Consider the following 69,750-nt stretch of genomic DNA (forward strand, 5'->3'; position numbering starts at 1 on the left):
GAAGGATAACCGCCCGACGTCAGTCTGAGCTCTCCTTTATGAGGTAACTCTTTGGATATACAGGGGTCAGGGAGCTGCTTGAGGAGACAGTCTGTCCTTTATAGGAGCTCAACTGCTGAGCTGTGAGCTCCGTTGTTCATTCAGAGCTGCCAGGCAGATATGTTTAAGTCTGCTGTGGCAGAACTCATAACCCCCCCTTTTATTTTTCCCAGGTGCTCTGTCCTGGGGAGTTAGGGCTTTATTTATAAGTTTCTATCATGCTGCTACCTTTTTTCAGGGCTGCCCTGCCCAGCGAGGAGGCAGCCTAGTCACTGTCTGCCTGCAGAGGCTTTGCTGAGCTGCTGCGGCTCCTCCCAGCTGCTGTGTGAACTTCCTTGCAGTCCTGTTTCTACGGGTAGTTAGAACTGCCTTGGTAATGGCTGCCCACCTCTGTAATGGCTGACTCTCTCTGTAGCGGCGGGCTGCCTCAGCAATGGCAGACTACCTCTGTAGTGGTGGAGTGCCTTGGTAATGGTGGACGCCCCTTCCCCACAGAGCTGGACTGTCCCGGGTTCAGCTGTGCTTGCTGTGAAATTCTCAATCCAGAGTGTTTCAGATTGCTGGTTTTTTGTGGGGGTGGGATCAGCCAAGCCTGATCACCTGCCTCCCTGCCCCAGACCACCTTTTTTTTTTTCAGTTGAATGGGCAACTCTGTCTCCCAGGTGTTCTAGTCGTCTGTTGGAAAGGTGCCGGGATCTGTGTGATTTCTTGTGCGGTGACCCACTGTGCTGGCTGAAACCGCCATGCTGAGATTCGTGGCGCTTTTTTGCCCGTGAATCTCCTGGCCTGGCTCCCTGCTTCAGTCCCCTTTTTTATCAGTTGAATGGGTGACTCTGTATCCCAGGAGCTCCAATCACCGGCTAAAATGGCGCCCGGACTCGTGTATTTTGTGCAGAGACCTGCTGCGCCGGGGTGCCGGCCAAAACAGCCATGCTGGCGATCTGTAGGGCTCCTCTCCCTGGGAATTTCCTGGTCTGTGGGCAATAAAAATCCGTTTGTAAATGCGGTGTCCATTCACCCTCCGCGCTTTCGCTGGGAGCTGCAATCCTGAGCTGCTCATCAGCCATCTTGGATCCGTCCGTCAGAAAGCATGTTAATATGCTTTTGTGCCATTAAGGGCTCACCAAGGTAACAGGTACAGAAAGGCAGAAAAAGAAACCTATCAGGGTAATAATTAAGACTTTTTTGAGACAGGGTCTTGCTCTGTAACCCAGGCTGGAGTGCAGTGGTGCAATCACAGCTCACTGCAGCCTCAACCTCCTGGGCTCAAGTGATTCTTCCACCTCAGCCTCCTGAGTAGCTGGGACTACACAGGCATGTGCCACCATGCCTGGCTCATTTTTAAATTGTTTGTAGAGATGGGGTTTTCCATGTTGCACAGCCTGGTCTCAAATTCCTGGGCTGTTGTGATCTGTCCACCTTGGCCTCCCAAAGTATTAGGACTACAGGCATAAGCCACCATACTTGGCTGAGACATTTTGGTAAGAAATACTATTTTCCTACTAAATTGTCTATATTCCTCTTGGGTAGGCTTGCAAAGTCACTGTGATTAGAACAGGAACTATAGCTGCATGGGAAATATGGAGGCACAAGAGTGGTACCTGGTAATCAGAGGCTCAGCTTGTTTCCAGCCTCCCAAGTCAGCACAGCACCACTGAGCAGACTGCTGGCAAGTATTTATGCCATCTGTCAGATAATTAAGACAAATCCAAACATCTACATGCATTCAGTGTGTATAAATGGAGTCATGGCTAACCTCTCCAAAAAGAAAGCAGTTTTCCATCAATCATTTGTAATAACAACAGATACTTTCAATCCCCTTGCAGGCAGGAATGAAGAAAAAGTCTCTACATAGCAGCAGCTTCTCACTGGAATCTTAAAGGCTAACTCTAAGAAAGAATTCTACTTCTAATCTTTATCAAAGGCTGCCTTTTCACACAAGGAATGTGCCTGAATGATCTACAAAAGCTACCCAAATAATTAGAAGCCAAATCAATATGCCAAGCATATTTGGGAGTTCGTGGCACTGACTCCAAATCAGAGGCCATGCTAAAATGTTAGCTGAAGGTTGTAAAAAAACATTATGAAACACTAATTACATGCCATCAATCATTACTCAATTTGTAGAACTTCCCTATAAACCTTGGGAGGTGAGAACTTTATAGAAAATCCTACACACAACTTCAAGTAATATAGAAAATTCCAAAATGGGAAATCCTTTAGAAAAAGAATATACCTAGTATATACAAAGATGAAAAAATGTAGATTGCAAATCAGATAGTCTAGTTTTTACTTGGGACATTGAGATAATTTTAGGTGTCAACTGACTGGATTAAGGGATATCAAGACAGCGGGTAAAGCGTTACTTCTCGGTTTGTCTGTGAGGGTGTTTCCAGAGGAGACTGGCCTAGGAGTTCGTGGACCGAGGGCAGATTGGCCTGTGTGAGCTGGCACCATCCAACTGAATGGAGCCCAGACAGAATCAAAAGCCAAAGGCAAATAATTCACTGTCTCTCTCTCTCCTCAAGCCAGGATTCCTTCTCCTGCCCTTGGGCAACACAACTCCAGGTTCTCCAGCTTTTGGATTCTGGGACTTGATCAGTAACACCTCACACCCAACTCATTTTCAGGACTTTGAGAGTTGTACTACTAGCTTCCCTGGTTGTGAGGCCTTCAGACTTGAACTGAGCCATGCTGCCAGTTTCTCTGGTTCTCTAGCTTGCAGACAGCAGGGCATGGGACTTCTCAGTCTCAATAATCGAGTGAGCCAATTTCTTTAATAAACCCTTTCTCATCTCTCTCTACACCCATATCCTATTGGTTCTGAGTCTTTGGAGAACCCTAATACAGACACTGTAAGAGAAATATGAACCAGGTTTTACCACTGTGTCCCCAGTGCATGTGATAGCAAGTGACAGTACTGATGTTTGTGCAATAAACGTTTACAATGTGCACCTACTAGCTTTTGATAATTTGAATTATTCATAAAAGGGAAAATAAACAAAAGTGGTATTTAAGAGTAACCGCCAACTTAGTAAAATTCCATTTATAACACAGGTTGTTCTGGTACAAAGCAAACAATAACTCCGATGTTATGTGTAATTTGACTTGTTCAATAAGAAGAAAGTTTCTCAAATATTATAATGGAGTTAAAATATATTTAATAGATCTAAAACAAAAATTTTGGCTCTATCAAAACTTAGGTCTCAATTATAACATTACTAAAGTACTTGTGAAAATTATCCCAGATTTCTGGTTAAAGCTTGTGTAAAGGGTTGTTTTTATAATTTTATTGTGGTTGAAGATTTTCTCCAAAACAGCTATTCCAGACTGCTTAACAGTCCCAGAAGTGCAAAATCTTAAGATATTTCATTTATATCCATTAGAATCTTAATAAAACCCTAGTCCCTTTAGGCGAGCTGGTGGAATAAATATCAGAGCCCTCTTCATAAGTTTGCCCAAAAGGTCAACTTTTACAGATAAATTCCTAGCTCATTAGTCTAAGGAAAAACTACTATGATCTGTTTTTCATACTTAAAATACAAAACAACAACAACAACAACAAAAAAAAACCTCTGAAAAATAGTAAAGGGTGGCAAAAATGAAAATGAAAAGAAATTCTACTTCCTATATCTGTCTTGCTTAGAGAAAACAGGCTATAGCAAAATAAATACTACAGGTTTCTCTTTTAATAAACAAAACCATCCAAAGTACAGTTCCAAAGTACAAAATCAACCAGTTCTGGACTAATTAGTGATTAACAGGACACAGATCAGTCCTTCCTTAAGGGAACAGTCTCCTCCCTGATGCCCTCTTTGGTCACTATGCAGATCCGGAGTGCATCCCCAGTGTACACGTCTCTCTCAGCCGCAGAAATGAAAACATCTTTCACCAGCCGCATGGCTCTGTCCAAGGACAGTGGGACATGCTCCACATTCTGCATGTTCTTAAAACCAACCTGGCGGGACAGGAAACTTTGGTGAGATGTCATGTGACAATAACAAGTTTCCTCCAATACCCTCATGTGTATCAGGATTTGTGATGAAAACACTACACAAAATTAAAATGTCCCTCAGACTGAATATAAACCCTTCCAGACCTGGATGAACTACACACATCAGAAATCTGGCAAATATTCACTGGGAAAGCTCCCACTCTTGAGAAGCACATGACCTAGAGAGGTAGATGTATGTAGGCAAGTGTTGAGGGAATTGTTATAACTAAGAAGAAAATAAGGGCCAGAAGAGCCCCAATAGCTGTCCATTAAGTCTCCTAGAAGAAAGGCTTCAACCTCAGCAGACAGGACTTTTGAATAGGTGAGTGCTGAAGGCTACGCTGAAGAGCATAGAACATTCAGACTGAAGATGTGGGATGGAGTCAGGAAGAACACATCTTTTCTGAGAAAAGCAGAGTTAGGGTCTGGGTAGAGCGTGGGTGACAGGTCAATAAGCAATAAGCAGAGGAGTAGCTATATATAACGTACACTGAGCAGGATGAATTAGGGAAGTAAGCTTGTAGGCAGAAAGGACGTTAGGAAATAAATTCAATAATCTGATAACGCAGATCTGAATTTGGCTAGCAGTAAACAAAAAGAGGGACAAATTAGAAATACAGGTGACCAGCTGGGCGTAGTGGCTCATGTCTGTAATCCTAGCACTTTGGAAGGCTGAGGTGGATGGATCACAAGGTCAGTAGTTCGAGACCAGCCTGGCCAATATGGTGAAACCCCATCTCTACTAGAAATACAAAATTAGCTGGGCATGGTGGCTGGCACCTGTAATCCCAGCTACTCGGGAGGCCGAGGCAGGAGAATTGCTTCAATCTGGGAGGCAGAGGTTGCAGTGAGCTGAGATTGCACCACTGCACTCCAGCATGGGTGACAGGTCGAGACTCTGACTCAAAAAAAAAAAGAAAGAAAGAAAACTGTTATTGACCTTTGAACAACAGTTTTCAACTGCTCAGGTCCATTTATACATAAATTTTTTCAATAAACATACTAGAAATTTTTTGGAGACTTGCCAACAATTGAAAAAAAAAAAACAGATGAGCCACATAGCCTAAAAATATTTTTTAAAATTAAGAAAATGGTATGTCACAACTGTATGTAGATACTATTTTATCATTTACTACCACAAAATACACATAAATTGATTATAACAAGTTAAAGTGATATCTCAAGGTTCTCTTTTGTTTTTCACTGTGTTTAGTGCAGTATTATGAACCTTAAATTACAAGTGACCCAAACAAAGCACTATTAGTGATGTTGGAATTGCTCCCCGAGAAGCAGAGAAAGTCATGACATTACAACAAAAAGCTGAATTGCTTGAATGTACTGTAGATTGAGGTCTGCAGCCGTGGTTGCCCACCACTCCAGACAGATCATTCTCCTTGTAAACAGATGATGTAACTTGCAGTATTAATACAGTATAGTACTGTACATGTATTTTCTCTTCCTATGATTTTCTGCAGTTTATCATAAGAATATAGCACATAATACATATACAAAATAGGTGACAAGTGACAGTTTACATTATTGGCAAGGCTTCTGGTCAACAGTAGGCTTGTTAGTAAAGTTTTCCAGGAGTCGAAAATTGTACGTGGATTTTCCAATGCTCAGGAAATTGTGCCCAACTCCTGTGTTGTTCAAGAGTCAACTATATGCTTGGGTGCTAAAATACAGTGTTAGGTAACACAAAAAGGGTGAGTAACAGGGAGAAAGGCATTTTTATGATCTTCACGTGAAGGTGGCAAGAGAATTAAAAACAGGGGTGGAACCACTGCAGACATAAAGGAGTTGGAAGGCATGAGAATACAGGAAAACAAAGCCGTGAGAGTAGGTTAGGATCCACGAGAGAGTAGGGAGAACAGAGAGAGAGATGGTAAGGTTTTTGTAGGGCACATTAGCCAAACTCAAACAGTAATTTATCAGAAAGTCTTTGTATCTCCACTCTCCTAAACTAACGAAGAGGAGAACTTGGAGAAAAGCACTTCGGCTGAACACCGTAACAACTTGGACAGTATCGTTACCTGGACATAGTATTACCTGGTTGTCAAGCAGGGGCTGTAGCATGGCACTTGCTGAGCCTCCAGCCTTGAAGGAGTCTCTCTGGTAAGACCCTACTGGGTCAAAGCTGTATACAGCCCCCTTTCCTTAAAGAAGAAAACAGTATCCATAAGGATGGCATCCAATCACAATCCCAAATCACTGCAAAAGTAAATCAGGTCAAAACGTGACAAAAAATGGACTATCACCTTGGCTAAAACTTCAGGGAAGTTGGAACACAGTCACTTTTGCACTGGTGACCGCTGCACCACACACTGTTGCATGGTGAAAGCCGGAACAGTCACCGTTGCACAGGTGCCACCCAGCAGACAGCCCCAATCCCTGTGTGGGTGTGCTGTTCAAGGCTCAACTGTGTGCTTGGGAGTTAAAATATAATACTGGGTAACAGAAGAAGGGTGAGTATGAGGGAGAGAGGCATTTTTATGATCTCTGGAAACATGGACTGGAACCACTGCAGACATAAAAGAGTGGGAAGTCATAAGAATATAGAAAACAATCAAAGTAGGTAAGGACCCACAAGACAGCAGGGAGAAGAGAGAGAGAGAAGGTTAAGGTTTGTGCAGGGCACATCAGCAAACTCAAACAGTAGTTTATAAGAAAGTATTGGGCCGGGCGCGGTGGCTCACACCTATAATCCCAGCACTTTGGGAGGCCGAGGCGGGTGGATCACGAGGTCAAGAGATCGAGACCATCCCGGTCAACATGGTGAAACCCCGTCTCTACTAAAAATACAAAAAATTAGCTGGGCATGGTGGTGCGTGCCTGTAATCCCAGCTACTCAGAAGGCTGAGGCAGGAGAATTGCCTGAACCCAGGAGGCGGAGATTGCGGTGAGCCGAGATCTCGCCATTGCACTCCAGCCTGGGTAACAAGAGCGAAACTCCGTCTCAAAAAAAAAAAAAAAAAAACTATTTATATCTCAGCTCTTCTAAGCTAACAAAGAGAACTTGAAGGAAAGCACAACTTATGTATACGTCCACAAGACAAAGCAAAAAGAGAATGCTGTAACATGTATAATACAATACTATTTTTGTTTAAAAGAATAAGAAAACCATTTATTTGTACAAGCACAAAGTATGGAAAGATAAATAACAAACTGTGGATGGTTATCTTTGAGCACTGAATTAGAGGCAACAAAAGAAAGGAATGACTTCATATGCTTCTGTATTATTTGAATTTATTACAAAGAACACAGGTAATTCTGTGATTTTTAAAAAAGGCCTGTCAAAAACAACTGTGACCTGTGCATGACAAATCACAAATAATTTACAAAATAATGATTTTTTAAAAATATAGCTGATTTGGAAAACACATCATATACCAGAACTTAGTTACCCAGGGAGATGTGATATGGGGACAATCTTCTTACTAACCATGTACAACCACCATTAGTGTTGTATGTTTTCTACTATAGAACTGCATAAACTGAATTCTCTGGTGAAGGAGGCACCATCTGAGGTCACCTAAGAAACTGTGGTTAGTGTTTTTGCTGGAAGGGAGCTTGGGAGAAGACATGAGATCACAGCAGATAACCCACTAATCTCAATATACAAAAAAAGAAAGAGATGTAACGTGTACAGGCAAAAAAAAAAAAAAAAGGTTTTATCTCTCATGAGGCTGACAGGCCACAAGTAAACAACTGAGGCCCAAAAGCTTTACTCAAGGATGGAACCAATCTCAGAAAACCACATATAACAAATTTAAAAAAAACAAACAAAAGAAAGGGTGGGATATATCCAAGAACATAGCTTTAAAGACCCTCTAGAAAAAAGCAAAAGAGACACTGGTAAAATCAATGTAAAATACACACACACACACACACACACACAAAATAAAAAAATAAAAATAAATCAATGTAGAACGGCATCAATCTTGATTAAAAGTGCTTTTCCTCGTCAAAGTAAAATCCAAAAAGCACAGTAATTTCAATGTAAAAAATAAAATCAGACAAATTTTAAAAGAAATACAGGTAAGCTTTGGATGGGAGAGGTTTTTCTAACAAGGCAGGAAACTGAATGTCGTAAAGATTAATCGACAGATGAGACTGTATGAAACACAGAAATTTCTGTGTAGTGAAAGAGATGACACAAAAGAGAAAAATAACACTCTTGGGGGTATCTATCATATTACAGAGGGTTGACACAGTTGAACGCAGTTCTTGAAAATCAGTAAGAAAACTAACTTGCAAATAAAGAAATGGCCAAAAGTTAATATATGAATCAGTCTCCAAAGAGGAAATTTAAAAAGTCAATATATGTATGAAAACATGCCCCAAAATAATATAAATTAAAATAATAGATTGTTTAATGGGCAAAGATATGTTTCAAAATGTGTTAATTCTAATACTGGGAAGGTTACATAAAACTGGGTGCTCAGGGTACTGGTGTGTCTGTTAGAAACGGCGTAGTCAACAAAATACAAAAAAAAAAATATCTGGCCCAATACTTCTACTACTAGAAGTTTATTCCAACAAGCCAAGCATAATCGGAGAAGTACACAAAAATGTATTTACAAAGATGTTCGTCATATTGTTCATATTAAGAAAACAGGAAACCAAATGCCCTTTAGAGGACTGATTAGGTAAATGACGGTACAGCCATACTGTGTAAGTCAGCAATTAAAAATCATTGTGTTATAGCAGCAAAAACAGAAGAAAAAACAACAAAAAAAAATACAAAATCATTATGCATATAGCTTAGCTGAGATCTCGATAATACATAATGTATAGTCACAGAAAAACCGATATCAAGGTCCTACTTACATAAAACTGCATGTGTGTAATGTATAAACATGTACTGATTATTTTCATTACAGAAAAACTAAAGCCACTTTTAATTTGGGAAAATTTTTTTTAAAAGGCATGACAGCAATTAAGAGATTAAAGACAGAGAGGTTAGTGTGGACAGTGGCTTACATCAAACCAAAGAGCTGTGGACCTTGCTGTCCTGAAAGTGTCCATATGGAGCACGGCGCCCCAGGTCCCCACGTCCACCAACACTGAAGACGGGAAATGAAGTCTCCCGAGACATGAGCAGACGCTCTGGACTCAGGGGACCGAGCTCAAGAGTAGCAAAGGGTAGGAGCAAAACACATGAAATGGAAAGCTGATGTAGACAAAACACAGACCTTCAGTCCCCTTCTTCCTCCAAGGCCTAAAGCTGCCAACCAGGCTTTTCTTCCTATAGTCCTACCTCATTCCAGGAAAAAAGATTAAATAAATTCTTGGCCAGCACGGTGGCTCACGCCTATAATTCCAGCACTTGGGAGGCCCAGGCGGGCAAATCATGAGGTCAGGAGATGGAGACCATCCTGGCTAATATGATGAAACCCCGTCTCGACTAAAAAAAAAAAAAAAAAAAAAAATTCAAAAAATTAGCTGTGCGTTTTGGCAAATTCCTATAAACCCAGCTACTCAAGAGGCTGAGGCAGGAGAATTGCTAGAATCCAGGAGGTGGAGGTTGCACTGAGCCGAGATCACGCCACTGCATTCCAGCCTGGGCAACAGAATGAGACTATGTCTCAAAAAAAAAAAAAGAGATTAAAGAAATTCTTCATCTGAAGAAAATGCTACTTAAACAGCCAGTTAATGGCTGTCAGTTGACAAGCCATGTCAACAAGGACTTTTATAATCAGATTTTGGTATAACACTTTTCAATGTGAATGGACAGCAAAAAAAAAAAAAAAATGAGAAATTTGAAGGAAGCCTGTAACATAGAAGACAGAGGCTAAAAATGAACACACAACATGGAAAAAAAACACTCTAATGAAATATAGAAAACTGCAAAGAGAGTACACAACATCTAACAAAAACAGGATTTTTTTAAAAAAAGCCAGAAAATAAGAAAAAGCTCTTAGAAATTAATGACACCAGAAAAAAAAGCAATCGGTAAAGAATGAAAAGCTAAAATTAAGGAAATCTTCATACGGTAGAGCAAAAAAGACAAAGAGATGGAGAACATACGGAGCAAAAAATAAAGCCCCAGGTCATAATCTAGGTGGTTGTGGAGAAGGTGGGGAGGGGTTGGGAAGGAAGAGAGGAAAAGAAGGTGGAGAAAGGACAAAATAAATAAGAAACTCTAGGCAAGGAACATCACTATACAATTTCAGAACACCAGGGTAAAGAAAAGATCCTAAAAGCAAAGTCTCAAAAAGTCCCGTTTTCAATTTTCAGAAATCTCTTCTAAAATAAGGAACTAAATCAAGAAAGAAGAGAGCACAGGACGTGGTGAAATCTTAGGACGGCAGTGTGCGTCTGTCTTAGCGCAGCTAGTCCATCCGAAGCAAAGGGAAAAGGGATCCACCTATCATGTGAGGTCTGACCATCAGACGAAGTGTATTCAGAGTGTACAAAGAACTGACAAAAAGTTTAAAGAAATCTGAGCCAATTAAAGAGACGTTAACTTGAGAAAAAAATAAAAACGAGTTATACAAGAAAGAAAACATCAACGCATAGTACCTGGCGCAACAAAGATGATTCTCTATCTGGGCACAATATAAACACGAAAGGTCTGTGTTATCCAAAGTTTGATGTGTTGTTATGGGAGGATGCTAATGAGGAAGAGGACACAAAAGAGCGAAGAACCGTCATCTACCAGAACAAAACACCGAAAGATATCTCAAAAGAGTGCAGTAGAGTTTTGGAAAATGGAGGTAAGTGCCAGAAAATACAGGTAAAAGAGCTAAAAACTGTCTCAGGAGGGCAATGGAAAAAGAAGGTAGAGGATGCTTTATTATTCACACAAATTCCTCCATAAAATAAAAATTAGTTTAAAGAACACATAAAGCCAACCCGACAGAGAAGCTTAAAAAGACGGTTCTAGAGACACCTGAGGCTGTCACCAAAACTAGGAACACTGTTACATGGAAATCAAAGAACGGGGCTCTGAAGTAAAACAAAGCCAAACCTAAGTCTTAGGTCTGCTGCTTAGCAAATAGGAACTTTCCCAGATCAGACTAACTCTCAGAAAAACTCAAGGATGCTGTCTGGCCTGCTGAAATTCAATAGTAACAATTTTTAATGTTGTTAAAATCTGAACCTATTAATCTGACATTCAAGTCAAGCATAACATAAGTTAAAAAAGACACCAGAAGCATCCAGCATGCTAGGTCAGGCAAACTGATCTGTAGCTAGAATCTAATTACCCACGTTAAGGGTAATTCATTTCTATTTTTACTATTTCTATACTTTTTCTCTTAGTTTTCAAGTAAAGTTGAAAGCCTTAAAAAGAAATTTTGTCAACCTAATTTGTCTACACCTAAACCAGGGTAGGTAAAATGATCAGTATGTTTCCCAAGGATGTGTATGGGGGCAGATATTAAGAGTCCGAGAGAGAGCGCATGGAAAGAAAATGCTCATGGAACAGAAAACTGCTTGGGTCCGAGCCTCCAGGGGAATACATACAGCTGGCCACATCACAGAGCAGTCAAAGCACTCTCTCTTTCTCAGTTGGACACAGAAAGAAAGCAAGGGGACTGGGGACGCTGCATCTCTAATGAAATATAGAAAACTGCAAAGAGAGTACACAACATCTAACAAAAACAGGATTTTTTTAAAAAAAAGCCAGAAAATAAGAAAAAGCACTGCTGCTCTGACTCTGACAGAAAATCAGAGGTATTTCAAAAAGGTGTGAAAACACTGGAGTAGATTCAAATTATTAATTACCCCAAATGACTTCTAAGACTTTTCGAGAACTTTTAGAAGTATGTCTGTTAAGAAAAAGTTTAAATGTTCAGAATTCTGTTTAGGTCAAGCTTTCTAGGTCAGATTTCTTCGTACGAGACAAAAATGCCTAATTACTTACTATTATCGCCCGTGAGACCCTGAGAAACGAGCAGAATAACCGGCTGCTTGACATTCACTATTCGAGCTTTAACAGCTTCAGTTTTGTCACTTTCAACATCATCAGTAAAAGGAGAACGGTGTTAGATGGTACTTCCAACTCTAGATGGAAATACATACATCTAGGAAATAACAGTTCCTCTTCCCCAGCATTTCCCAGAAAACAGGAACTTTACCTTCTTCATCGAGTCCACCGATGATGTTGTACACATAGTACGGAAAGAAGCGCCTTGAGTACAGGATCGTAGACAGCATCGCGGCCACCGCCCCCGTCGTCATGGCCTTATTATTGGAATGCTTATACATCTGCAATTATTGATAAAAGTAACAGGCATGTGGAGGCAGAGGCTACTGTAGACTAGAACAAGCAACAGTATGAAGTGAATAAATAAATGCATACCACAGTCAAAGGGGAAAGCATGCCAATTTCTTTCATGCTCAACCGACAGAGTATTACTAACATAGAATTTTAAGGGAAGGAATGCCAAGTTTGCCCTCAGCTCTCCGGTTTAAAGATGAATTTCTATACCATCCTTCTGTCAGGTACTGCCAGTCCGAGAGCTAATGTGCATGAAAGGGCACATGATGTGGCCTAAGGAAGATGAGCTCGAATCCATCTCTCTCCCTCACTCTGCATCTAGACCGGGGTCAGCGAACTACAGCCCAGGGGCCAAATCCAGCCTACCCCCTATTTCTATAACTATTGTCCGTGGCTGCCTTTTCACTACAAAAGCAGAAACAGATAGTTGTGACACAGATCAAATAGCACATAAAGCTGAAAATATTTCCTATCTGGTCCTTTACAGAAAAAAATATGCCAATCCCTGATCAAACCCAGATGTAAGTCCCTCTCTTTGTGGAGCAGATCTCTGTGACAACAGAAGACGTAAGGGAACACCCTTATTCTGCATAATTTTAATACACAGCAGTGGTCGTGATCCTAAAACGTCTACAGTAGAGAACACAAGCACCCAAAACAGGGTCTTAGCGTGACAATACAGTGACTGCAAAATCCTAGCTGTACCACACCCTTGGGAACCACACCTTATCCACTGATAGAGAAACCTCACAAAAATTATAAACATAAAATGAATTTAACATCATTAATTTTTGTTACCCATATAGCAAATATCTCTGAAGAGAAACCTAAAGCCAGGCATAGTGGCTCACGTTTGTAATCTCAACTGAGGCAGGGGAACGTCTGAGCCCAGGAGATGAAGTCTACAGTGAGCTACAATTGCACCACTATATTCCAGCCTGGGCAACAAAGTGAGACGCGGTCTCTAAATAAATAGATAGGTACCTAACTAACACTGTAAAATCAATGACAGTCAAAACACTAAAAAATGATTAGAGATCAACTACACTACAAGTAATGGGTAAGTCATATTACAGAGTCTTTCCCAGACAAAAACGATAGAAAATTATTCATTCCATTTCAATTCAAAACCAAGCACCAACAATTATTTACTTCATCGTTTAATAAAGTACGAAAGAAAAACTTCAGGTAGGGGTGTGGATTATGTCGACTCCACCGTTCCTTGTTTTATTAACAATGTCATGCTTACTTTTGTCTTCTAAATCCCATTTATAAAATCAGCATTAGGAATTCCACGAATATGTCAATAAATGTGAGTCATTATTGCTTTCAATATAAGTTTCGAAAAAATTATTAACAATCGATAAACATTGAGTGAAATCCTTTCTACACATTCAAAAAGCAGGTGTCAGTAGAAAATGACATTACATACTCCAGTGACCACTCACAAGTGTAAACAATCTCAAGTGTTATTCACATGGGCAAAACAGAATGTGATCGCTCGTGACTTCTGGCAGCTGGCTATCAACTGCAGCCTGTCAGGTGACAGAAGGCAACGGTGTCTGTTGTGCTGCTCATCCAAACTCCTGCTTATTCATTCTTTCGTATCTGTACTCACGTCCCTTGCCAACTAAGAGCACGACATGTAAGGAGGGAAAGCTTGTCAGCTGATGGTGACGCAAAAATCTTTCCTGGGCTCTTTCCTGCCACAGAAATTGATTTGTTTTGTGTGTGAGGGCAGAGTACCTTCACAAGAACTCCTCCTAGGCTACCTCTGAAAGGGTAGAGAACCCTTCATATGAAACAAGACTTTGACAAATGGAACGTACTGCTGTTTCACTTTATGCTACTTTAATGACCCTGCATTAATAATATAACTTCATTTACAGGCCGGGCGCAGTGCCGCACGCCTGTAATCCCAGCACTTTTGGAGGCTGAGGTGGGTGGATCACGAGGTCAGGAGTTTGAGACCAGCCTGGCCAAAACCCCATCTCTACTAAAATATAAAAATTATCCGGGCGTGGTGGCAGGCGCCTGTAATCCCAGCTACTCGGGAGGCTTAGGCAGGAGAATCACTTGAACCCGGGAGTCAGATGTTGCAGTGAGCTGAGATCATGCCATTACACTCCAGCCTGGGCAACAAGAACAAAACTCCATCTCAAAAATAAATAATTAATTAATTTCATTTCTAGGATACATTTATAATTCATGTACTAATCTAGTGACTCTCTAGCTATTCTGACCAACAGTTATGCTGTAGGTTTAAGTGAATGTAATGAATTGTTATTAATTTAAAAACTGTGTAGAAATGTACAAAAGCATCTACCTTTAGTCTTGCTTCAATAATCTTTGTCAGGGTAAGACAGTCTCCATGAAAACCGCTGCATCCAATGACTGTTTTGTCTGTTCTGTAAAAAGCACATTTCAGAAAACTGAGCTGGTTAGATAGTAGAGTAAAACATATCTTGGGCAATTTTAAATTTAAAACTCCTATTCCCACTATTCCCTAAATGGTAATGGGACAAGCAGCCACCCTTCGGCGGTAGGGGGGCGGATGTCTGTACTCCTACGTCTCACTCCTTATTCCAGATAGGTGGATCAAAGACTTTAAAAATGCTACTATGAACGGACTAAATAAATCATGGGTGAATTTTTTTTACTATCTTGGGCTGGGGAAGGTAGGCAGGTTGATTGATTGATTTTTGAGGCTGTTTTGCTCTTGCTGCCCAGGCTGGAGTGCAATGGCACAATCTTGGCTCACTGCAACCTGCACCTCCCGGGTTTAAGCAATTCTCCTGCCTCAGCCTCCCAAGTACCTGGGATTACAGGCACCCGCTACCAAGCCCAGATAATTTTTGTATTATTAGTAGAGATGGGGTTTCACCATGTTGGCCAGGCTGGTCTCTCCAGCACTTTGAGATTAGAAGCGTGAGCCACCATGTCCAGCCTGGGGAAGGCAGATTTAAAACATGGCACCATCCAAGGGCTACACAGAAAGATTTCATAAATGTGACTCCATAAGAAGTTAAAACTTCTGCAGAGAAATTTATGAATAGCTTTTTAAAACCCTAACAAAATATACTGGCAGCATCTACTACCAAAGTTTAATTTTGATTCTACAAAGAGTTCTTATAACTAAGAAAAGCAGTAATAACATAATGGAGAGACGGATTCTATGAACAGGCAAGTCAGAAAGAAGAGACATTAAGTCACCATAAACATAAGAGCCTCTATGTTGCTCAGAAATCCAAATCTAAAAAAGAGACTATTTCAACCAATTATACTGGCTAATAATGCCTAACTAAATGCTGGTGAGTTTGTGGAAACAGTATAAACTGATTAACTTGTTAGACGAGCAACTTGGTAGTATATTAAAAATTTAAATACAAACCACTTTCATTAATTCTATTGCTAGAAATCTAGCTTGTCAATATCCTTACGCAAATATGCAAAGGGATGCTCTAGATTCACCAGTGAGTAAAGATTTTAAAAGCGCCCCCAAATGAAACAAAACCTAAATGTCCATCTGTATGGAACTGATTAAATTTTGGTACAGACACACAAATTCAATCCTGTATTTCAAAAATTAATTCCCAGATCTTGATATGAATCTATAAAGAAACCTAAACAATATTTGGCAGAGGCCACCTTTAGTCTTGCTTCAATAATCCATAAAAACCGCTAATTCCTTTTGGAAACTTATAATCCTTTTGGAAAATAATTCCTTTTGGAAAGTTACGAATGACCCACACAAACCATAGTTGTCCTACTAGGAGGGCAACTGACACCTCTGGGGTCATCACTAGCATCACCTGATCTATCCCTACCACCAACCTCACCGCACTGACGTGAAGACCTCCAATTCCCTAGAAGGCTTTACTGCCTTTACTAACAAGATTGGTTAACAAGACCAACAAGGAAAAATCTTAGAATTTCGACATCCTTTTCCCAAATATCCAGGTGCATCAAAGAAATGGGAGTTTTCATGCAAAGAACAGAGTCTCAAACAGCTTTGGAAGAGGCAAGCTCCTTTACAGGTCGGCCCCACAGGACATGGGATGAGGGATATATACAGGTATTCATTAATGCTGCATTGTTCCTGTTCTCTATCTCTCTACCTGACTTGTTTCATTAAAAAAAAAAGGGGGGGGGGTGCTCACTTCAGCAGCAAACATAACTAAAGCACTACGAAGGTGAGTAAAAGCTGGTACAAGGACGGTATCCATAAAGTTATGTTTTACAATCTTATTCCTTATATTTACCACTTTCAAGGTGTACAAGAGTCATCCTTGAGGAGAAAAAGGTAACGCCAGAGCATTATAACAGAAAGCAGAAAGGGGTATCAAAAGATGGACGTGGACAGAGAGAGCACTGGGAAGATGAAGACAAACTTCGTTGCTTTTTCTGGTTAAGATGTGGGCCATCCCTGGGACCAGGAAAGAAAACAGATCTTTACTTCTTTACCTATTCCCTACAATACAAGGAGGGCCTGTCCAAAGGACCTAAATCTCCTAAGTCCCATTCCTAATACAATTCGAGCTTAACAGGCTTTTGTAATTAACCCAGGAATTCATGACCATTTATAAGCATTTCCAAAACTGTTAAAAATCACTGCGAATCTGCAACATGTATTTAGGTAATTTGTGCAGGCTCTTTTTTTTTTAAAGTTTTGGCTTTATTTTCATGTTTGAGGAAAAATACAGCTAGTCTATTAAAACTGAGCTGTGTATATAATTGCTTAGGATATATCTAAGATGAATGTTTCAGGTTAAAAAAAGTGTGGGAAGGCAGATTAAAAAAACAAAACAAAACACCATTTAATGGATTAATGGTGCTACGGTTTGAATGTCCCCTTCAAAACTCATGTTGGAATTTAATTGCCATTGTGAAGGTACTGGGAGTTGGGAACAGGTGTTTAGGTCCTGAGGGCTCAGCCCTCAGGAATGGACATTATCATTAAGAGTCGGTTTGCACTCCCTTGCTCTCTCCTTTCTCTCTCTGCCCCTGCACCAGATGCCAGCCCCTCAATCTTGGACTTCCCAGCCTCCAGAACTGTAAACAAGTAAATTTCTGTTCACTGTAAGTTACCTAGTCTACGGCCTTCTGTTATAGCAGCATAAAATGGACTAAGACAAATGCAGATGGAAAAAGTGATACAAAGTAATTACACCTAGGTCTTACAAACAATAAGACCTAGGTGATGGCATATGGGTTTTCATTATGAAACTCTCTTACTTTTGTTGTATATATGAAATTTTTCACAGTAGAATGCTGGGGTGAATACATTTAGGTTACAGAAAGGGCAGCTGGTACCCTGAATATGGTAAATGTTTAGACTGAACATTGAATTATTAGGAAACATTAACTTAGAAAATGGTTTTCCAATAAAATTGCTCCCAAAAGCAACCTAAAAACTCATGAAATCAATCATGTAGAAGTAGAAACTCTCAAAGCACTAAATCATTACCAAGGCATTGTGAAGTGTCTTTAGAAATATTTACTTACAGTTTGTAACATTTGGGGCTATCCCGGGTATGAATTGAAAACCCTTCACTCAATCGAGTATCAGAAGCAACAATTGAAAAATCTTCTCCAGCAATTGCCAGTACAGTACTGAGGAAAAAAGACAAAAAAAATTAATTCTCCAGAGTGGCAATCCTATTTCTACAAATAAAAGAATGCTCCACAGCATATAATGGGATAAAATACTCTAGATGTGAACAAAAATAGGACTCAAATGGGAGTAGGAAAGATGAGGGGAAGAGAATGAACCCCTGGCTACAAGTTGTCTGGAAAAAAAACTTATTAATAAGCCTAAATCAGGGCAAAGTCTTGTTGGCAGGAAGTAACAGAAAAGCCAATGAATTATCATCACCAACACACCAAATACTTACTCGTGCAAGGTACTACTAATACAGAACAACTCAATGCTACATCTGTTCCCTTGAGGATCAGGTACAAGCAGCGGTATTAGAACTCAAGCTCTGTGAGTTTAGAGAAGATGGGATTTTTTTTTTCATTTCTTTATACCCAAGTCCTTATATAATGACAAATAAATGGGCAAACAGTAATATTTTCCCTCTGTGGCTGTACAATTTGACAGCTTATCAAAGAGACTTACAGTATGAATTTCAAAAGCAGACTGCCTGGGTTCTAATTCTGACTTTCCCATTTAGTAGATATGAGGCTGTGGGTAAGTTACTTCTCAAAGCCTCAATTTCATCATATATGCAACAGAGATCATATCATTTGCTACCTCATTAGGGTGTCCAAAGAATCAAATACGTAAAGCCCTTATCGCAGTGCCTGACATGTAACTGGCCCTCTAGAAAGTGTTAGCTACGACTGCTGTGGCACCAGAACATGATTAAGCACCTGGGCTCTGGAATTACATGAGATAGAGACCCATCTTGCTATTTACTAGGTATGTGATCTTGGGCAAATTCTCCAAATTCAAGTTGATGGTAACAGTACCTGTGTCACCAGGTGTGTATACTTGGGTGTGTATATCTTAATGTACAAAGCTTGACTGGTAACTATAACCACTGCTTCAATGCAGTAGTGGAAATTAAGGCATGGTGCCTCACAGACGTAAGGACTCAGAAAACTTTAGCCACTATTTTTACTGAGGTGGGATTTGTGTTGAAGCTTTCACATAGAAAAGGACGGCATTCCAGGTAAAATAAACAGCAAGTAAAGGCAAACAGGTAATAATTCAAATAGTACATACATTCAAGCAACTCATTCAGGTGGCCCTTTTTGCATAAGCACATCTAGTAACGTAAGGTTTATGTGATGGACAGGGTTCCTACTGTAGAAAATCCCAAATGCCAAGCTAAAGATTTTGGAATTTTAGCAAGGAATCATGAAAGTTTTCTGAGCAAGAATGATCTGTAGTTGTAACTACTCAGGAGGCTGAGATGGGAGGACTGCTTGAGCCCAGGTGTTCAAGGCTGCAGTGAGCTATGGCTGTACCTGGGCATTAGAGTGAGACCTGGTCTTTAAAAGAGAGAGAGAGAAAAGTCCCGTTTACAAAGTGGGCTTTGAGGAAGACTACTTTGACAATAACATAATGATGAAATGGGATGGAAATACTGTTCTACTACTACTAACACAATGGTAAGGTAGCAGGTGAACAGGAACAAACAGGTAAATCCAAAATCATGACAAACACACAAAATAGAGAAGTTTTTACATCTACTTAAATGTGTTAGGAACTGGGAAAACCAATTATGACATCCAAGATTTAGAACTTATATGAGCAGAATGATGGCATAATTATAACAAGTATTTTAATGGTGGAGAGGAGGCTGGACACAGTGGCTCACGCCTGTAATCCCAGCACTTTGGGAGGATGAGGCGGGCGGATCACCTGAGGTCAGGAGTTCAAGACCAGCCTGGCCAACATGGTGAAACCCTGTCTTCATAAAAATAAATAAATAAATAAAAAGACATGTTTTACTGAAGAAGCCAGAATCGAGGGACTCATGAGAGGCAGAACTAGAAAATCAGATTTGGGATTAATCCTCCCAGGAATGAGACATTAAGAGTGCTGAGCGATAAAGCGGCTAATGACTTGTTTAACTACATTTAAAGACAGAGTAGAAAAAAAGAACTGGGCCTCATTTTGCGGAAGCAAAGACTTCCTGAGAGCCAGCTGCAATAAACACGAAAGAAAAAGAGCAAAGGCTAAGGAAAAGTAATCAGAAAGTTCTACGTAACTGTTAGGGCAGCAATGGCTTAAACCGAATTACAAGGGATTAAAAAAGTGAGTAATGAGTAGGGCATACTGAACACTGAAAATTCTTATTTATAGAAAATAGTCTTACAAAATGGGTCCAATAACCCTCCCTACAACATACAACATAATGAGTCATCACAGGAAGTGTTAGAGGATTAAATAAGACGACGGCTTACAATTTACAAAATACATCTCTCATGCTTCTCACCAAAAACCATGAAGCTGCTAAGGAAGGAAATTTAGGTTCAAGAACTTCAGAAGTCCCCGAAGACCACACTGTCCTTCAGTAGCAGAACCAAGGCTAAGATCAGTCTTTCGTTATCTAACGCACTCCAAAAATGTGCATTAATATTTGAAATTTATGAGGAAGCAATTAATATTTTTGCTTTTTTAATTTTTTTTTTTTTTTTTTTAGAGATGGGGCTGGTCTTGAACTCCTGGCTCAAGAGATGATCCTCCTGTCTTGGCTTCCCAAAGTACTGGGATTACAGGTGCGAGCCATGGTGCCCAGACAATAGTTTCTATTTTCTTAAAGAACCATCGGTTCGAAATTGAGTGTTTATATTTTAATATACTAAGCTTGATTGATAACTATAAGCACTGCTTAAATTTACAGCTCTTCCCTGTCAAGAGTCTTAAACAGAGCATCTTTCTGTAACCCTAAATCTTTAGTGTACCACCAAGAAAAATTTTGTTGCTCAAGATAAAACTGGTAATTAAAATAAAAACCAAAAGTTGAACATGCAAGAACACATGTATTACAAGGTCCATCTTCTATTTTTTTCCCTGAACTTAAGCTAAACGTTAAAAAAAAAAAAAAAGCACTTATCTATGAAATTGTTTGCTCAACCGATCCCACCTTCTATTTGAAATAAAAAAAAAATGACTAAACTGCACAACTAGAAATAAAGAAGTCAGGCAGCTACAGTCAGACGTTCGGCTACCGACACAACTATGCACCTAACAACACAGACCGAACGATCCTAACTTTGAAGTTTCAGACGCTAGACCGCTATCCTCGCCTGCGGGCTTAAGAAACGCGTTCAGACTCTACGGAAACCTCAGACAGTTTGAAAGGTCTTCCGTAGGGCAGAAGCTGTTCCACTTTCTACTTCACTGTCTCACGGCAGCAAGGAGCGTGGAGCGGCGGTCCTCACGGAGACCCAAATGACCGGGCTGTGACGGGAAGCCCTAAAAATCAAGGCTGTACAGCAATCGCCAAGTAAACTCGAGCAACGCCAGCCTGACGGGGGAAACACAGATCGAGAGAGGGCGGCGGGAAGACCGGCCCGGTGCGGACCCGCTCGGCTCAGGGTTCTGAGGCCTGCAGGGGACCCGGGCAGCGCCTTCGCGGCGGTGACCCCCAGACAGGCTTCCGCAGATGGGGGAGGCGACAGCGAGAGCGGCGGCTCTCAAGGGTTTTTACCCGCCGTTGAAAGCGTAGGGCGAAAATCGTAGCTGCAGAGGGCCGGCAGCTCTGTGCGGCTCCATCCCCAGCTCTCCGCCAGGGCCCGAATACACGGCTGTGGAGGACAACATCGCACTGACGCGCCCGCAACTCCGGCCCGGACTCCTGCTGTCTCACGGCGAGATGGCGGCCCCGACCGGACGTTACGCCACTTCCGACGTCTCCTGAAGCTCGCTTCCGGCCTCTCTATCTCGCACTGGTCGTTGCTCCTGGAGGACCGCCCGGCCGCTAGTCCCTTTCATAGTTGGGTCCCGCCCATTACCAGAAAGATATAAAGTTTTTTGTTTGTCGTTTTTCCCCGGAGAAAACATTGGAATTCACCCAGATGGACAAAATTTTAAATGTCTGACCATACAAAAATTTGCAAAAACTATGGAGCAACGGCAACTGGAATAATGGTAGCAGCATAAACTGTCCTAATACAAAATGTATGTAACATTTCCTATCCTTAAAGAGCTCACAACCTCACTGATAATAGAAAGTACAAAGGAAACAAGCGGTATAATATATGATTACGCCAAAACGAACCACAGAAGGTAAAATCAAGGCGTGCTGAAGTCCCACTAGGAAACAACTGCGGATCGAGCCTTTGACCACAGTGCCTGAAACGGCTTGTGTTTTGCTTAGTGTTCCTAGTCATTCTACACGCTTGAAGATCAGCTAGCGTTGTTTCTGACAGGTAAGGAGCACGCGCTTACTGAGTGCCAGGCACTGCTCAGGCATTGACTGTCAATCTCCAGACAGCCCAAAGTTAAGCACTATTATCATCATTATTCAATTTTGCAGAAGACACCGCGGGAGAGAAGTCAGGTAACTTGCCAAAGGTAACGCCTCTAGTTGCTTTAAACACACACATACACCCTTTAAAAATTGATCTTTCCTATGTCCAGCAAGGACCAATTAGAGACGGCGGTGGTGCGGCGGCCCAGTCCTGGAACTCCTCGGGAGCTTCGCCCCTCCTTCCCTTAAGCTCCACGCCTACAGAAACACAGGAAGTCACCAAGTGCCCACACTTCGCATGGCCACGACCCCAGTGAGAACAATTCGCTGAAGCCGAGGGCGGAACTGGCGGAAGTGACGTTATCAACGCGCGCCTGGAGTTCACTGGGGTCGGGCAGGGTCGCTGTGGCGGGCGCCTGGGCCGCCGGCTGTTTAACTTCGTTTCCGCGGGCCCATAGTGATCTCTGCAGTGACCCAGGTAACAGCTCGTTCTCTTTTCTGAGGGTTCGGGCGGAGGCGACCACTGCTCTGAGGCCTGGGGGTGACGGTGGGGAAGAGACGAGGAATTGGCGCGCGCAGGCCCTGCAGGGGACGTTCCTCCCGCTCGTGCTGCTGCCGTTCGGCCTGTAACGGCCGCTCGGCCGCTCCCGCCTGGTGCCGTGTTCTGCTGTGGTTCGCGAGCGGCTTCCCGTCATCCGAGTGCGGGGCGCAGGGAACCGGCGGGCTCGGCGGGGCGGGCGGGACAGGACGGTCCCTTGCATCGAAGACCCGAAGTTTATTCTGCCCTGTGCTGCCATCCGCTTCTTCTCCGTGTTCGAAGGCGGATTCACTGCGGCCTGCGCCCGCCTGTTTCGCCACCAGCATTGAGACTTGAGTACTTTGTGAGAAGCCCGAGACAGCGGACACAGTGGTGCTTGGGATACAGCGCACATCACTTTGTTTACGGGGCCTCCCGTCTCTCGGTTCAGGCCATCGTGGTTTTCCAAACCTCTAGGTAGACTTTTCTGTGAAAAGACTATGCTTCATTTAGACAGACAGACACTAGAAGGCTCTGCAGAGTTACATTGCCTCCAAAAAATATCGAATTTGATGTTTCAATTTCGAAGAGATGAAGATACCCAGCAAACAACTCTTTTCTGGGGATCAATTAGTGCAGTAATCACTGTGCGGTTTCTTCTGTAGACTTATTTGCGAAAAGTGGTACAAGCCTACCAATACGTGCTGTGTCATCTCCTGTAGTGACCTATACAGTCATACTAAGCTTGTCGCCTTCATACTGCATGCTTTTTCAATATTACCTCGTTTATCTGAAGCCCTGATCTGTAAATTCCTATTCACCTCGTGAGACCCAGGTTAGACGGTCCTTGTTTTGTGAAAACACTGCCCTCTCTTCGTAGTAATCGGCTGTTAGTCTGTATTGTCTTCTCTTCCAGGGGCATACATGCACTCATTCATGGTCACATACTGTATTCCAGGCATAGTGCTAGATGCAGAGATCACAAAGACTGGTTTCTGCATTCAAGAAGCTTAGCTTAGGGCGCACCTGCTATTATAATACTATGTTTTATAGTAATTATTTGCATACCCTTTATATTGAACACTTGGATGCCAAGGACTGTGTCCTCCTAATCTTTACATCCTCGTCTGCATCACTTCTGTTACTGTTATTATACGGTAACTGTCAAAAGGTGTAATTTTTAAAACATCTCTGATATTTTTATTTTCAGAAGCAGAGTTTGCTTGCTTTCTTTTTTGGTCATTTTTTCGGTGATGAGTATGTAGGATACAGAGTCTTCGGGGGCCTTAGCCCTTTCAAAGCGATCCTCAGAATCTTTCATTCATTCAGCAAATATCTGAGTGTCTACTCTGTACCAGCACATGTTTGAAGTGCATATGCCTGAAGGGTCTTTGGACATATAATTTGTAACTTTGAGACCTGAAGTTCTGTGTGAGAATGTTATTATTATAAACTCACTTCAGATATGTAGTGAGTAAAGAAATGATGATTTAAGAAAAGCCAGATAACAGGCACAGTTTGCATTAATGTGTTCTAAAGAGGTAAGATTATTATTTACAAAAATGCAGTGTTTTATCTTTGTGCAGCTCCTTTTTACAGTTTTATTACAGTAGGAGCTCAAAAAATGATGACTCTGAAGTATATTTACTTAATTTTTTGCCCAAGACATTATAGAGGATGTAAAATTGGAATAAAGATCTGAACTTTGCTTAACAGTGCTGTATATACAGTGCTTAATGACTACTCTGCTGTGATATTACAGTTTGCTTAGGAATTGGTTTTCTCTAGGTATTTTTCCTCAAAAGTTTTTAATGCTGGTTATAACACCTGGACTTTGAGCATTATCAGAGTATTTAAACGTGTAACAAAATGACTTTTGTTTTGTTGGTGATTTTACTTGCAATCACAGGAAACATGGAAGGAGTAAGACTTTAGGATTATAAGGTGAAAGGCAGTGTATTCCAGAATAGCTTCATTGGTTTTCTTGTTTGTGTTTTGTATAGCATGGAACTGCCTTATAGGACTGTACAGGTTACCTGAATCCTTAAATTAAACTTCAGGCTTTTTTTCCAAAGCAGCATCACTGTCTCTTGGTGTGTGAAGATAACCCAAGGAATTGAGGAAGTTGCTGAGAAGAGTGTGCTGGAGATGCTCTAGGAAAAAATTGAATGGTGATACAAGTTCCAGCCCAAGGGTTTCTGGTTTACCAAGAAGAAAGTGAACATCATGGATCAGAACAACAGCCTGCCACCTTACGCTCAGGGCTTGGCCTCCCCTCAGGTAATACAGCAGGAGGGAGAGAATGAGAATAGGGGGGAGAGCAGAAATCTGTACTTCAAGAGATGGTATCAAAGGGAAAGAAGGGTATTTAATGATCTGTTTTTGAAAATGATTATATATATATTTTTAAGCCTTATTTTGTTGAAATGTTCTATTAGGCTTTGAATTGGCACAATAGTGTTTTATTTGGGGAGTCTGTTTGGAAGCTAAATTATGTATTTGTTTATAAAACATTAATCTTTTGACAAACACTTATGAGAATGTTCCAAATGATTATATAGGTTCTTTGATTTTGAAAAATCACCCTCACCAAATTATTTTCTAGTTTTATTTTTCCCTTTTTACATTTCAAGCTCTCAACCACCCTTCTACTTTAATAATTTTTGTGGCCAGGAGTGGTGGCTCACGCCTGTAATTCCAGCACTTTGGGAGGCCAAGGTGGGCAGATCACCTGAGGTCAGGAGTTTGAGACCACCCTGGTGAAACCCCATCTTTACTAGATATACAAAAATTAGTCAGGTGTGATGGTGGGCGCCTGTAATCCCAGCTACTCAGGAGTCTGAGGCAAGAAGAATCGCTTAAACCTGGGAGGCGAAGGTTGTAGTGAGCAGTGATCGTGCCACTACTCTCTAGCCTGGGGAACAGAGCAAGACTTGGTCTCAAAAAAAAAAAATTCAGTAACTCCTGTCGAAATATAATTTGCATACAATAAAAATAATGATTTTAAATGCCAGTTGTTTTGACAATTGTATATACCTGTGTAAGTTATGGAACATTTCAATTACTTAAAAAGTCCCTTCTTCCCCTTTATAGCCACTTCGTTGGCCCCAGGCAACTACTGAATCTGCTTTTCAATGCTAAAGATTAGTTTTGTCTATTCTAGAATTTCGTATAGATGGAATCATACAGCGTATGCTTTTTTGTGTGTGTATGAGCTCCTAGCCCAGTGTGCTGTTTGTGTATCAGTAGTTAATCCGTCTGTATAGCCAAGTAGCACTCCATTGTTCTGTGTTCCGCAGTTTATCCATTCTCCAGTTGCTCACATTTGAGGTCTTTCCAGTATGGCGCTATTATGAATAAAAGCACTATACATATTTGTGTAGACTTTGAATTCACTGTGATTATTTCTCATGGGTAAATGCTTAGGAGTAAGATTGCTAGGTCCTTTATCAGTGTGTGTATAACTTTATAAGAAACTGCCAAACTGTTTTCTGAAGTGGCTCTAGTGTTTTGCAGCATGAGAGAATTTTAGTTGCTCCACATCCTCACCAACACTTGGTGCTGTCAGTCTTTCTACTGTTGCTTTTACTCTAGGGATCACTCACAGTGTTTTACCGTGGCTTTGGTTTTTATTTGCCTGATTACTAACGTTCCCGAGCACCTTGGCAAGTCCTTACCCGCCGCTCATACACAGGCCCGCCTCACTTCACTGCCTTTCACAGTACTGCATGTTGGACAGATTGAAGGTTGTGGTGAACCTGTACCCGGCGAGCCTGTTGTTGGCCTTGTTTTTCTAACAGCATGTCTTGGTGTCAGATTTTGGTAATTGTTGCAGGATTTCAGACTTTTTCCTTATTATTTGTTACTGTTACCAAACATTCTCTTTTCTTTTTTTCTTTCTTTCTTTCTTTTTTTTTTTGGCAGACAAAAAAAAATTTACTCTGTCACCCAGGCTGAAGTGCAGTGATGCAGTCTTGGCTTACTGCAACCTCCACCTCCTGAGTTCAAGCGATTCTCGTGCCTCAGCCTCCCGAGTAGCTGGAATTACAGGCATGTGCCACCACACCCAGCCAAATTTTGTATTTTTAGTGCAGACGGGGTTTCACTGTGTTGGCTAGGCTGGTCTTGAACTACTGGCTGCAAGTGATCCACCCACCTCACCCTCCCAGAGTGTTGGGATTACAGGCATGAGCCACTGTACCCAGCCAAACCTTTTCATTATTATCTGTTATTGTGATCAGTGATCTTTGATGTTACTATTATAATTATTTTTGAATGTCATAAACTGTGCCCATATAATACAGGAACTTAATTGATAAATGTCTATGATCTGACTAGCCATTCCCCCATCTCTCCCTCTCCTTGGTCCTCCCTATTCCCTGAGACACAACAATATGAAAATTAGGCTAATTAATAACCTTACAGTGACCTTTAATTAAGTGTTCAGGTGAAGGGAAGAGCTGACATTGCTCATTTTAAATCAAAAGCTAGAAATGATTATGCTTAGTGAGGAAGGCATGTTGAAAGTTGAGATAGGCTGAAAGCTAGGCCTCTTGCGCCAAATAGCCAAGTTGTGAATGCAAGGGAAAAATTCTTAAAGGAAATTAAAAGTGCTACTCCAGTAAACTCACAAATGATAAGAAAGCAAAACAGCCTTATTGCTTATATTGAGAAAGTGTCAGTGGTCTGGATCGAAGATCAGACCACCCACAATATTCCCTTAAGCCAGAGTAATCCAGAGCAAGGCCTTAACTCTCTTCAGTTCTGTAAGGGCTGAGAGAGGAGAGGAAGCTGTAGAAGAAAATTTTGAAGCTAGCAGAGGTTTATTCATGAGGTTTAAGAAAAGAAGCCGTCTCTACAACATAAAAATGCAACATGAAGCAGCAAGTTATATGGAAGATCAGGCTGAGATAATTGATGTAGGTGACTACACTAAATAACAGATTTTTAATGTAGATGAAACAGCCTTCTACTGGAAGAAGACGCTATCTAGGACTTCTATAGCTAGAGAGGAGAAATCAATGCTTAGCTTCAAAGCGTCAGAGGATTGGCTGGCTGTAGTTAGGAGCTAATACAGCTGGTGACTTTAAGTTGAGGCCAGTGCTCTTTACCGTTCTAAAATCACAGGGCTCTTAAAAATTACGCTGTATCTACTCTGCCTGTTCTCAGTAAACAGAACAACAAAATCTGATGACAGCACGTCTGTTTACAGCATAGTTTACTGAGTATTTTAAGCTCATTGAGACTTACTGCTCAGAAAAAAGATTCATTTCAAAATACTGTTACCCACTAACATGTAACTGGTTGTCCACAAGCTCTGATAGAGAAGAACAAGGAGATTAATACTGTTTTCATGCCTGCTTAAATAATATATCCATTCTGCAGCCCGTGAATCAAGGAGTAATTTCAACTTTCAATTCTTACTATTTAAGAAATACAGCTGGGCATGGTGGCTCATGCTTGTTATTTCAGTACTTTGGGAAGGCCAAGGTGGAAGGATCGCTTGAAGCCAGGAGTTCAAGACCAACCTGGGTAACAAAGCAAGTCCCTAGAGAAAAAAATTTTTAAATTAGCTGGTCATGGAGGCATGCCCCTGTAGATCCAGGTACTTAGAAGGCTGAGGCAGGAGGATCAATGGAGCCCAGAAGTTAAAGGTCACAATGAGCTGTCATCACACCACTGTACTCTGGCCTGGGAAACAGTGAGACCCTGTCTCAAAGAAAGGAAGTGGGGAGCAAGGGGCATCTGCTGTAGCTGCCACAGATAGTGATTCCTCTGATGGATCTGGGCAAAGTGAACTGAAAACCTTCTGGAAAAGATTCGCCATTCTAGGCGCCATTAAGAACATTCATGATTCACAGGAGGAGGTCAAAATATCAACATGAATAGAAGTTTGGAAGAAGTTTATTCCAATCCTTGTGGATGACTTTGAGAGGTTCTGGACTTCAGGGCTAGAAGTTACTGCAGCTGTGGTGGAAATAGCAAGTGAAGTAAAATTAGAAGTGGATCCTGAAGATGTGACTGAATTGCTGCAATGTTTTGCTAAAACCTGAACAGATGAGGAATTGCTTCTTGTGGATGAGAAAAGAAAGTGGTTTCTCGAGATGGAATTGACTCTCGGTGAAGAGGATGTGAGCATTGTTGAACTGATGACAAAGGATTTAGAATATTACGTAAACTTAGTTGATAAAGCAGCAGGAGGGTGTGAGAGGATTGACTCCAACTGTGAAATAAGTTCTAGTGTGGGTAAAATGCTGTCAAACAGCATCGTATGCTACAGGGACATCTTTAGTGAAAGGAAGAATCAATATGGCAAACTTCATCGGTCTTACTTTAAGAAATTGCCACAGCTACCACCCTGATCAGTCAACAGCCATCGACACCGAAGCAAGACCCTCTGTCAGCAAAATGATTATGACTTGCTAGAGGCTTACATGATTGTTAGCATTTTTAGCAATACAGCATTTTAAAATTAAGGTATATACATATTTTTAGATGTAATGCTATTGCACACTTAATAGACTACAGTATGGTGTAAACATAACTTTTATAGACACTGGGAAACCAAAAACTTGATACTGCTTTCTTTATTGAGATGGTCTGGAACCTAAACCGGAGTATCTCCAAGGTTTGCCTGTGTCTTCATTTGTAATATGTCTTTCACATCTTTTGCCCTTCTTAATTATTCGTTGATCTTCTTTTATGGAGTTGTCGGAGCTCTTGATTATTCTGTTTACCAGACCTGTCTCAGATGTGTGTGTTACAGGCATTTTTTTTTCCAGTCTGTGGCTTGCCTTTTAATTTTCTCAGTGGTGTCTTTCAAAGAACAGAAGTTTTTAATTTTTCCAAAGCTCAGCTTATCAGTTTTTCTTCATGTTTATCCAGTATGTGATATTAGAGGAGAAAGCAACATGTTTAAGAATAGCAGGTTCTTCCCTAATTAACGTTTAACAACCCCATTATCCTGAGAAGGTATCTGCCTTTGCACATCTCACCTGCTGTTCTACCAGGAAAGTTCCACCAGCACTTAGCACCAGCTACCCTAACCTGTTTTTCTCCTTGCTTTCCACAGGGTGCCATGACTCCTGGCATCCCAATCTTCAGTCCAATGATGCCTTATGGCACTGGACTGACCCCACAGCCTATTCAGAGCACCAACAGTCTGTCTATTTTGGAAGAGCAACAAAGGCAGCAGCAGCAGCAGCAGCAGCAGCAGCAACAGCAGCAGCAGCAGCAGCAACAACATCAGGCAGTGGCAGCCGCAGCCGTTCAGCAGTCGACGTCCCAGCAGGCAGCGTCCCAGCAGGCGACACAGGGAACCTCGGGCCAGGCGCCACAGCTCTTCCACTCACAGACTCTCACAACCGCACCCTTGCCGGGCACCACTCCACTGTATCCCTCCCCTGTGACCCCCATGACCCCCATCACTCCCGCCACACCAGCGTCTGAGAGCTCTGGGATTGTCCCGCAGCTGCAGTGAGTACTTGTTTCATGTCTCCTCCCCTTAGGAGTCCCTTTGAGCTGTGTTCCTGCTCTGCTTTTAGCTGGATCCTTTTATTAAGGGAGTGGCGCCGATGGCGATGGTGTATCAAGTTGCTTTATCTCACACTTGGGAAAGGGAGCAAAGCTGTCTTGGTGCCCTCAGTAAAAGGCTCTCTTAACAGTTCAGAAATGTGGTCATTTGTGTTTATATACTTGAAACAACAAAATTTAATCTGAATTCCCCTGTTACTATTATAGACATTTCCCTGTATCTGATATCGCTGAATCACAGTGTCGTGATTGAGCTTGTGATTTATATCTTTTCCAAATATTCCCAGTCAATAAGAAGTGTATACCCTTTCATCGTAGAAAGCTTATGACCAAATGAACAGGTTACTTGCAGCCTCTGCATAGCCTCAGGTTTCTTGTACAGACACCCTCCTCCTCCATGCTCCCTTTAGATCTCGTATTTCCCACCTGCATTTGTTCACCGTGTTGCGTATATGGTTGTTGTTTATAAGCTGTCTCTGATCATTTTTGGAACTAAGTGGCGTGTAATTGTGGATGCTAACTTTCACCCAAAGACCTAAATTTGCCTCCACAATTTTGTTTGACCCCACACACAATTTTAAAAATAAAGTAATTTTAGTGATTTTAGAGAGAGCCTTGTTAGCTCCCATGTGTCCAGCATGCCTGTCTGACTCCCGGGGTGTTTAAGTTTGCATTTCTGATTTAAATCACAAACAGTCCAGACAGGTGTTTGTTTCTTGCCAGTGCCTTTGTTGTTCTAATACTCTATAGAGCATCCAGTCGTGCACAGTCCTGAATTTCCACTATCTACTAAGAGCCCTACTGGTTTGTAATTCAGTGCCCTCTAAATCTTGTAGGCTTAAAAGGAATTAAGGTAATTATTAAATTATTGAAAATATATGAGAATACATTCAACAGCTATGTGACTAAAGTTGTGATCGATACACTAAAATCTACTTGATATAGTTCACAAGTGAACAAATGCTAAAGGCAGGTGTGTATACAAAGGTGATTCGAAGGAAATAGATGGTACAGAAATGAAAACATTCATTGTGTTGATCACCCTAATTGGCTTTACAGCTGTGTATCTTAGACTGCCATTCTCTGTTGAACAAAATTATGAGCCATCAAGTTTTCACAAGTATTGCATTTTGACAGTACAAGAAAAAGAACTAGAAGCAACAATGAGCTATTTGAACCTATGCATCTGAAATCTGGAATCAATATTCTTGGGATGGTGATTTCCAGGTCTATGGAAGACAGTTTTTGAGCAGTTGATTGCATTCAAAGGGCATTGCCCATTTCAAGTATATATACTTTCATAAGCAGAAAAATGTGTAATGAAAATATGAGTTTGTTGTTTAAATTTTTATTAAGATTTCTAATAAAGTTACTTCTTAGTATATCTTTATCCTTATGTACGTTATTCATTAAGTGATTTAAGAACATTGAAAAATGAAAAGGGTCAGTGGACACAGATGGCTCTGTTGATCCTTGTTTACTGAGAGTTCATTAGAAGAGAAAGCAGGGTTTTGCTTTTTTTTTCCTAAAGACACTTAGCTCTTGTTTTTCCAAAAGATACTTACTTTGAGAGAACTGAGGTGGTTCATGCCTGCTTATCTTCAATATAAATACCGACTTCTTTTAGGAGTAGGGTGGTAGTGGTGGCTTTTCAGAGCTCACAGATGAGAGTTGAGTTTGTCTATGAGGAGGCCAAGGGCGTGGCTCTGGAGATAGACTCAAATCCTGGCTCCACCATTTGGGAGCCATGAGCATCCTGAGCAAGCTGCACTCCCTTTAAGCCTGAGCTTGTTTATCTGCATGTGGGAATACTGGTAACTACCACCTCAGTGCATTACAAGTATTAAGTGGAGTCATCTGTACAAAATGCTCAACGTGTACATGATACTTGTTAAACACTTAACAATAAATGTGAGCAATTTAAAAAAATTAAAGCCTGGTTGAAATAATCAGATGTCTATGTAATATCTAACACCTCATCCTATGAAAGTTAAGTAATTTAAATAGTCATGTTTTCTTTTTAAATGTCTTACAGAAATATTGTATCCACAGTGAATCTTGGTTGTAAACTTGACCTAAAGACCATTGCACTTCGTGCCCGAAATGCCGAATATAATCCCAAGGTTAGATCTATTTTTAATGTATTTCTGTTTTTTTTTCTTTTTTGTCTTCTCTGCCATGTCTCTATATTTTTAATATATCTCATGCTATGTAACAAATGTCTGTAGATCAGGCCAGGCACAGTGGTTCATGCCTGTAATCCCAGCACTTTGGGAGGCCAAGGAAAGAGAATTGCTTGAGCCTAGGAGTTCAAGACCAGCCCAGGCAACATGGCGAGACCCTGTCTCTTAAAAGAAAAAAAAAATTTGGCTGGGCTTGGTGGCTCACGGCTGTAATCCCAGTACTTTGGGAGGCCGAGGTGGGCAGATCACCTGAGGTTAGGAATTCAAGACCAGCCTGGCCAACATGGTGAAATCCCGTCTCTACTAAAGATACAAAAATTAGCTGGACCTGGTGGCATGCGCCTGTAATCCCAGCTACCCAGGAGGCTGAGGCAGGAGAATCGCTTGAACCTAGTAGGCAGAGGTTGCAGTGAGTGGAGATCATGCCATTGCATTCCAGCCTGGGTGACAGAGTGAGACTCTGTCTCAAAAACAAAAATCTGTATATCAAAGACTGTGTTATGCTTGTTTCTTGACACCAACAAAATGAAGATCTAAAGTGAAATGTGCATTGTTTTATATCTTGGATATTTAGTGATTAGAACAAGTTCATCTCATATTATAAGAATTTATAATGATTTATAAGAATCCTTGGGAATAATAGCAGTCTATAAAATAAGCTAAGTTATATATATTTATATTTATATATATATAGCATCTGGATCATGTGAAGAATTTTGTATGTGTATAGGGATGGTGTTTGCCAGCTATAGTAGATAAGGTAATTTGGATGAACATTAGCTGCACTGAGAGAAATGTTAAGTAATGAACTTAGGGTGCATCTTTAAATCCCTGAAACATCTAAGATCTCAAAGATAGCTAAGGGCCTGAGAACCGCCTTTTAACCACACACAGTGAGTCTGCATGAAATGTGGCACTCAAAGAATTAATATTTTATCTATTATAACTATTTAGTTGAATACATAATTTTATGACTTTCTGATCTTTAGTGAAGTGATATTAGTTATCTAACAAATAAAAATAGTAGAGGAGCTGGTCACAGTGGTTCATGCCTGTAATCCCAGCACTTTGGGAGGCCGGGGTGGGTAGATCACGAGGTCAGAAGATCAAGACCATCTGGCTAACGTGGTGAAATGCTGTCTCTACTAAAAATATAAAAAATTAGCCGGGCGAGGTGGCATGCTGTAGTCCCAGCTACTCGGGAGGCTGAGGCAGGAGAATCGCCTGAACCTGGGAGGCGGAGGTTGTAGTGAGCCCAGATCGCACCACTGCGCTCCAGCCTGGGCAGCGGAGCGAGACTCCGTGTCACAACAACAAAACAAAATACATGTGTATATATAGTAGAGGTGATTCCGGAAATTCAGCATAGCTAGGCTTTTCCTGCAACTCATGTAAACTGCAGTAGACTGCTAACATTTTTAGATGTTGATAAAATCACAGGGAAGACATAAAGCAATTTTTCTTTTTTTTTTGAGATGGAGTCTCGCTCTGTCACCCAGGCTGCAGTGCAGTGACACAATCTCGGCTCACTACAACTTCTGCCTCCCGGGTTCAAGCAATTCTCCTCCCTCAGCCTCCTGAGTAGCTAGGATTACAGTTATCTACCACCATGCCCAGCTAATTTTTTGTATTTTAGTAGAGACGGGGTTTCATTGTGTTGCCCAGGCTGGCCCCGAACTCCTGACCTCATGATCCACCCGCCTCAGCCTCCCAGAGTGCTGGGATTACAAGCGTGAGCCACTGTGCCCAGCCGACTTAGCAGTTTTTAAACTAAAATTGTTAAACACTGGGCATGGTGGCTCAGACCTATAATCCTAGCACTTTGCAAGGCCAAGTTGGAAGGATTGCTTGAGGCCAAGAGTTCAAGATGAGCCTGGGTAACATAGTTAAGACGTCGTTTCATCAGAAAATTCAAAAATTATCTGGGGTTGGTGGCACACACCTGTAGTCCCAGCTACTTGGGAGGCCAAGACAGGGGAATCTCTTGAGCTCAGGAGTTCAAGGTTGTAGTGAGCCATGATTGCACCACTGCACTCTAGTCTGGGCAACAAAGTGAGACTCTGTCTCTAAAAAAATTAATAATAAAATTGTTAAAGCAATCTAGTTTGTTAAAAGAGTCATTTTAATTACAAATATATAGGTTTCTTTGGGAAGCTGAGGCTGGTGTATCATAAGGTCAAGAGATCGAGACCATCCTGGTCAACATGGTGAAACCCCGTCTCTACTAAAAATACAAAAAATTAGCTGGGCATGGTGGCGCGTGCCTGTAATCCCAGCTACTCAGGAGGCTGAGGCAGGAGAATTGCCTGAACCCAGTAGGCGGAGGTTGCGGTGAGCCGAGATCGCCCCATTGCACTCCAGCCTGGGTAACAAGAGCAAAAAAACTCCGTCTCAAAAAAAAAAAAAAAAAAGAAAAGAAAAGAAATATATAGGTTTTATTGTATAATTAAATATCATGTATTAAATAATTTATTTCAAAGTAATTATTTGCTCTTGATCTTGTGCCTAATAACTGAGGCCATTAATTCAACCCACAGTTGAAATATTTTCCCCTTGAGTTACTATCTTAGCGAGAAAAAGTTCCTCCGAGAGTTAACATGTTTCCAGCATAAAAAGCAGAAAATAAAAGTTAAAACTGGTTTTCTCCCAATTTGCATTTGTATGTGTTTAATACATTAATATAGTTTCTAAAGACCAATTGGAAGCAGGATTTTACTTCATTGCGTATTGATATGCTTGTAATCTGATTTATTCCATTAAGGTAGAAAAGGTTTGTTGGTTTATTTGCCTCAAAATCCATATTAATAAAACTAAAGTTATTGTTAGAGAAGCTATAGTCATTATAAGCAGCAAACACGAAGTAGAAACAGAGGCACTGGTATTTATTGAGAACATAACCAAATCTTGCAAACATTATTTCTCTTGATGGAATGCCCATGTGAAAGAACACACAGATCTTGGTATAACTTACTTAGTAGTCACAGTTACTTTCTGCTCCTTATGCAAAGGAGTATTTGTTACGTGTGATGGTAGCAGAAATACAGGGCAGATATTTTGATAACTTGATGTACTATGTCCTTCTAGTTGTGATTTGTCAACGTGTATGTAGTTCTCCTAACAGAATTGAGCCGTTTGGCATGACCTCACTAACGATTCTCTCTGACCATTTTAGCGGTTTGCTGCCGTAATCATGAGGATAAGAGAGCCACGAACCACGGCACTGATTTTCAGTTCTGGGAAAATGGTGTGCACAGGAGCCAAGAGGTAGCCATAAGAAATTCATTCTTCTAGTCTATGGGTTATGAACGAAAAGGTGATATCTCATTGTTTTTAGGTTATAGGTTAGTGCTTTAACATGTTATTATTGCTTTCTTATTAAAATGGTTGATTGTAATAATTTTAGATAGCGGTGATTTCATTTTCTTAAAAATTAGATAGGGGCCAGGCATGATGTCTCACACCTGTAATCCCAGGAGGCCCAGGCGGGCAGATCACTTAAGACCAGGAGTTCGAGACCAGCCAGACCAACATGATGAAATGCCATCTCTACTAAAAATACAAAAATTAGCCGGGCCTGGTAGTATATGCCTGTCATCCCAGCTACTTGGGAGGCTGAGGCATGAGAATCTCTTAAATCTGGGAGGCAGAGGTTGCAGTGAGCTGAGATCACGCCATTGCACTCCAGCATGGGAGACAGAGCAAGACTCTGTTTCCAGAAAAAGAAAAAAAATTAGGTATGATATAATATAACATTACAACTATTAATAAAGTTCCCTCTATGTAAAAAATGTTGTATTTAACACAAATACATCTTGAAATGGAAGAAAAAATTGATCAAGAATTAGAACATTTGCAGACTTTATTGGGCCTGGCAGCCTGACAGCACCACATATTTTGGCCACAGAAACCTGGCGTCTCACTGGAACTAGCTTTCATTATGAGTGTTTGAGTTGTGCAGATCTTAAGGAACGCACCCCTCTTATAAAATGTCATTGCCTATGTTCTGCATCCGAAGTGATCCTGTCTGAAAGTTAGTGCTCTGGGGCCCTCACTGTTCTAAACAGAGCTCATATACCTGGTAGAAGTCAAAAATTGGGGGGATAATTAGTGACATTAGCTTCATAAATGAACTGAACAAATAAACTAAAACTTTTTGGCCGGGCATGGTGGTTCATGCCTGTAATCCCACCACTTTCAGAGGCTGAGTTGGGTGGATCACCTGAGGTCAGGAGTTCAAGACTAACCTGATCAACATAGTGAAACCCCGTCTCTACTAAAAATACAAAAAATTAGCTGGGTATGGTGGAGGGTGTGTGTAATCCCAGCTACTCGGGAGGCTGAGGCAGGAGAATCACTTGAACCCAGGAGGCGGAGGGTGCAGTGAGCTGAGATCGTGCTACTGCACTCCAGCCTGGGCAACAGAGCGAGACTCTGTCTCAAAAAAAAAGAAAAAAAAAAAAAAACTTTATAAGTGAAAGAATATTAAAATGTACTTGGAGGTATCAACACATAGAAGGGGATTTTGGACGCTTGCTTTTTCTGAAGTTTGAAATTGTCTTTCAGTGAAGGGGATGCCATTGGTATGGACATTCTGGCTCCTGGTCTCCGAGTGTTTTCAGAAGGCAGGACAAGGATCTGTCGTTGCCTTTCACTTCCCCTTGGCCACAACATGCAGTAGTAACCTCTTTAATTAGGAGCCTTTTTGTTTGCTTGTTCTCCTGTGCATGGAATATCAGAAACTGGGTTTATCAAGGCAGGCTTTTCCTGCAGCATTTAGCCCTTTTTGTCCTAGAGCATCTGAAAACCAAATATTGTGTATCTAGTTGGATGACTATTTCATCAAGGCAAGAAACCACCAATAAATTTACCTGAAAATTAAAAAGCACAGCATAGATATATATATATATGCTTAATTTTTGTTTATGGCAATATTTTCACATTCTGCTTTTCCTTCTCTTTCCCCCTGCCCTCCCCTCCCCTCTCCTCTCCTCCCTCCTTCCCTTCCTTTCTTCTTTCTCTATTTTTTTTTTTTTTTTTTTTTTGAGGTGGAGTCACCCAGGCTGGAGTGCAGTGGCACAATCTTGGCTCACGGCAACCTCTACCTCCCAGGTTCAAGTGATTCTTCTGCCAAAGCCTCCCAAGTAGCTGGGATTACAGCTGCATGCCACCCTGCCCGGCTAATTTTGTATTTTTAGTAGAGATGGGGTTTCACCATGTTGGCCAGGCTGGTCTTGAACTCCTGACCTCAGGTGATCTGCCCACCTTGACCTCCCAAAGTGCTGGGATTCCAGGCGTGAGCCAGCATGCCTGCCCCACATTCTGCTTTTCTTATGTAAGCTCTGAACTACTAAGTTATAGTTTTATTCAACAACTGACATCATAGGAATGTTTATCTATGATGAGTCTTGGTATAAAAGAGGATAGAATTAGTGAATACGTTGTTCAGTAACAAATCTCATCGACATTTTATGATCAAAATGAAGCTTGTTAGTTTTCCTCTCAGGAGAAATGCATGGGCTTAAATATAAAAATAGTGATGATTGATGACGATGATATAATTCATGTCCATAAAATCTAGGGCTACAGTAATTTGGTGAATTGAAAGTGTGATCATTTTGGCAGGCCTGTCAAGGACCTTTTCTGTCGAGGACCCAGGAACACTTCATAAGGAAACTGTGAATGTCTGTCAGTCTTTTCTCCTGTTGCAAGGGGGCTGACCACTTTACACTTCATTAGTTTCCTGTTGTGGACTTTTTATAAGTTATTAGTCTAAATAATTATTTTAGCTGGCTCTGAGTATGAATAACTCACTTTTTTCCTTCCCCTAGTGAAGAACAATCCAGACTGGCAGCAAGAAAATATGCTAGAGTTGTACAGAAGTTGGGTTTTCCAGCTAAGTTCTTGGACTTCAAGATTCAGAACATGGTGGGGAGCTGTGATGTGAAGTTCCCTATAAGGTTAGAAGGCCTTGTGCTCACCCACCAACAGTTTAGCAGGTAAGTGTGAAATGTATTATGATTGCTTCTGGCACCAGTTCATTTATAATCTAAGCATTGTTCAGAATAAAACAAATGCAAAATATTCAGTATGTGAGAACAGTTGGCAGGTTATAGTTGTATGTATTCTTGCAGTGTCTTCCTGATGTTCTCAGTGGGTCACCAGCCTTCTGCTTCCCGTATCACTTAGTGGTACCTACAACTCCCCTTTACTTTACTAGAGTGAATTTGTTTCTGCTTCTGTATGTTTTATCATTTTCTTGCCAAAAACACTTGGAATGCATGAATTGAACCTAACCTCCTGTATCAATTTTTTTTCCCAGTTTGGATCTTCTCTTTTAGTCAACAGTGTATCAGATCCACCAGGAAAGTGTGAAGTTGAGCCATAGGAACAACTTTCTTTTTTTTTTTTTTTAAAGAAAGAAAAAAAAAAGGAAGAAAGAAAGAAAAAAAAAGAATGAAGAAGAGGAAGAAAAAGGGAGAGAAAAAAGAGAGAGAATGGGAGTATTGCTTTCTTGCCCAGGCTAGAATGCAGTTTAGAAATGGGTATTAAAAACCTCTTTTATACCAATAATTATACTTAATCATGTAGACAGGAAGGAATAAGGGAAGAAAATAACAAACGAGCAGCCAACCAATATTTCATTTAAACCTATGAAATGCTATGCGATTACTGAGGAGTGATTTACTTCCAATTATGTAGTCACTTTTGGAATAGGTGTGAGCTGGTAATGTGTGTTTTGTGTATTTGAAGTGGAGAGTTCTATAAATGTATTAAGTTTACTTGTTCCGGGTCTGAGTTCAAGTCCTGGATATCCTTGTTAATTTTCTATCTCGTTGATCTATAGAATCGTTAGCTCTTCTTGTTACATTGATCCTTTTGCCATTATGTAATGTCCTTCTTTGCCTCTTTTGATCTTTGTTGCTTTAAAGTCTATTTTATCAGAGGCGAGAATTGCATCTCCTGCTTTTTATTTGTTTGTTTATTTTTACTCTCTGTTTGGTTGATAAATCTTCCTCCTTCTCTTTGTTTAGAGTCTTTCTGTATCTTTGCATGTAAGATGGGTCTGGATGCAGCATACCGATGGGTTTTGGCTTTTTATCCAATTTGAATATATATGAGTTTAATACTGGCATTTGATGCTGGCTGGCTGTTTTGCCCATTAGTTGGTGTAAATTTTTCATTGTGTTGATGCTCTTTGCTTTTTGATATATTTTTGGAAAGGCTGATATTGGTTGTTCCTTTATATGTATAGTGCTTCTTTCAGAAGCTCTTGTAAAGCAGGCCTGGTGGTGGTGAACTCTCTAAGTACTTGTTTGTTCACAAAGGATTTAATTTTTCCTTCGATTATAAAGCTTAGTTTGGCTGGATATGAAATTCTGGGTTGAAAATTCTTTTCTTTAAGGATGTTAAATATTGGTCCCCACTCTTTTCTGGCTTGTAGGGTTTCTGCTGAGAGATCTGCTGTAAGTCTGATAGGTTTCCCTTTATGGGTAACCTGACCTTTCTCTCTGGCTGCCCTTAGTATTTTCTCCTTCATTTCAACCCTAATAAATCTGGCAATTATGTGCCTTGGGGTTGGTCTTCTTGAAGAATATCTTTGTGGTGTTCTCTGTATTACCTGGAGTTGAATATTACCCTGCCTTGCTAGGTTGGGAAAGTTTTCCTGAATGATATCCTGAAGAGTATTTTCCAACTTGGATTCATTCTCTTCGTCACATTCAGGTACACCTATCAAACGTAAATTAGGTCTTTTCACATAGTCCCATATTTCCTGGAGACTTTGCTCATTCCTTTTTATCCTTTTTTCTCCAATCTTGTCTTCTCGTTTCATTTCACTGAGCTGGTCCTCGAGATCTGATATCCTTTCTTCTGCTTGATCAATTCGACTGTTTAAACTTGTGCATACTTCGCGAAGTTCTCGTGTTGTGTTTTTCAGCTCCATCAATTCACTTATATTCCTCTCTAAATTATCCATTCTCGTTAGCATTTCATCAAACCTTTTTTCAAGGTTCTTAGTTTCTTTGCTTTGGGTTAGAACAAGTTCTTTTAATTCCCAGAAGTTTCTTATCACCCACCTTTTGAAACCTGCTTCTGATAATGGAACACACTTGTTCTCCATTAAGCCTTGTTCCGTTGCTGATGAGGAATTGCGATTCCCTGTAGAGGGAGAGGCATTCTGATTTTGAGTATTCTCTGCCTGTTTACGCTGGTTTCTTCCCTTCATTATATATTTATCCATCTGTCGTCTTTGTAATTACCAACTTTCTAAGTAGGTCTCTGAGCAGACGTCCAACTTGTTGATTCCCAGCGCAGAAATCTAAGCAATCCACTGCGCCGGCCAAAACAGCGGTGTTAAGATTGATGGTGCTTTTCTGCCCGGGAATCTCCGGACTCTGCACCAAGAACTGCCGCGCTGAGGCGCCAGCAAAACCGCTACGCCGGCCAGAAGAATCGCCCTGGCGACCCGTGGGGCTCCTCCGCTGGGAATCTCTTAGTCCGTGAGCAACAAAAATTCGTCTGAAAGTGTGGGGTCCTCTCGTTCTCTGCGCCTTCACTGGGAGCTACGAGCCCGAGCTGCTAGTGGTCAGCCATCTTGGATCTCTCCCCAGGAACAACTTTCTAATTATCTTCCTGCTACTTGCAGATGAAGACTCACAGGCAGGCAGCCCTGCCCACCTCACAGCCTCATTTCACAGTCTTCTGGTGTCTGTTCACGGGCACACTAGTTCTCTGTGCCCCTTTGGCTCACTTGGTTCCTCCTGCCCTCCGCCTTTGCACATGCCACTTTTATGCCTAGCACATTCATTTCCCTTTTCACCTAGAAAGCTTCCACTTGAGTTCTGTATATCTACCCATTCTACTCTCCCTTAGAGAAGCCTGTCTTGAATTTTCTCTTAGGTCAGACACACAGACACAGAGAGGCATCCTGTTTTCAGTCTCTCTGAACTTAGATAAATTAGATTACTAGGCTTAGAAGAATATGTACCAGGCCTGGTGTGGTGGCTCACACCTGTAATCCCAGCACTTTGGGAGGCCGAGGTAGGCGGGTCACTTGAGGTCAGGAGTTCAAGACCAGCCTGGCCAACGTGGTGAAACCCGTGTCTACTAAAAATACAAAATTAGCTGGACGTGGTGGTGCACACCTGTAATCCCAGCTACATGGGAGGTTAAAGCAGGAGAATCACTTGAAACCAGGAGGAGATTCTTAATTGTTATAATTCTTAATCTATATACCCCACACACACCATTAGTCCATTCAGTCCGACAGCTTAATCAGGTATAAGTTAATTCTCAGGCTAGTATGTCACTTCGGTTAAATTTCCTGACCAAAGTTAACAGCTAGAGAATATTTCAATTTAAGGAGGTGAGATATGATTAACAGTTAAACTGTCAGTATCAGATCTTAGAAGTAAATGATTAGGACTGTAAAAGCAAATGATTATCATCAGAGATTGCAGACATAAAAACAGGGCTCTTTGTCTTCAATCAGAAAATCCAGATTCAATAGAATTAGGGCAAAGTGTAAGAGGACAGCCCGCCTCCCGTCCAGTGGTGTCACGTGGAGTCTGCGTCGGCCTCAGTTGCTTTAATTATTCTGTCCTTGATGTTGCTTGAGTAACTGTGCTTTACCCATTGACTAGTTTGCTTGTTTACTCAGCATTTTTCCTCGTTCAGGTCCTCATTTTATCTAAAAGCATGGAAGGCTCTTAATTTCTAAACTGTTTTTGTCATTTTCCTTCCAGTTACGAGCCTGAGTTATTTCCTGGTTTAATCTACAGAATGATCAAACCCAGAATTGTTCTTCTTATTTTTGTTTCTGGAAAAGTCGTATTAACAGGTAAGTTGTAACAGGAAGTAGTATCTGAATGTTTGTAAGTTACGGCATTTTGTCAGTGCTGAAAATAAATTTCAGTGTTGGGACAGCGGGCTAGCTTCTCGTACGAAGGCCTCCCACCCAAAGTCTGATGAGAAACATGCCCACTAAAGGCACAGTGAGAGCAGGGAAGTCTGAGCACAGCCCTGCAAGCAGCCTTCGTTTACAGTGGGGAGGTGAGCATTGCATTGAATAAAAGATGTTGTTTTCACTTGGAATTAGTTATTTGAAGCTTTAGGACTCGTCAGCAATATGATTACGAGACAAGAAAGGAAGATTCAGAAAAGAGCTTAGTTGAAGGCAGCAATTGGGAGAATAAGATTTGGTTGTTTTCATTGCTGTCCTGCTTGGTTTATGGCCTGGTTCAGGACCACGGAGAGAAGTATGAGGACATGCCCCTTGAGCTATAGAATGAGACACTGGAGTCACTAAAATGACTGTTTGAAAGTGTTGTTTTATAAACCAAAATAAGATTGTGACAAGAGATTCCACCATTAATGTTTTCACGCCTGTGCCTTAACTGACTGGGTACGTTGAGATTTGTGCTTGCAGCTTTGTTTTAAGGTAATAATTTTCCCTTCTTAATAGGTTGAGAAATGCCATTTCAGTGTCTTATCTCCACTCCAACTTGTCTTCTTAGGTGCTAAAGTCAGAGCAGAAATTTATGAAGCATTTGAAAACATCTACCCTATTCTAAAGGGATTCAGGAAAACGACGTAATGGTTGCCATCTACCCTTGCCTCCCCCACCCACTTGTTTTTTTTAAACAAATCAGTTTGTTTTGGTACCTTTACATGGTGGTGGTGTGAGGAGACGGATGCTGAGTTGCAGGCTGTGGCACCAGGTGATGCCCTTCTGTAAGTGCCCCCCACGGGATGCCGGGAAAGGGCATCATTTGTGCACTGAGAACACCGCGCAGCATGACTGAGAGTCGCTCGTGCTGTGCTGCTGTTTGGGCAGCGCTGCCCACTTATTTATACGTAGATTTTAAACACTGCTGTCGACAGGTTGGTTTGAGGGACAAAACTTTAAGTGTTAAAGCCACCTCTACAACTGATTGGACTTTTTAATTTTAATGTTTTTCCCCATGAACCACAGTTTTTATATTTCTACCGGAAAAGTAAAAATCTTTTTAAAAGGTGTTGTTTTTCTAATTTATAACTCCTAGAGGTTATTTCTGTGCCAGACACATTCCGCTCTCCAGTATTGCAGGACAGAATACGTGTGTTAATGAAGATGAATGGCTGTACATAGTTTTTCTTTCTTCAGAGTACTCTGTACAATAAATGCAGTTTATAAAAGTGTTAGATTGCTGTTATGATGCCGTGTAAGAGTCATGTGATCACTGTTTTCTAAAAGTTGTATTTTCGATAGCACATCTGAAACCATTTTGGTGTTTGCTTGTTTGTTTCAGTCACTATTTCACTGGATGCTGCAATGAAAACACATTAACGATCTAAGAACTCACAGCTGCTCAGGAGACGCGTATTTACTGCCTTCCGTATTTTGAGCAACTGTTGTTTTCTAGAGACTTGGCATACAGTGCCTGGAATCCTCCCAAAGCTGCAGTTAGGGTTTGTTCCTTTATTAGAGGTGAGGAGATGCAGGCCCCAGCTGAGGGACCTGGCTGAAGCTACACAGCCAGTGGGCGGTGAGGGTGGGCTCTGAGCGAGTCCTTCAGGTGTGGACGCTGGTGCCCGATCCACAGGCTGCCGACCCTCTGCGGAAACTTTTTTTTTTTTTTTTTTTGCTTGTTTTGTCGTTTTTTTCTCATGGAATATCAGGTGGACATTTGTGTGTTCTTAGGTTTTATTGTTAGGGTGTTTTTTTTTTTTTCTTTTTCATTGTAAAAATACATCTTCACGTGACTCAGGAGTAAAATCAGAAAGGGGAAGTCCTTCCTTCCTTTCTCTTCTGCCTGTTTCCCCGGGATAACGACCAGATCAGTGGGTATCTTCTAAGCCCTGTTCTGTGCAAATTTTGTTTTCTGGGCATGGCATTTGATCCCATTTTTGGGAAAAAACGATAAAGGAATCCATTCAATTTTCCAGCTTTCCCTTTTTTCCATCAACATATCATAAACCTATTTCCATGACTGGGAATCTAGGATACTCTTCCTAGGTACCTTCACTTACTGAGCTCCTTTAATCATGGTCATTTACGTGACCTCCAGTTTTGCAGTATCATGAACAGCGCTGCAGGGAACACCCTTGTATTCATGAAGTAAACTTCCCTAGAAGAGGAACTAAAGACTATACATTCTAAGTTTTAATCGACTGACACCAGCTTGTAGTCCAAAGAGAATGGTGTATGAAGTGCCCTTGTCTTGCACTTCCCAGTCATTAGTGATGCCAATAATGTATGGATTAATTGGAAAGACATCATTTCAATATTATTTCCCATTCAAGAAAGAAGTATCTCTTCAATGTATGTAGCTCTTGTTTCCTCAGTAAAGTTTTGTAATTTTTTTCACACTGGGCTTTTATATTTCATAAGTGTTAATTCCTTAATTCTCAAGTATATTATCGTTTCTGTTGTTTTACTAATAGAAGTTTTTCATAACACTTCAAAATTTATTGTTGTTGATATATTTTTCTTATTCCAAGTTTATTGAACTCCTATTACTGCTGTTGATTTAGGTTAATTTTTTTTTGAGACAGTCTTGCTCCATTGCCAGGTGCCAGGCTGGAGTGCAGTGGCGCAATCTCAGCTCACTGCAGCCTCCGCCTCCTGGGTTCAAGGAATTCTCCTGCCTCAGCTTCCCGAGTAGCTGGGACTACAGGCGCACGCCACCACGCCCAGCTAATTTTTGTAATTTTAGTAGAGACGGGGTTTCTCCATGTTGGCCAGGATGGTCTCGATCTCTTGACCTCATGATCCACCCACCTCGGCCTCCCAAAGTGCTCAGATCACATGATTTAGTTGATTGCATTGAAAGTTCTAGGCATGTAATCATCTGTAAATGGTCGTTTTATGTTTTCCTTTCCAATATTTTTCCTATCAGTGGCTAGGAGTTTAATGTGCATAACTTAAAAAAAAATCTTCTCTTACAGTTGTAGATACATATACAGGAAATCTAACAAATGTATAGCATAATGTATTATTTAAAGGCAGACACCCTTGCAGCCACCACCCAGGTCAAGAAACAGAATGTTGCTGCCTGTCCTATCCAGCCACACACTGCTGGCTTCCCTCAAGTAGGAACTATTATCCTGACTCTCACGCATTTAAGGATAATTGAAGTTCTTTGTCCATTTCTTTTCTTTCCAATTTACAGGCCATTTAGTATGTAGAGCTTCTCATAGTCTGGGGTTTGCTAGTTGGAAATTCATGGTGTAGTTTCTCTATTCTCTGTATTTCCTGCAAATTGGCATCTGCTGCATAATTCCTAGATCTATTAACTCATTAATGGGCTGCAAAATGACATGTCAGTCATTTCATTGGTTTTTCATTTAGTGACTAGAATACCTTTATAAAGTGTTGTACTCCATATAGCAGAATACGTGCTTCTTTCCCTTTTTAAGTTTGCAAGATAAAATATGGGTTCATATTAATATGTCCAATTCAAATTCAAAACCTAGAGGGCTTTTACTTAACCAATTCTGTATTATATATACACCCTTTCTTCTACACTGAGAATCCTTAATTCTTAAAGACACAGGGGATGATGAATTAGAATATCTCATAATTACTCATTTACTTTATCTGTGTATTTATCATTACTTTATCTGTTATTTGTGCGGTATTTTTTGAGACACAGTCTTGCTCTGTTGCGCGGGCTGGAGTGCAGTGGCACCATCATGGCTTGCTGCAGTCTCAAACTCCTGGGCTCAACTGATCCACCTCAGCCCCCCGAACTCCTAGGCTCAAGCCATCATCCCACCTCCACCATAGCATTCTTAAGAGTAACAAAAATACTATCACCAATATGATTGCCCAAAGCACTTTTTTTTCCCTGTGATATCTGAAATAAGGCAAAGCTGAATATGCTGCTGTCTACAGCAGAGGAGGAGTGCTGCTGTGGCTGGACAGTATCTGAAACAAGCAGATCTTAAAACTTTGTAGGTGTTGAGAAATGGTGGATGCAGGGACTGGCACCATCTGTGGAGGAATGATTATGTAGGTGAGACTTGGTCATTATCTTGTAGTGTTTTAAAATGTCTTCACATTTCTAGAGGCAACTTGCTTAATGCATTTAAAAAAATGTTTTATGTTGTACAGTTTATTTTTAATATAATTGCTGTTTTTTAACACACATGCCAAGCTAGTGCTGTGACATTTTCTTTATGTTTATTTCGACCAGTCTGTCTCCCTCCTGATATACCTGTTCCTGGAAAGGCCCTGTAAACTTTTACGATCATCTCCAGAAGTTGACTGGAATATACATCAATGACAGCCTGGCTGGGTACCTGTCATCTGGTGATCTCCCCAAACAACAGTTTTTACCATAGAAGACTCTTAACATGTTTGCTTTGAAAGCCCTCAGCACTCATAACTTACACTTTCCACCTATGATGACTAAGACATGATTTCAGATAGGAAGGCCCCACTAGTCCAGGTTTCCTTATACCACTGTGCTTCCTACGAAGTGCTGTGACCAACTCTTGTCACAAGTTGCTGATGACAACTTACTCCAATAACCACAGACTGACACCATAGTTATAGGTGATTCTCATTGATTTAGCCACCCCAGGTTCGAAACTAGTATCCTCCAGTTCTTAAGTAGCTATGGGAGAAACTCTATACTGCAGTTTTTCATATGGTGCTATGTATAACGTATCTTATATATACATACTCACATACACAAAATAAATACAAACTGCATATATATACATAAACATACATAATATGGACTAATAGGACAGGGCTTTCTAAATTACAAGTAAAATAGCCAAGTAGACCATGACATTACCAAGTGATGTTACCTATGAATATGTGAGGATTTATGGTGGCAATGCATTTCAGAATTAACAGGCATGTGTTACGGGGCAACGTGAGCCAACGTAGATGAAGGAAATAAATAAGCCTGAGAAATTTATCAGAATTAGCCGTCAGTATTCAAGCACTGACAGCAATGTCTTCAGGGCAGGCATCGCTGGTGCCGAGAGGAACTGGGAATTACCAATTGTGAGCTGCTGGGGGATGGAAGGAACCTTAGTGTAGTCTTAGGGGCCACTTGCTTAAATCAATGTATCATAAACATAATAGGCCAAGGGTCAGCCCTTTGAAAGCTGATTTCAGGGCCTTCCTTTCCTCAGGCTGCTGCCTGCTAGGCCAGATCCTTACTCTGGTTTACATACCATGACCCTTGTACATGCGATAGGAAACTGTGTACAGTGCTGACATGGAAAGCGAAGACCATCATCTTTTCCTTTCAGTGTCTCTGTAAGCCAGGCCTCTGGCTGACCAAGATCCGTTTTGAATGTAGAGCCTCTTTAAATTCCAGCTTTGTGATTACAAAGCCACTGTTGTTCCTGATCCTGCCAACTGTGATACTGTTGCTTCAGAATTACTGGGTTTCCTGTTCACCATACTCACCGACCTAAGGAGGTTTGGTATTTTTCTGATGTTATGGGCTTCCAGGACATACTAGAGCCTGTGACAATCAGCTGATGATCAGACAAGTTTGTTGGGGTTTTACCTAAGTATTTTTCTTTGTGTTTTAAAAAACAGGGTGGGAAATGCTCTCAGAGTGAGATGGTTTATTTTTATTATGAAAAGAAATGCCTGTGTAAGTACAAAGATCATTTTCGTTAATCCCACCATTTAAAGGTAACCATGCACTAAGGGTACATCTTTGCAGATTTCTATGCACACACACATGTGCAAATATTTTTACAGTAGGGTCATACCATAAGTACCACCTGTAATGGTATCTCGGTTGTCAATATGTGTATAAATAAGATTCTGTAGCCTTCCACTGTGGATGTACCAAAATTTATTTAATTCTCTGTCACTGGACACTTTTGTTTCACTAATATGTAGACACTGTGTAAGCAATGTCTCAATATCTCTGCACCTCTATTTTTGGTGTAAGTATTTCCTTAGGATAAAGTCCCAGAAATGGAATTGCAAGGTGTAAAAGATTATTAACGTATTTGAAGGCTTTCAGATGCCCTTACGGTGCATTTGTTACATCCTGCTTCCACACAAATTCTTCTGTATAGCCAATACCCAAGCTGCAGCTCTCAGCACAGGTGAAGACAGCCAGAATGCCCCAGTCAATGCTCTTGCCCAGTCTGTCAGCCTTCAGGTAGTTGAGGAGCTGAGGCATGACCTGAGAAGAGGGTGACACAGTTAGAATGCTGCTTCACAGCAGGGAGCACTACTTTCAAGAGACTTTCTTGGCCAGGATGATAATAGGGATCCTGGTCTTTCAATCCTCATACAGGATTATAGACAATATACAATTAATATGTTTAACAATCTAAAGCTACCTTATGACTTCAAAGCCCCACTCTACTTCATCTGACCTTCTGTTTGGTATGTCTTCCTTTTGAGAAAGAAGTTCACAAGTGCCTTTAATGAATTATTTTCATTACTAATATGCCATTCAAAAGGGCTGAGGCTTCTATTTGGGCAACTTTTACTTTATATCATTGCAGACGTTACTCTTGACTCAAGAAATACTGATTACTAGTAATGACACTATGATATGAAATCACTATACAAATCCTGTCATCTCATTTTGGACATTTGAGCGCTTTGGCACTAAAAACCAAGCATAGTTTTAGATGTGGTCCTCATAATTACTTTTTTACCCAAAGAAACAAACCCAATATTAGCTATGACTTAGGTAAGGTTATTGAATCCATAGCTCAAGATCATTTCCACCCTGCCCAAATGGATTTTGATGCCAACAAATCATTTTGAATGTGTGTGTGTGTGTGTGTGTGTGTGTGTGTGGGAGGAACGACATTTATCTTTAATGCTTACATCCATTTGTTCTTTGAACAAATCCACAAACCAAGATTAAATATTGAAGACCCCCCTCTTAAAAGTATGGAGCCAAAGACTTTATTTAATGGAACTAGAAAGGAAGGTATAAATTATTTAAAATAAAAGTTAACAGAGGTACTAAAAATAATGACATAGCCACACTGGAGATGGAGGACACTCTAGATACCCTCATCTTCACAGAAGTCAGGGAACAGATAGTGTCTGAAAACTAGGAAACAAAAAAGAATTCCTTCCAGGGAACTAGCCCCAAGGTGAGGCAGGAAACATGATTTTCATTATAGGGCACCGTCTGTTCTGCCATGTTGACCCATGTGCACAAATTACCTTGGTAAAGTTTTTAATGTTTAAAAATATTAATCATGGTGATGACACACTAAAATGGTCCTTATTTAAGGTCATACCTGGAATTCAAATACTCTCTTGGCACCACAGGGGCAATCTGGAATATCCTTTTCTTGAGGAATATTTTCACCAGAAATCCAGATGGGGGCAATACCTCTGCCATATCTGAGAATCTGAAATCAATGAGGATCATGTTCAAAAAATTATACCTTACCTAAAAGTTTCCAGTGGTAACATGCTATCTGATGATCATTTAGAGAAACTCCATCCATGTTCCCACTCTTGATGTAACACCCAAAAGGCATGTCATAGTTCCCCCATCACAACCTGGCTGTGCCAGTGTGCCATTAATGCCTTCTCCATCACCTCAAAGTTATTATTTCAGCTTATCTGACTCGGCATAAAAATGTATTTCCTAGGATGCTTTTATTACCTAACGTTGGAATCTTAATACTATGAATATATTGTGAAGGGACTAAGAATGAGCCTCTGCTTCTCCGTTATCAGGTTCTGATAGTAGAATTCTACCTACCTTCTGTGGCTACCTTCACAGTTTAAAATTCAAGGAGGGACAAATACCAAGTAAAACACAGTGTTTTGAAAAAGACTACAAACATAGGTAAACTTCACTGTAACAAGCTTCCTATAGCACCTGAGTGGTTTTCTGTATTTTGTCTAAAAGCATATAGATTGCTAAAATCTACTCTTCCTATAAAGCCCTGGGTATTTATTTGATCCAGTGACTGATTTACAGGAATTTACTTTCCTTTCATGATTTATGTTCATGGTAAGGGAGATTAAGGAGAAAATGTTAACATGTCATGTTTGTTTTACAAGCCACAGGTACCTGTTGGAAAAGGGCAAATAACATTTTTTTCTTTTTTGGGGACCAATGGTGCCTAAAGCTCCTGTACCATAGGCAACATCTCATTCCTCTCCCATCCCTGATGCTTTCTTTAGAAAATGAACTCTGAATGGTAACAGTATAACCTTTAGTATTTCAGTAACTATTACATGGATCAGCACTGCAAAACACCTTTCTACATGGCCATCTGTGTGAGGAACTCCTCTAACAAGATAACAAAAACCTTATTTTATAGGCTCCCAAGGAACAGACTAGTGTTACCATGAAAAGTTAATTCTTCTCAGAGGTTATACTCGTAACACATGGCCTGAAGAAAACACCATGAGGAGTTTGTGTTTACTTTACCTGTTCTGGTTCAAGGGCTATCTGAGTTTTAAACTTCTGAAAAATTTTATCTTCCCTGGATTCATGTTTTGCCATGGAATCCAGTTCTTCCTCAAGTGCTTCACCTGAAAAATCAACATAACTATGATGGAAAACAGGAATAATCTTCACAGTTTGACAATTCACACATGGTGAGGGGACTCACTTTTAATCAGACAGCTTTCCCTATTTATTCACCATTCAAGTTGTACCGTCTGAATTTCCAGGTACTCCATTCAGCTCTATTATACGGGCTTCCATTCAGTACATCTTGTTAAAGCTTCAGAATAACAGAACGGTCAAGTCAAGGGCTTAGGACTGCCCAGCACATCACAGAACACCCAACACATATGAGCCCTTCTCACCACTGGTATCCTCAGCTGGTACACTTGCTCACTCACGCATCAAATGCTCATTTCCAGCCGGGCATGGTGACTCACACCTGTAATCCCAGCACTTTGGGAGGCCGAGGCGGGCGGATCACCTTAAGTCAGGAGTTCAAGACCAGCCTGGCCAACATGATGAAACCCCACCCCGCTGTACTAAAAATATGAAAATTAGCCAGGCGTGGTGGCAGGTGCCTGTAATCCCAGCTACTTGAAAGGCTGAGGCAGGAGAACCACTTGGATCCAGGAGGCAGAGAATGCAGTGAGGCGAGTTGAGCCATCGCACTCCAGCTTGGGCGACAGAGCAAGAGTCTGTCTCCCCCGCCCCCAAACAAAAAAAAAGTTCATTTCCTTCTCCACATTCCTTCTTGGGATTATAGCCACTCTGAGCCACTGCTGTCCCCAACAGACCTGTGTCTCCAAGTATAGCCATTAGTCTTGTAATGTACATTAAAATATAACTGATATACCCTGAGTCAGAGAAGCTAAAATAACTGCTTTAATGAAACTGGAAAGGCATTGGTGGTGTTCACTTGCACTGTCAGATCTGATGGAGGAAGTGTAGGATGCCTTCAGATTCACGTTTCATCAAGTGTACCTGGAAAGTTTCAGCATAACCCTTAGGACACGGTAAACGCTTTTCCCTCAGGCCCTGCTACCTCCTGCCAAACTCCTTCATCTGGGAACTCAGACTCAAGTCTCAGGTAAGACACAGCTGCCTCCAGGAAGCATTTTTCTTTTTCTTTTAATTCCCCTTTTATTTTGGAAAATTTTGAACATATACAAAAGTGGAAAGACTATAATGAACCACCACATACCATTAATCAATTTCACACTATCCAGTCCACTGTGTCCTTTCTCTCCCACTTCCAACTCAGGTACTCTTAATCCCACACGTATCACTTCATTCATAATTGTTATGTACCCCTCGAAGGCAGAAACTCTTTCCTTTTATTTACCAATTTGAAAATAATGAATCTGTTCCCAAGTGTCCTACAAAGATGAAGTATCACTTTGAAACCATTAAACATATCTGATGCAGTTAGTGTCCTTATGGATGGTCAGACTGTCCATGTTTTGCCAGCAGGAGCCTTTTCATGTTGCACGAGTTCTTCTGACATGGCCCTAGAAATCATTGCTAGCTTCCTTAATCTTTGATATGACAAGTTCCCATATTATTTGAACATTTCCTGACCCGGTTCTGGAATCAACCACCTCTCCAAAGAGCCTCAAGTTCCTTTTAGAGAGAAATGGTATGTAGACACCATCAACATTGTCTTCCTCCCATGCCCAGCACCTCAGTTCTCATAATTACTCATTTGCTTTATCCCCCCGATACACACACAGCCATCTCAAAATAAAATAGTCTAGTAATAACATGTTTACTGAAAATACTAACACTGTTAATGTTCTTTTCATTCTCAGGGTATATTCCATTAGAGATGTATTGTCCTATGTTCTGAAGTCGCCTACAAGAGTTCTTAGTGTTGTTATATGACTTTACATAGACAGTTCTTTACTTTTGATGATTAGGGACTGCTTTTTAAAACTTATTTTACTTTATAATCTTAAAATACACAGTTCCACAGTCACATTTACACAAACAAGGCATATCTGAAGTTCAGCTTTCATCCTTGATCCTCTTACTCTAGGTTCTCCCTTCTCCTAAAGGTTAGCATTTTCATTATTTATCATTTTTATCATATACGTATGAACACACACATGTGACCCCTCCCAGGCAGTCTTCAGTGATGTCACACATGTCCCTATGGCACCTGTATTGTACTCTTATCAGTCATTACATGGAATTTAACTTCCCTAAGTATTATTTGGGCTCCTCCATGAGACTGAGCATCTGACCACTGGAGTGTTGCTTCCCATTATATCCCTATTAGCAAGCACAAGGTCAGGCACAGAGTAAGATTCAAACATGTTTTGGAACGTATGACTGGTATGAACTACAAAGCAGTAAGCTGACGTTTTCATTTTGAGTCTATAGTTTTGTGGTGGTTTTGTATATGGCTCAAAGCTCAAATTGTGAAACTTAACATTATGTGACCAAAGCGAACCTCAATTTCCTCACCTTCAAAATGGGGCAGAGTTTCTGACTTACTGGTCTGCTGTCAGGATTTTAATGAGCCCATGTACAAACAGCCCTTTATATTAGTGCTGGATAAATGTTGGCTACTATAATAAAATAAGCCTCTAAAATAGTTTCAGCATAAGCACTATCCAAGAATATGCACTGTAGATAAACTGACAAAATTGTGTATCTAAAACTGGCCAGGTGAAAAAGAAACTTTTAAGGGGCCCTTCTGCATGCCTGACACTGCTAGGCACTCACACTATCCTGACCTGAGAAACACATCTGGGACCCAGAGGAACTTACCAAGCCTCCAGCATCTTGTGCGGCGCTACTCATGGGACCATCTGGATACCCCCGCTTGTCTTTATAGGGAGCAGAACACACCTGACACATGTCAGGAAACAAAGTCCAGGAAGTATATTTCCACCTGAGGCAATATCTGAAAATTGGCTGCGGCCTCCAGAGTCTTTCTCTCACTACCTCTCTTATTGACACATCGAGCCCTTTCTTCCAAGCATCATGTTTAATCACTTATGAAGTCTTGAAACTGCTTACCCATGCTCCCTATAATCTCTGAGTCATCTTCCTTTTCCACAACCTCAGGCAATATTTCATCTTCTGTTTCTATTACAATTTCAAATTCTGGAAAAAGGAAGTTGTGGTCTGGAATTATATGGTCCAAATGATCTGAAACAAAAGGACAGCACTCTTAGTAATGATTCAGTTTTGAAGACAGTCTAATAATTTGCTGTCTCTAAAAAGTACCATATTCCCTATAGTAACAGTTATCCCTATTATTACACGTAGTTCTGGCATTTTAGAGAAAAGGTCATAAGTTAAATGCCTATATGGTGATACTACTCAGTGATTCAGACTTCAGAGCCTCTTTTTTACAAAGGTGTTCCAGTTATGAAAAATTCTGAAGTACTATACCTTTCATAATTGTAACTTAAAAGTTATCCTGGAAATAATCTGGGTTGACAAAGGCAATGAAACTGAACTGACAAAGAAAAAGATGACTCACCCGCTTGTGCACAAGCCTGCTTATGTCCCAGTCTCCAGTCCAGGGTCTGATGCTCCTTGCTGCAGTAATACACTTTGTGGCATCTGGAGCACGTTTTGGGGCCTAAACAGCCACAAACCCTACATAGATGAGCACCAGACTTAAGTTGGAGACACACTGATTCGGTTTCTGCGGGAGGATTCTCAGAAGGCGGCTCATATGAGTAAAAATCATTTTTCCTGGGTAGCTGATTCCTAAAAACTAAAAAAGAATGCAGAGAAAGTTATATCTTCAATCAAACAAAACAGCCATTCAAATATTTGAACCTTTACACATAAAAGACTTTTTTTTTTGTTTAAGAAAGAGAAATGAATGTTTTTGCTTTCAGGAATAAGCTTTTAAAATCCAGAAACTAGATTTTGTCTGGTACACGCAATAGAGTTGCCTCCTGGAGCTGGTTCGAGTTAATTTAATAAGACTAATCATTAAGACCGACTGCCAAAAATAAGAAAAAGCTACTGGGACCCATCTTTCCACGACAGTTCCTATTATCTGCATAGCAGCATACCTAGTACCCATCGATTCAAAGCTGGGGGTTACCAATGCGCGAGGGCACAGAAACTAGTAAAAATGAGGACACCCTGGAAGGGCCCGGGAGAAGGCGCTCCTGGGGCGGTGCGGAGAGGAAGCTCCGAGAACGGGGCGGCCGCGGTGCTTTCCGATGCACCCCGTCACCCCCGCGTTTCAACGACGCGTGGCCCCACCCCGACCCCAACGGGCCGCGCACCTCGCAGGCCGGCACAGCACGGCGGCTCGCGGCAGCAGAAAAGGAAGACGCCGCGGTGGAAGGCGTCGGCGCGGCCGGGCAGCGGCGCGTACACCTGCAGCAGGAAGGCGAGCGGGCGGCCGCACAGCGCGCAGGCCAGGGCCTCGGGCCCCGGCAGCCCGGACGCGCCCAGCCACGCCGGCCGCCCGCCTACCTTGCTGGGGAACTGCTCGCTGCGCAGCCGCCACGCCGGCGCCAACTCGGCGAAGCCCAGCTCCACAGGTCCGGCCCGGGAGGCAGCCATGCGGGGCGCGGGCTGAGGCGGGGCGCAGCCCACAGCGGGACCAGAAGGCGGAAGTTGGGTGCCGGACCGGAAGGCAGGGGCGCGGGCCGGCGTGGGGCGCAGCCCACAGCGGGACCAGAAGGCGGAAGTTGGTGCCGGACCGGAAGGCAGGGACCGGAAGGCAGGGGCGCGGGCCGGCGTGGGGCGCAGCCCACAGCGGGACCAGAAGGCGGAAGTTGGTGCCGGACCGGAAGGCAGGGGCGCGGGCCGGCGTGGGGCGCAGCCCACAGCGGGACCAGAAGGCGGAAGTTGGGTGCCGGACCGGAAGACAGAGGCGCGGGCCGGCGTGGGGCGCAGCCCACAGCGGGACCAGAAGGCGGAAGTTGGTGCCGGACCGGAAGGCAGGGGCGCGGGCTGAGGCGGGGCGCAGCCCACAGCGGGACCAGAAGGCGGAAGTTGGTGCCGGACCGGAAGGCAGGAGGCGGGAACACGTTTGACGAGGGCGGCTGCAGGACCCATGCGAGGGGAGGGGGCGAAACCTCCCGGCGTCGGCCCCGCCCCTGGCGCGTCTGCTTCCGGGCCGCTTGCCTGGTGCGTCCGGGTGCTCAGGGTTGGCCTCTGGGAGGGTCGCAGCTGGTCACCGCGGCTCTCCGCCTCACCTCTGCGCATGTCCTGCAGGGGCCTGCGGGTGGCCGCCATCCAGGCAGAACCCTGGCTCAAGCCTTCCCTGCTGGTGTCCACTTCAGGATGTGGGAGGCTTGTGCGCTGGCCAAGTGCTACTCAAGGAGCAGACCTGCACGTTCTGCACATGTTCCCCAGAACTTAAAGTATAATAATTTTTTTATACTAAAAATACAAAAATTAGCCAGGCATGATGGTGGGTACCTACAATCCCAGCTACTCAAGAGGCTGAGACAGGAGAATCGCTTGAGATAGATGCTGCAGTGAGCTGACATCCTGCCACTGCACTCCAGCCTGGGCAACAGAGCAAGACTATGTCTCAAAAATAAATAAATAAATAAAAATAAAATAAAATCATCAGATCTCATGAGGCTTATTCACTGTCACAAGAAGACCATGGGAAAGACCCGCCTCACCGCCCCCCCACCGATTCAATTACCTCCAACTGAGTTCCTCCTAAGACACATGGGAATTATGAGAGCTACAATTTAAGATAAGATTTGACTGGAGACGCAGCCAAACCATGTCACAAGTTATGAAACAAATTTATTCTAGCAGACGAAACTTGAAATGAGCTCCTTGACCATCCCAAGGAAGAGCGGTTAACAGATGCAAGTTGTTTTATGCATCAGGGAAACAGGAGGGCTAGATATGCTCTTATTAGTCAGCACAAGTTAATCAAATTTCAAGTCTTGCTGGCCTCTACCTCAGCTCAAAAAGCTGAGTCGATTGAACTTACCAGAGCCCTGCAGTCGGGAAAGGATTTAAAAGTTAACATTTACGCGGATTCTAAGTATGACTTTTTAGTGCTTCATGCTTATGCTGCAATTTGGAATGGGTAGGGACTCCTGACCACCAAGGGCTTTTCCATACAACATCACTCAGATTTTGAGCTTGTTAGAATGCTGCTTGGCTGCCCAAGAAAAGTGACCATAATTCATTGCAGAGGACATCAAAAGAGAGATTGACTGTATAAAAGAAAATGCCCTTGCAGATGTGGCAGCCAAGGTCACTGCACTGAAGCTGATGGGCATGCTGGTCGGCATACCTAGAGCTGGGCCAGAATACTCCGAAGAAGAACAAAAATGCGCCAGGGATTGCAATTTAGTCCAGAACCCCTCTGGCTGGCTGACTCATGGTAATACATTACTAATTCCAAATACTAATCATAGGAAAATAAGCACTTACATGATTCTTTTCACCCTAGAAGAGATTCTTTGTTTCAGTTAATGTCTCATCGGTTTATGGCGATAAATCTTTTCAAGACACTAAAACAGGTAACTCTGCCCTGAGCTCTGTGCCTGAAATAAACCAAACAGCCAGTAATCTTCTCCTCCTCTAGTTTAACCTGTCCAACATTAAGAAACCTCTCCAGGTGAGGACTGAAAACTCTGATTTACTCAGGCACCTTTCTGCAGGAAATTCAAATATTTGCTAATGCTTACTGATACCTTCACTGGTTAGATCAAGGCATTCCCCATGCTATCTGAAAAGTGTTTACCAGAAGATATAATTCCTCAATTTGGATCATCTAAAAGCGTGCAAAGTGACAATGGCCCATCTTTCACAGCAGGCATATCCCAACACCTGTTCTCAGCTTTAGGAATCAAGTATCACCTTCACTCTGTGTGGAGACTGCAGTCCTCTTGAAAGGTGAAAGAACTAATAAAACTCTAAAGAAGAGTCTAGTGAAATCAGAGGCCTGACTATCTCTAACACCCATAGCTTACTATGGGTTTGAGCTGCTCCAAAGGAAAACTTATAGTTAGGTCCTGTTGCGTTAGCACACAGAGAGTCTTTTCTAACCACAGATCTCCTAAGAGATGAAAGGACTCATCAATTACAAAAGTATGTCATCAATATAGGACACGTATAAAGGCACTCTGTGAATATGGAAACAAAAGGCTTCCCCTCCCACATGGGAGGAAAATTCAGTTTCAGCTCAGCTAGGGATTTAGTCTCACTAAAGACATGGGAGGAAGTTCTCCAGTTGACCAGCTTTCCCCAACGTGGAAAGGACCACAGCAAGGCCACCTGAGCTCTCCAATAGACGTTAAACTCCAAGGGAGTCACAGGTGGGCACACCTGTGTAAAAGTAAAGCTGATTCTTATTCTGGGAGCCCGATCCAAGGCTGGGGGAGGTGGGCGCGGGGCTATTTAAGCATTGGTGGAGTTCGGGCTGAGTCATTGTGTGATCGCTCCTCCTTCTCGCTTTTCTGCTGCTGCCCTAGTCCCGCCTTGGCCATGAGGGAGATTGTGCTCACCCAAACTGGACAGTGTGGGAACCAGATCGGTGCAAAGGTCGGCAGCCGGGGTTCTGAGGGCCCAGCTCAGGCCTGCAGGGTGGCCGGTGAAGATGTTGGTAGTGGAAGGGTTGGCGCCTCTGCATTGTGGTCCCCGGGTTCCCTGTCCAGGACGTGGTGCAGTTGGGTGGCTGGCAAGGCTGCTGGGGAGAACCTCAAGGGACCCAGTGACCTGAGGGTGGGGGTGGAAGTGGGAGAGGGGCTGGGGCAACTCCAGCTCCCTGAGCTCCATGACTCAGCCCTGGCCTGTCTGGCCTCTTGCATCTCCCACAGTTCTGGGAGGTGATCTCTGATGAACATGGCATTGACTCCGCTGGCACCTACCACGGGGACAGTGACCTGCAGCTGGAACGCATCAGTGTGTACTACAACGAGGCCAGCGGTGAGACCCCAGTCTTTCCCCGACCGCCCTCCTGGGAACGCCAGCCCTCTCCTCACCGATGCCCTCCCGTTCTGCTCAGGTGGCAGGTACGTGGCCCGCGCTGTGCTCGTGGATCTGGAGCCGGGCACCATGGACTCTGTGCGCTCCGGGCCCTTCGGGCAAATCTTCAGGCCAGACAACTTCATCTTTGGTGAGCTGTGGATGAGGTCTGGGGTGCGGCTCCTTAGCCAGGGCAGCTCAAAGTCAGCGAGTGCCCCAGGGTCATCTCTGTGGGAACTGTGGAACCGGGGCCCCTGAACACTGTCCCACCCTCTGGGTCACTCAGTCTCCCTCTCCTAAATGGGCTTTGGGAGGAAGGCCCAGCTGTCTCCTCAAGGTGAGGAGCTGATGAAGTAATCTCCCTGCAGGGAGCTGAGCCAGGGCAGTGACTACTGCCTTCCCCGAGAACGGGCAGGAGCCACCTGCAGTGAGTCTGTTGTTAGGCTGTCTCAGGTTTGGCTCCTGATCTAGGTTCTAACAGGCAAGGCTGCTGTCCTGTAACCTCAGGGGAGAGGGTTTCATTTGCTCCACCTGCAGGGTGAATGGTGCTTTTTGCATTGTGGTGGTGACCACTGATGACCATATACTTGGCCATCGAGTGACTGACTGTACTGCCTTACAGGTCAGTGTGGGGCCGGGAACAACTGGGCCAAGGGGTACTACACAGAAGGCGCTGAGCTGATGGAGTCGGTGATGGATGTTGTGAGAAAAGAAGCTGAGAGCTGCGATTGCCTGCAGGGTTTCCAGCTGACCCACTCCCTGGGTGGGGGGACTGGGTCTGGGATGGGTACCCTTCTCATGGGCAAAATTCGGGAGGAGTACCCAGACAGGATCATAAACACATTCAGCGTCCTGCCCTCGCCCAAGGTATCAGACACCGTGGTCGAGCCCTACAATGCCACCCTCTCCGTCCACCAGCTCATAGAAAATGCAGATGAGACGTTCTGCATTGATAACGAAGCACTCTATAACATCTGTTCCAGGACCTTAAAACTGACCACACCCACCTACGGTGACCTGAATCACCTGGTGTGTGCTACCATGAGCGGGGTCACCACGTGTCTGCGCTTCCCGGGCCAGCTGAATGCCGACCTGCGGAAGCTGGCCGTGAACATGGTTCCATTTCCCCGCCTGCACTTCTTCATGCCTGGCTTTGCCCCGCTGACCAGCCGGGGCAGCCAGCAGTACCGGGCCCTGACCGTGGCTGAGCTCACTCAGCAACTCTTCGATGCTAAGAACATGATGGCCGCCTGTGACCCCCGTCACGGCCGCTACCTAACGGTGGCTGCCATTTTCAGAGGTCGCATGTCCATGAGGGAGGTGGATGAGCAAATGTTCAACATTCAGAATAAGAACAGCAGCTACTTTGCCGAGTGGCTCCCTCACAACGTGAAAACAGCCGTCTGTGACATCCCACCCCGGGGGCTAAAAATGTCAGCCACCTTCATCGGTAACAACACAGCCATCCAAGAGCTCTTCAAACGCGTCTCCGAACAGTTCACAGCTATGTTCAGGCGCAAGGCCTTCCTGCACTGGTACACGGGCGAGGGCATGGATGAGATGGAGTTCACCGAGGCCGAGAGCAACCTTAACGACCTGGTGTCAGAATACCAGCAATACCAAGATGCCACAGCCGAGGAGGAGGAGTTTGAGGAGTGTGCTGAGGAGGAGGCGGCCTAGAAGCTTCCTTTTCTAGGTAAAGGGGGAAGCAGTGTGGATTCTTCAGTGTGTTCTGATAGCCATTGTCACTACGCACTTCTTTGAGTCTTTACATCTCCTCCTGCTGCATTTTAAAGCATTTTCATAGTAAGTAGTTTGGCCTAATAAAACATTCTTACAGCATCTGGTTTCACCTCCAGCTTCTTTCTATAGGCCCTCTGGGTACTGCTTCCAGATGGGCATAGTGGTCCTGCAAGGCTGCAGCTGTCTTGGGCTTCTCACATCCCAGGAACAAGCAGTCCAGCGGCTCCTGGAGGGGTCGGCATGGGCTGTGGACATGGCAGGAAGGCTTCACGCAAACTTGGGGCTGGGCTGGGCCTTGGGCAGCTACTCAGTGGGAAACCTGTTTCTGAAGGCAAGCCTTGGTTTAGCCCATGTACCAAACTTCCAGGGGATCAGCTGGGCCTCTGTTTCTGAAACTTTATAAGTGGTCAGTGACCCCAGTGGACGATGTCCCCAATGTATCATCTCAGGGTAGGAATGTGGTTGGACAGTTGGCCCTAAACCAGCAATGAAGGATGGGCAAGTAGGGCCCCAGCCACCCCCTCACCATAATGGCCTGGGTGTATGTGTGGCCTCATTCTCTTAATGAGGTGGGCATGGGGTATCTGCCAGGGGCTACTGGGCAGGAATCGAGCCCACCATATACTCATGCAGTGAACCCCATATGGAAGGGGATTAGGTCCTGAAGGCCGTAGATGCAGTTGCTGGCCTGCGTGCTTGGGGTAGTCTCTCTCCAAAGGCACAGATGGGGTTTCTGAACAGGGCCTGGGAAGACAGGCAGGTGCTCACAAGTGCTGTTTTCCCCACTGGCAACCAGTGAGGAAAAAAAATGCCTGCATGGAGGTCTGACCTGCCCCAGTCTGGAGGGCTGATGTTCTCTGGAAAGGTGGCTAACGGGCACTCTCCTGTCTGTCACCCACTCAAACTTCAGTGCAAAATTAATCCAAGATTGTCAGGATGAGACTGGTGAGGGTGGCACCTTTGGGGATAGGTTCTTTAGCCCGGCAGAGTCTCCTCCCCAGGCTTCTCAGGGAGCCTGGACTTTCAAGGCCTGCTTCGAGGAAGCTGTCAAATGAGGTGTGTGTGTGCTGGGTGCTGGGCAGCATGCCAGGACAGTGCTCTTCTACCTGGCTCTTGTAGAGCTTGTCCATGGCCTGTGTGATGACCTCTTGGTAATTCTCCCCCAATCCATATCAAACAGACAAGATGAAGCCAGTCTAGCCTGGGGGTGGGTGGATGTACGGGTCCCACCCCAGGTCCCCTGGGCATACCCACCTGCCTCAGATGTGTCAGGGAAAACAGGTGAGGCTCTTCGTTTTATTGTCTGAATGTTGGCAATGGGCTATTGGGGGCAAAGGAGACCAGGCAAAGAGGGTAGTACCTCATCTTGAAAGAAGTTTCTCCTGGAAGCAGCGGGGAGGTGGGAGAGGTCCCCCATACTCTCCCAACCTGTTCTTGGAGCAGGAAAAGGGGGCTCTCTGACAGCCCTCCTCAGTGGCTTTCACCCTTTGAGGGGTATCCTTGCCCAGCCCAGGTGCAAACCCACCTGAGATGACTTTGCATGGATCCAGTTGGGAAGGATCCATGCAAAGGATTCAGCTGCAGCAACCACCAAAATCTGCTCACACCTAGTGTCTCTACTTGAGCATGGGGTCAGATGCACCTTCCTCCTGCAGCAGTAGTGGTACAGCCGGAGTGGCAGAGGGGGCAAGTCACTGCTGCAATTCTCAACTGAGTCTAAGTAGGGGTCGGGCTTGGTACCCACGTATTTCCCAATTACCTGGTTCCATCTGAGGGCTTTATGGATAGGAGTGCTGCTCTTCCAGGCATCGTATCCATAGCTAGCTACAGGCTTGGGTTTCCAAAGTTTCTGGAGTCCCCCTTCCAGCCTGGCAAGCATGGTGAATAGTAGGGGAAGGACGTTAAGCCTGAAGGCAGCAGCACCTGTCTGGGTATGTTCTCTACCCCTGGCGGCCCCTGGCCCCTAGTTGTTTACTTCCTTGGGTGAGAGTCAGCTTAGGATCTCAGTATTCTTGTAGGACTTCAGAGAGGGGCCAAGGAAGGAGCAGCATCTGGAACCGGCAGCTAACCAGTGTAGTGGGGGTCATAGGACTCAGCTTGGTCTCGGCAGGGAATTCAGGGAGGCTTGGATTTGCTGGAGCCCTAGATGAACTTGGGCTTGGATATGGGAATGATGTGGAGCAGGGGCCCTTCTGCACGCTGGAGTCTTTGAGTAGTTGCACCCTGGTGCATCCATAGTTGTTCCCACCTGGAGTGCAGCTGTGGATAGAAGCCAGCATAGTTGTGGAGGGAAGAGGAGGTGGAGGCAGGACGAGTCTCCAGGGCAGCCCCAGCAGCCAGGAAGGGACTCTACAAGTGAGATGCAGATCCGGCCTGTGGGCCACTTAGCAGCTGCTTGGCCGGCTGCAGATCACCTGACATCTGCTCACCGGTAAATGGGGGTTGCAGCAGCACTTGCCTTCTGGGACTCCTGCAGCTTGAAGGGAGAGTGTACATCATGTGCTGAGAACGCACCTGACTCGGGCAAGCTTCTCCAACAGCACCACATCAGATCAGCATCCAGCCTGTATAGGACAGCATCAGGTCTCCCTATTCCTCATTGCAACTGTAATAAAAGGGAGGCTCTGTCTTAGGGGAGCAAGCACAGGCATATTTGTGCAGTGAGCACATGGCCCAGGCTGGGGAAAGGTCCTTGGATACATGCTGGTTTCACTAGGAATCTGTGCTGTGGGTTTGGCCTGGACTCCTGTACCCCTGGAGGCCAGTAGCCCCCTGCATGGGACCAGGACTGGGAGGTGGGTAGGCAGGCTGAGCTTTGAGGGAAGGCATTATTTGGCCTCATGGGAAGGTGAGGAATGCTGGCAGTTGTCTTCACCTGCCTTTTCCCCAGAAGTAAGTGGTGTTCAGAGGTGGGTTTGGCTCCTTCCCAGCCTTTCCCCTTTGCATGCAGCTGTGCATGTACTTAGGTGTGTACACACACACGTTTCCTGGCAGGATTACTTTTTTTATTTGGGGGGAATAACTGGTGACACAGTCTGGCATTTGCTTACCTTGTCTTTTAGTGTGGAGTCCTCTATAGAGTGGGCATCGGGTACTCACTAGCTGGCCTTAGCTGTTTGGCTGCCCTGGTTTCTGCTCTTCACAGACATGCTGGCCACCCAGTGTGACATTCAGTGGGCTTGTTCGCAGCTAGTATGACGAGGCTAGTGAATAAGGTTGCAATTCCTTGGCAAGGAAGTGGATGGTAGGTTAAAAAGAATTTCAAATCAAAATTAATGGCAGAATAGCAAGATAAGAGGTTGGATATATTCTTCAAAGAAGTTCCTTTGTTATGACTGCATAGTATTCCATGGTGTATACGTGCCACATTTTCTTTAGCCAGTCTCTTTTACAGACTTTGCCTGAGAGTGTGGAGATCAGTACTTGCAGAGGCAAGACCAGGTTAGCAGTGGAAGGGTCCTTCTCTTACATCGATAACACTTCAGTCCATTCTTAGCTATACTTTTGCTTTGCCAATGAGGCCTTGATTCCATGACCATAGGTAAATGTCTCCTCCAACCATTTGCTTTCTGTTTGTAACATTTGTCCTCCAGCTGTTAGTGACAGACCTTGCTTTAATAGGAAGCAAGGGGTAGAGCAGGAATTTCTCAAAGCACTGTGGGTGCACATCTGTGTGTATGTGTGCAGAAGTATGTGCTTGGTTTGCTCCTGAAATTTTCGAGGTGAGCCCATGATCAAAAGTCAGTCATAACCGTGTTAAGTGAGTGACCTGTGATTCTGAATTATCTTTATGTCAGCATTCCTTTCTCAAGGTACTGAAAGAAGACATGTTTCCCTGCCTTCTGCAAAACCTCTGGTTAGGCATGAAGGGGATAACCAACTGATTAAAGAACTGTTAGTTTTCAAAAGGCCTCATTGCCTGTGGAAAGGAGAGAAAGAGAAAAAATGACCCTGCAGAAAGCAAATGCTCTAATTATTCATGCATTCCTTGCAATTTTTTTGAATAAGAACTAACAACTAAACACTGCTTGAGGCTCAGAATTTCTCAGGTGGAAAGGATAAAAGGTTATTTTCCTGTAAGGACAACACCTAATATTTGCATCACAGGGTAAAGTAATTTTCACAAGTATTATTTTGTTTGCCCATTTTCATCCTCAGGCTGAATTAGACTTTACTTTTCATTTTCAATTGAATTTGTCTTTGCTTGAGCAGTGGTTGGTAGAGGTCCTTCATATCCCTTGTTAGTTGTATTTCTAGGTATTTTATTCTCTGTGTAGCAATTGTGAATGGGAGTTCACATGATTTAGCTCTCTGATGGCTACTGCAAGTGTATAGGAATGCTTGTGATTTTTACACATTGATTTTGTATCCTGAGACTTTGCTGAAGTTGCTTATCAGCTTAAGGACATTTTGGGCTGAGACAATAGGGTCTTCTAAATGCACAATTGTGTCATCTGCAGGTAGAGAAAATTTGATTTCCTCTTTTCCTAATTGAATGCCCTTTATTTCTTTTTCTTGCCTGATTGCCCTGACCAGAACTTCGGAACTATGTTGAATAGGAGTGGTGAGAGAGCACTGACAGAAGTTTTCTGAGTGACCCAGAAAGTCCTCAGTATGAGATAATGCAAAGGGGGATACAGTGAATCCATTACATCTCTGCTGGAATTGCTTTCTGGAGACTTTGAGATGTCAGGGTTGAAATGTCACACAGGAAGTCACTGGGCTGGTAGATAACTAGACAAGGGGGAGAGTTAGTCCTGATTTTGTACCTTGGTTCTGCCACTTACCAGTTCTGCTGCTCTTGCAAGGGAGATTATGTTAACATCCTCGCACCAATAATAATCACTGAAGGTTATGAGTTCTATAAAGTAAGTAGCATTTGCCTCATTTTACAGACGAGGATACAGCATCAGAAAAGTTAGTTGATTTCCCTACGTGCCCTGGACACATATATTACCTGGAGGCAAACTCAGGCTTTGTAATGCCACGCCCTGTGAGAATCCCATCCCGTCATCACTGTCTTCCCTAAATGGGTTTGGCCATAATTGGACACAGGAGAGGCCCGTTGTTAAGAAAACATAGCCACATCAAGGAGTGGTTTGAACTCGCAGCATGCTGCCCACAAGTAAAGCTCACACGTATTCTGTTGAGTGGTTTATGTAACTTGAAAGGACCCAGTGATAGTGCTTTGATGTTGGCCAATAACAACAAGACTCTTCTGTTCTCTTTCATCTTGTATTCACTCTCAAATTCTGTGCTCTGATTAGGAGCTGAATCTCTCATTCCTACCAAATGATTGAATTCATATAAACAAGTATATTTGTTTGTAGCATTGTCATCACTCCAGTTCTTGGTAAAAAAGGGAGAACTGAGTCATCTTCCATAAGATTATTGGAGAGATTACTGCGACAACGCGTTTATAGTGCTTAACGCAGTGCCTGGGACAGAATAGCACCTTTTATCAGTCATAACTATTATTAGTGCCATTTTAAACCAGCCGTGCTTGCAAGTGTGTCACTTGGTCTCAAACCTTCAGAACTAGCTGCTGATGTATCTGCAGCAACACCCAGCTCCAGTGCACACAATTTCTAAACTGTCTGATGTCAGGGTTTTGGATGTAAGGATTGCTCACTTTTTTCTCTTTCTCAGAATTGGTCTCTGCTTTCTTTTCCCATGACTACTTGAATTTTTAAGATAAATTAATTTAAAAATGCAAAGTGGTCTTGCCTCAAAAGTATCATAAGTATAAAATAATAATGCCGGACTCATCTTGGAAACCTTATCATACCCTCTCTGAAGGCAAACATCTGTTTATTCAGGTCCAACCCTTCACTGAGAGGCAACGAGATTTAAGCCCCATGCCCATGTCTCAGGGCCTGTTCAATCTTAGAAGAGAAGCTCCTCCCTGTGATTCCCAAGGCAGACAGTGGTGAATTAACTCTAATGAACATGGAACAGTCAGCCCATTTGTGTCCTGGGATGTGACCCAGGGGGTTAATCTCCCATCTCCTGGTTAATCGCTTTCATGCTCAGGCTGAATTGAGCCTCAGTTTTCATTTTTATTGAATCTGTCTTTGCTGACAGGAGTTTTCTTGGCAACTCAGAAAGTCCTCAGTATAAGAGTATATGATGGGGGATGCAGTGAATCCACAACGTCTCTGCTATACTTTCTGGAGATTTTGAGATGTCAGGGTTGAAATATCACATGAAGTCACTGGACAGGTAGATAACTGAAGAAATTGCCCCATGAAGGCATTGTTTATCCCTGTTCCAAACACATCTGGCTCCTTTTGAGAGGCAAATAAGGACGGAGGAAGAGGAAGAGAGTTATTCCTGAATTTGTACCCTGGTTCTGCCACTTACCAGCTCTGCTGCTCTTGCTAGGGAGATCATGTTAAAATATTAACACCAACAATATCACTGAATGTTATGAGTCATTTGTATCCTCACTACCCAAAATGTGGTCCTTGGGCCAGCAGCATCATTATTTCCTGGATGCCTGCAAGAAATGTAGCCTCTCAGGCCACACCCCAAATTACTTAGAAATTCTGATTAAGTGAAGAAGAATATGCATCTAATCAAATCCTCTGAGTGATTCGTATGCTCTGGACAGTTTGATAATTGCACTTGCAATTCTCTCATTTCTTCCTCAATGATACTAAAGATAGTCATTTTGCAAACTCTATCTCCTGGTAATACTGAGCGCTACCCTGCTTTACATGGAAGGAAACTGAGGCTCGGAGAGGTCAAATGGCTCATTCAATATCGTACAACCAGAAAGAGGGTTTGAAGCTAGGTTCTCACCAAAGCAGACACTCTTAACCACTATGCAGTTGGGAGACTTAAATAAGATGCTAAGTATCCATCACTCAGAGTACCTGGCCCACCATAGATGGATGATACATGCTGGTAACCGTCTCTGTTACTGCTCTTTCTCTGTTCTGGTTATTTTCAGACTTCCAGATGCTCCCTTGCCATGGCATTGATGTTGGTCTACCCTAGATAAGAGAGGCCCTAATAAGTTCCTGGCTCCCCCTTGACTAGGGCAGTGGTTCTTGACTGTGCCTTGGAGGGAGTGATGTCTGTTTTCCCTCTGGATCCTAGAGGGCATCCTAAAGGGTGTTGCCAGCCCCTCTTCTTCCCTTCATCCCCACTGCAAAGAACTTGATGATGTTTGCTCCTGATCATGAAGCTGAGAATGAAAGCAATCCCCTGATAGGCTGGCTGGCATCTTGTTCCCTTCCTCTTGACAGGTATCATGGATTTTCCTAGAGCAGACATGGGATGAGTTCAGGATTTTCATCCTTTATTTATTTTGGTCCTGGGAGTTGCATAAATGGACTGGTCTTTATCGACGGGACTTGTGGTTTCACAATTTATTTTTATTTGGAAAATTAAAGCGTTCTGATTTATAGAGAGATTATTTCTAAGGAGGATGAGCATGTTCATAGTTAACCAGTTCTATCGTTTTGGTTTCTCAGTAATAAGTATGTTAAATCATACAGGACAGGAGAATGGTAGAAGGATTGAAAGAGAAACATGAAATCTTTTGAGAGGTAAATAAGGATGGAGGAAGGGGAGGAGAGTTAGTTTCATTAAATAAACAGGAGTATAATTGAGTTCCACAATCCTATCATTTCTGGACCCAATCTTTCAACCAGAGGTAGCTCAGATCTTATTAGGTGTTCCTTAGAAGACACAGCAGATCTAGAGCCTGTGATATTCACACCACCTAATAGACTGTATCTCAGGCTTTAGACATGAGTATATGGTGAGGAAATGCTTTGAGACAAGATGGAAAACTCCTGAGGCAGCTGGGTGAAGATTATAGTGAATCAGATTATTAAAGTAACTTCTCTCATTTGATTAATATCCTTGACAAGGAGTTTAGGGAACTGATGATAAGTGTATTTGTGACTACATTTTAGGGAAAGAAGTCTGAAATCAGGAGAAGAAAGGAGAATGTGCATACACTTTGGAGAGCCTATTGACCATAACAGAAGATATGTTAGTTATTTATTGTTGCATAATGAATCTCCTCAAAAACTAAGTGACTTAAACAGCAACAATGCTTATTATAACACAGTTTGCATGTCAGAAATTCAGGAGTGATTTAGCTGCATGGTTCTGGCTTAGGGTCTGTCATGGAGTTATAGTCAAGATGTTGGCAAGGACTGCAATCTCTGAAAATTTAAATGAAATTTCTAACAGGACCAGAAGATCCATTGCTGACTCACATAACTGGAAAGAGTACTGTCTCTTGGCAAGATGCCGCTGTTCCTTGGACATTCAAGAACCCTTTGGAGTGTCTTGAGCATCCTCACGACCTTGTGTCTGCCTTCCCTCAGAGCACACGTTTCAAAAGAACAAGAAAACAGTTGCAATCTCTTTTATGACCCAGCCTCAGAAGTCACACGTTGCCATTGCCACAATATCCTATTGGTTATACAAGTCAGCCCTCTTTAGTGTGGGACAAAATTATATAAGAATGTGAATACTGGTAGGTGGGAATCACTGGGGGCCATCTTTGAGGCTGGATATCACAATGAGATAATATGTAATTATTTAGGGACTGGGGCAAGTGGGGCATTCTGGGTTCCTAATACTCTCCTTAATTGTGTGATCTTAGATCATTTGGAATCTCTTGGTCTCTGCTTCTTAAACTCTAAAGACATTAGAATGATTTCAAATACTCTAAAGCTATGGGATTTTGGTCTGACGGAAAGTAGAAAACCTGCCACCTGAGGACCTCAGTTTGAAGTCCAACTCTCTCTCACTTGCTGGAAGGTCTAATGCAAGTCACTCCCAGTTCTGAAGAATGGATTTTTGATCTGCCAAGTGGGGATGGTCCTGAGGATTAAAAGAGATAATGGATGTGGAAGTGTTTTAACAATTTAAGTTCCATGCACTTGTAAGATGTTTTATTTCCTCATAAAAAAGCTGAAGTAGAGGAAGCCAGAAGGAAGTATCATTTTATTTTCATTACATTAAATGGAAATAAAATTACCTTCTACTCTTCAATGCATTATGAGCTCTGGAAACAGGCTCTTCCATATGCAGGCTAGACTGTGATCTTTTGAGTTATGCCAGGTGGTTATGAGGGAATGTGTTCTCTTTCTGGGTCCATGAGGGGGCATAGCTTTAAGGGCAAGAATTTCCCAGTGCCATGCCCCCTCCCAACTCTCTCCATCCAGGAGATTCAACTGTTTATGTTTGAATTTCATGGGAAGGGGAAGAAACTAAAAGTCAATC

At 42.7% G+C, this 69,750-nt stretch overlaps 4 protein-coding genes across 14 annotated transcripts; 2 read left to right on the forward strand and 2 right to left on the reverse strand.

Annotated features, from left to right (window-relative positions):
* Positions 1-3,710: 3,710 nt before the first annotated feature.
* PSMB1 (proteasome 20S subunit beta 1) lies at positions 3,711-21,612 on the reverse strand. The gene is made up of 6 exons (XM_012465924.3): positions 21,428-21,612; positions 17,766-17,873; positions 14,587-14,668; positions 12,118-12,247; positions 6,083-6,189; positions 3,711-3,997 (listed from the first exon to the last, which is right to left on the reverse strand). Exons 1-6 carry the CDS (start codon positions 21,538-21,540, stop codon positions 3,812-3,814), a joined length of 726 nt encoding a protein of 241 aa, XP_012321347.2. The 5' UTR covers positions 21,541-21,612; the 3' UTR covers positions 3,711-3,811.
* Positions 21,613-22,568: 956 nt separating this feature from the next.
* TBP (TATA-box binding protein) lies at positions 22,569-43,603 on the forward strand. Of its 3 annotated transcripts, none has more exons than XM_021670667.2 (8): positions 22,569-22,667; positions 24,782-24,986; positions 29,779-30,182; positions 32,275-32,362; positions 35,595-35,686; positions 38,251-38,418; positions 42,166-42,260; positions 42,937-43,603. In XM_021670667.2, exons 2-8 carry the CDS (start codon positions 24,933-24,935, stop codon positions 43,014-43,016), a joined length of 981 nt encoding a protein of 326 aa, XP_021526342.2. In that variant the 5' UTR covers positions 22,569-22,667; positions 24,782-24,932; the 3' UTR covers positions 43,017-43,603. The 3 variants fall into 3 exon arrangements, with proteins under 3 accessions (XP_021526342.2, XP_021526341.2, XP_064240161.1); XM_021670666.2 differs by having other exon boundaries at positions 24,785-24,986; XM_064384091.1 differs by lacking the exon at positions 22,569-22,667 and adding an exon at positions 23,094-23,541 and having other exon boundaries at positions 24,785-24,986.
* A 4,380-nt stretch (positions 43,604-47,983) lies between these two features.
* PDCD2 (programmed cell death 2) lies at positions 47,984-55,424 on the reverse strand. Of its 4 annotated transcripts, XM_021670665.2 has the most exons (6): positions 55,089-55,424; positions 54,323-54,562; positions 53,854-53,985; positions 50,809-50,912; positions 49,658-49,771; positions 47,984-48,573 (listed from the first exon to the last, which is right to left on the reverse strand). In XM_021670665.2, the coding sequence occupies exons 1-6, from the start codon at positions 55,369-55,371 to the stop codon at positions 48,415-48,417; spliced, it is 1,032 nt and encodes a 343-aa protein (XP_021526340.2). In that variant the 5' UTR covers positions 55,372-55,424; the 3' UTR covers positions 47,984-48,414. The 4 variants fall into 4 exon arrangements, 1 of the variants encoding a protein (XP_021526340.2); XR_010345476.1 differs by lacking the exon at positions 50,809-50,912 and having other exon boundaries at positions 48,485-48,573; XR_010345477.1 differs by lacking the exons at positions 47,984-48,573; positions 49,658-49,771 and adding an exon at positions 50,993-51,106 and having other exon boundaries at positions 50,823-50,912.
* A 536-nt stretch (positions 55,425-55,960) lies between these two features.
* LOC105726455 (tubulin beta-8 chain) lies at positions 55,961-60,597 on the forward strand. Of its 6 annotated transcripts, none has more exons than XM_012465917.3 (5): positions 55,961-58,106; positions 58,263-58,332; positions 58,608-58,716; positions 58,796-58,906; positions 59,378-60,597. In XM_012465917.3, exons 1-5 carry the CDS (start codon positions 58,003-58,005, stop codon positions 60,433-60,435), a joined length of 1,452 nt encoding a protein of 483 aa, XP_012321340.2. In that variant the 5' UTR covers positions 55,961-58,002; the 3' UTR covers positions 60,436-60,597. The 6 variants fall into 6 exon arrangements, with proteins under 6 accessions (XP_012321340.2, XP_012321341.2, XP_012321339.2 ...); XM_012465918.3 differs by having other exon boundaries at positions 55,961-57,169; XM_012465916.3 differs by having other exon boundaries at positions 55,961-58,332.
* Positions 60,598-69,750: the final 9,153 nt, after the last annotated feature.

This window comes from Aotus nancymaae, unplaced genomic scaffold, assembly GCF_030222135.1.
Source record: "Aotus nancymaae isolate 86718 unplaced genomic scaffold, 86718_ANA_hifiasm-v0.15.2.pri h1tg000034l, whole genome shotgun sequence".
NCBI lineage: Eukaryota > Metazoa > Chordata > Mammalia > Primates > Aotidae > Aotus > Aotus nancymaae.

What these genes read in the sequence shown, in the direction of transcription:
- LOC105726455 (XM_012465916.3), top strand. Translation starts at nt 58,003, where the DNA reads ATGGGAGGAAGTTCTCCAGTTGACCAGCTTTCCCCAACGTGGAAAGGA. An exon ending in GGAACCAGATCGGTGCAAAG is followed by an intron (nt 58,333 to 58,607) that starts GTCGGCAGCCGG and finishes CATCTCCCACAG; the next exon opens with TTCTGGGAGGTGATCTCTGA. An exon ending in GCCAGACAACTTCATCTTTG is followed by an intron (nt 58,907 to 59,377) that starts GTGAGCTGTGGA and finishes ACTGCCTTACAG; the next exon opens with GTCAGTGTGGGGCCGGGAAC.
- TBP (XM_021670667.2), top strand. Translation starts at nt 24,933, where the DNA reads ATGGATCAGAACAACAGCCTGCCACCTTACGCTCAGGGCTTGGCCTCC. An exon ending in ATGCCGAATATAATCCCAAG is followed by an intron (nt 32,363 to 35,594) that starts GTTAGATCTATT and finishes TGACCATTTTAG; the next exon opens with CGGTTTGCTGCCGTAATCAT. An exon ending in TGGAAAAGTCGTATTAACAG is followed by an intron (nt 42,261 to 42,936) that starts GTAAGTTGTAAC and finishes TTGTCTTCTTAG; the next exon opens with GTGCTAAAGTCAGAGCAGAA.
- PDCD2 (XM_021670665.2), bottom strand. Translation starts at nt 55,371, where the DNA reads ATGGCTGCCTCCCGGGCCGGACCTGTGGAGCTGGGCTTCGCCGAGTTG. An exon ending in GTGCTGTGCCGGCCTGCGAG is followed by an intron (nt 54,563 to 55,088) that starts GTGCGCGGCCCG and finishes ATTCTTTTTTAG; the next exon opens with TTTTTAGGAATCAGCTACCC. An exon ending in GCAGGCTTGTGCACAAGCGG is followed by an intron (nt 53,986 to 54,322) that starts GTGAGTCATCTT and finishes CTTTTGTTTCAG; the next exon opens with ATCATTTGGACCATATAATT.
- PSMB1 (XM_012465924.3), bottom strand. Translation starts at nt 21,540, where the DNA reads ATGTTGTCCTCCACAGCCGTGTATTCGGGCCCTGGCGGAGAGCTGGGG. An exon ending in CCCTACGCTTTCAACGGCGG is followed by an intron (nt 17,874 to 21,427) that starts GTAAAAACCCTT and finishes TTTTTTCCTCAG; the next exon opens with TACTGTACTGGCAATTGCTG. An exon ending in CGGTGGACTCGATGAAGAAG is followed by an intron (nt 6,190 to 12,117) that starts GTAAAGTTCCTG and finishes TTCTTCTTTAAG; the next exon opens with GAAAGGGGGCTGTATACAGC.